General features: G+C 40.8%; 7 protein-coding genes across 8 annotated transcripts; 4 read left to right on the forward strand and 3 right to left on the reverse strand.

Annotated features, from left to right (window-relative positions):
- The first annotated feature begins 1311 nt into the window (after positions 1–1311).
- On the forward strand, positions 1312–3506 carry LOC4352795 (uncharacterized). Of its 2 annotated transcripts, none has more exons than XM_015764666.3 (3): positions 1312–2063; positions 2449–2740; positions 3230–3506. In XM_015764666.3, coding segments are annotated over exons 1-3 (984 nt in total). In that variant the 5' UTR covers positions 1312–1373; the 3' UTR covers positions 3232–3506. The 2 variants fall into 2 exon arrangements, with proteins under 2 accessions (XP_015620152.1, XP_015620153.1); XM_015764667.3 differs by having other exon boundaries at positions 2452–2740.
- Positions 3507–3746: 240 nt separating this feature from the next.
- On the reverse strand, positions 3747–9203 carry LOC4352796 (kinesin-like protein KIN-14R). Its single transcript, NM_001423627.1, has 15 exons — positions 8882–9203; positions 8662–8775; positions 8218–8549; positions 7794–7989; positions 7469–7545; positions 7262–7361; positions 7050–7157; positions 6771–6947; positions 6398–6683; positions 6170–6331; positions 5856–6071; positions 5725–5762; positions 5480–5643; positions 5263–5388; positions 3747–5075 (listed from the first exon to the last, which is right to left on the reverse strand). Exons 1-15 carry the CDS (start codon positions 8943–8945, stop codon positions 4260–4262), a joined length of 2976 nt encoding a protein of 991 aa, NP_001410556.1. The 5' UTR covers positions 8946–9203; the 3' UTR covers positions 3747–4259.
- A 1500-nt stretch (positions 9204–10703) lies between these two features.
- Positions 10704–11997, reverse strand: LOC107279701 (uncharacterized). The gene has a single exon (XM_015763845.3). It carries the CDS (start codon positions 11677–11679, stop codon positions 11062–11064), a length of 618 nt encoding a protein of 205 aa, XP_015619331.1. The 5' UTR covers positions 11680–11997; the 3' UTR covers positions 10704–11061.
- A 231-nt stretch (positions 11998–12228) lies between these two features.
- LOC4352797 (large ribosomal subunit protein uL14mz) lies at positions 12229–14488 on the reverse strand. Its single transcript, XM_015765117.2, has 4 exons — positions 14346–14488; positions 13998–14063; positions 13427–13530; positions 12229–12911 (listed from the first exon to the last, which is right to left on the reverse strand). The coding sequence occupies exons 2-4, from the start codon at positions 14029–14031 to the stop codon at positions 12537–12539; spliced, it is 513 nt and encodes a 170-aa protein (XP_015620603.1). The 5' UTR covers positions 14032–14063; positions 14346–14488; the 3' UTR covers positions 12229–12536.
- Positions 14489–27888: 13400 nt separating this feature from the next.
- Positions 27889–31618, forward strand: LOC4352799 (transcription factor PCF8-like). The gene is made up of 3 exons (NM_001423628.1): positions 27889–28075; positions 28932–29874; positions 31301–31618. Exon 2 carries the CDS (start codon positions 28977–28979, stop codon positions 29868–29870), a length of 894 nt encoding a protein of 297 aa, NP_001410557.1. The 5' UTR covers positions 27889–28075; positions 28932–28976; the 3' UTR covers positions 29871–29874; positions 31301–31618.
- A 14306-nt stretch (positions 31619–45924) lies between these two features.
- On the forward strand, positions 45925–52186 carry LOC4352800 (cation/H(+) antiporter 19). Its single transcript, XM_015764566.3, has 2 exons — positions 45925–46276; positions 49745–52186. The coding sequence occupies exons 1-2, from the start codon at positions 46085–46087 to the stop codon at positions 51959–51961; spliced, it is 2409 nt and encodes an 802-aa protein (XP_015620052.1). The 5' UTR covers positions 45925–46084; the 3' UTR covers positions 51962–52186.
- Positions 52187–53079: 893 nt separating this feature from the next.
- LOC4352801 (protease Do-like 5, chloroplastic) lies at positions 53080–57704 on the forward strand. The gene is made up of 8 exons (XM_015764567.3): positions 53080–53357; positions 53441–53599; positions 54042–54104; positions 54215–54304; positions 54386–54508; positions 54746–54833; positions 56445–56519; positions 57511–57704. The coding sequence occupies exons 1-8, from the start codon at positions 53121–53123 to the stop codon at positions 57615–57617; spliced, it is 942 nt and encodes a 313-aa protein (XP_015620053.1). The 5' UTR covers positions 53080–53120; the 3' UTR covers positions 57618–57704.
- Positions 57705–67035: the final 9331 nt, after the last annotated feature.

Genomic DNA, 67035 nt, shown 5'->3' on the forward strand with positions numbered 1-67035 from the left:
TTTTGGACATTAATAATTAGAGCTATAAAAGTTTGATCTCAATCTTGTCCAAAACATCAAAAATTATGAATTGGAGTGAGTAGTTGTTCTCTAAACAAAATGGAGCAAATTATCACTATAATTAATTAGATAATCACTGCAACAATTTATTTGGAACTCAACTTTAGCCTAAAATCTCTTTCATAATCGCACATCAACTCACCACACTCTATACTTATAATAGCTGGTAGCTCTTTGGTATAAGAGAGCCCCTGATGAAAAATTTATGTAAAGCTATATTGAAGGAAAAGAGGTTTTCGGGTTAGAAATAAAATGAAAACATTAGTTGTCGATTGAAACAGATACTGGAAGAAGCAAAGATGATCTCTTTTTTTTTGTCTTTGTAGTTTTGTTAGGTAGATATATTGTGCAAATGGTTTGTTTGTGTATTACACCTGATTTTGATTATCACCAGCTAAATAAAATCTTGATGTTTATACGAGTCCTTCATTGATGTATACAAGATTTAGGCCCTCTATTTTGCTAGATTTTCTTAGAAGCAATCCAATTCCTACAGCAAACAAGAAAGATTTAGACAACACAAATGAATCCTCCATTGCAAATTCAGAGTTGTTTTGCTTACAAGTTCATTGTGCACAACTAACATATGTTGCCTCTAACCTTCTGCGATGAGGCCCATGCCAAGCAAATCAATTATCCCAAATCGTATTTCATCGATGCAGATTAAGACGTTGCACATCCTTATTGACGTAGAGGTTGAATTCTTAATTATTTTTTGTTTTATAAAGAAAGACAGATTGCATGTTTGCACTGTGTTTGTTCCCTGAGGTTTGCAACTTCTCTCTTCCACACGTAAAATGGAGTTGCTTAAAATACTAGCCTGAAAATTTTTAAGCAATTTTTATATAGAAAAGTTTTGGCCGAGTTTAGTTCCAAACTTTTTCTTCAAACTTCCAACTTTTCCATCACATCAAAACTTTTCTACACACACAAATTTCCAACTTTTCCGTCACATCGTTCCAATTTCAACCAAACTTCAAATTTTGACATGAACTAAATACACCGTTTGTAAACTATCCATCAGTTTGAGAAATGTGTGCGTGAAAAGAGCGGGGAAGGTGAAGAAAGCAACACAGCCCCTAGTGGGCCCACATGTCGGTCTCGGAAACCAGCTTCCATGTTAGTACTACTACTAGCCATCTGATGATCGTCAAGATTCGTGCTGCACTGAAAGACCGAGCCTGAGCCTGGCCCCACATGACAGCGTCCCTGACCAAACAAAACCCCCCAAACCCTTCGTCTCCTCTCCTCTCTCCTCTCTCTTCCCAAACCCTCCTCCTCTCACCGCCGGCGGCGGCGGCGCGCTCTCCCGGATGGCTCTCATCGCCGGCTCCTACGAGCGCTTCATCTGGGGCTTCTCCCTCAAAACCCTAACCTCCTCCTCCGCCTCCGCGTCGTCGTCGGAAACCCTAGCCCTCGCGCCGCTCTTCTCCTACCCGGCCCACGCGGGGCCCATCCGCTGCGCCGCCGCGGCGGCGCGCGCGGGGCTCGCGGCGTCGGGCGGCTCCGACGACACCGTCCGCCTCTACGACCTCCCCGCCGCCGCCGACCTCGGCCCGCTCCTCGACCCCGCCGCGCCGGTCTCCGCCCTCGCCATCCACTCCCTCGGCCCCGTCCCGCGCAACCTCCTCGCCGCCTCCGACGACGGCCTCCTCCACCTCTACGACGCCGGCGAGGGGTTCCCGCTCCTCGCCTCGCTCCGCGTCTTCCCGCGCCACCGCGAGCCCGCCGACGCCCTCGCCGTGCACCCCACGGGGCGTGTCGCGCTCGCCGTCGGCCGCTCGGGGGGCCTCGCCATGCTCAACCTCCTCCGCGGCCGCCGCAGCTTCTCCTGCCGCCTCGAGCACCCGGCCACGGCGATCGCCTACGCCGAGGATGGCGCCGGTGGGGACCGCTTCGTGATGGCCGCCGAGGAGAAGGTGACCGTGCACGACTCCGAGGATGCTAGGATCATCCATGAGATCGACTGCGGCAAAAGGGTGCTCGCCTTTGCGCCTGCAAAGGTATTGCCATTCACCACCAAGATAATCTCTCCCACACACTCATTGTTGTAAGGATGGCTAGTTGCTTATGAGTTGTGGTTGCTAAATGGTTAGGCATAAATGCTAGTAGTTTACAGTGTAGGTGCTGAGTATTTGATGAAATTTGTCATATTGTTCAATGTGTCGGCTTTTGATTGATTATATTGTTACCGATATTGTGGTGAATTAGCTATCATTTGGAGCTCCAGTCCATGCTATTCTTTTAGCTATCTGGAGCTGATCATTTCGCTTTATGCATGAGGATTGAGGTTAATCTTTGGATGCTATAGATATTATAGAAACATTGAGTGACTATATGGTGTTGCCTTTTGTATACCGCTCACTTGTTTATGATTTAATTTGTTAGAAGGGAATACTTTACACTGGAGGAGAGGAACGCGGTATTACTGCTTGGGATCTTTCCAGTGGCAAGGTTACATCACGCATTGAGGATGCTCATTCAACTCGTGTGAAAGGGATTGTTGTCTTCGACGACAAGAACGATGGATCTGAACTGTGCAACCTAATTGCTTCGGCCTCATCAGATGGTATAATAAGGATCTGGGATGCTCGGATGATTGCAAAAGAGAAGACTACTCCATTAGCAGAGGCTAACACAAAAGCAAGGCTGACTTGTCTTGCGGGATCATCATTGAATTGTAAGTCCACGGAATATTCATCCTGTTGTTGTGTCGTCTATCAATGTCCAATGGAGGCTAACGTTGCTTATTGCTATTGACTGAAAAGAACTAACCATGATGGTTATACCTGCTTTTTCCACAGTCGATGGTTTGATTAAAATTGACATTTTATTTATTTAAATCAATCTATTCGGAGTGCATCCATACGTCAAATGTCTTCTTTTTCTATGAGATGGATGGGCAACCGTCTTCTGAAGTTCTGAGATATATTTTTTTTTACTTTAGTTACTAGATTTTTGTTTATTGTTTACTTTTTTAGAAACAATTGTTTGCTGGTACATGCACTCTTTCATTAATCCTGCTTAAGATAATACATTCCTTTTCCACTAACCCAACCTTGTGTTCTATGTTGCCTGAACGAAATTCTTCCATAACCTTGATGTATTTAATTTACCAACAAAATTTTAGCTATGATCTGACATTTGATCTCTCTCTCGAAAATTTCAGGAGCTAAGGAAAGCAGAAATGAAGCGGACGTGGAGCTAAATTGTTGAATTGAGGCCGTGGTACCAATTTTGTACTCTTTAGTTTTTAGTCTAGTCTCTATAACATATTTGTGTTGGAGAAACAAACCGAGGAGCTCGATGTATGGGACATGTATGATAGCCATAAGTTATGCATCACCATAGTCTGGCTTGAGGGCCTAAACTGCTTAATGTTTATGCAAGCGCATGGTTCTATTGTATCACCAGTTTTCTATACCAAAATGTGCAGATTGCAACAATTTTTTCTTTAACCTACTAGTCTGTCCCAAAAAAAGCCAAACTCTGGCTATGAACCTGGACACACATGTGTTCAGGTTCGTAGCTAGGATTGGACTTATTTTGGGACGGAGGGGGTAAGCATGAATTTTCACTTTTTTTTTCTCCCGTCATGTTCTAATTCCTTTTTGTCATGAATGAAAGAAAATGAGATCATTACAGAACTTGATCAAACTCGAACTTAATTCCTCTCTGTCGCGAAGGAAAGAAAATGAGATCATTACAGAATTTGATCAAACTTGAACTGGAAAACACTTGAGATCATTACAGAATTTGATCAAACTTGAACTGGAAAACACTTGTAAACCTGATCCGAGCAAGAAACAGTTTCGTAAAATAGAATCTGACAGCCAGATCAAACACTCCAGCAATCTAAGATCTGGCAGCCAGATCAACCAATCCAATCATCAATCTATGAACACAATGAAACATCAGCAAAGAGTTCTCTCACAATACTCGAGAACTCAAGCACACCCACGACACCACACAATCTAATGAGGTATCAACACCTGAAACCCTCCTAAAACTACTCCCAATTCTATAAGTCTCTCCTTCACTCACCCGTCTGAGCTGAGTGACGATGCATAATACTCCCTTCATCCCATAATATAAGGGATTCTAGAGGGACGCGACGTATCTATGACTATCATTCATAGTCCTAGATATATCACTTCTTTTCAAAATCCATTATACTATGGGATAGAGGGAGTATCACTCTAGTTGAGCTGCCTGAGGCTGGTCCCGTTGTTCCACCCTCTCTCCTTCTCCCTGTTGTGCTGCACCCCTCCTCCTCCCCGGCCGCCGCTCACCGGCACACGCCGCGCTCTCATCACCCCGCCGCCGCCGCCGCCATGGGTGGTTGTACCAGCCACGCCGGCGCCGGCCCTCCTCCCTGACTGATGAGCTGCCATTAGTGGCGGCCTGATGATCACCTTCTTCTGCAGGCTGCGACGCAGGATGCTGTTGATGATCCTCTTGTTCCGTCCGCCGCCGCCGCCGCCACCCCTGATGTCGTTGGGGGCGATCACCAGCGGCGAGGAGCACTGCTCGGTGATCATGTCCAGCGGCGACGCCGCCGCCGCGGGTGTTGCGGGCTTGGGCAATGGTAGAGGCAGCATCAGTGAGTTCCGCCGCGGCAGCGGGATCAGCGAGCCCCGGCGAGGAGGAGCAGCCGGCTGCTGGTGAGCTCCGCCGCAGAGTGAGACTCTTCTGGCTTTTGTAGGCTGCGCGCCGCCGGCAGGGTTGTTCTCCTTCTCCGACGACATGGACATCAGGTGGTTGATGCTGTAGGTGTCCGTGTTGCTGTCGGAGAACATCTGCCTCGCGATTCCGAGGTCTTTGAGCAACGTCACTGGCTTCTCTGCTGTGGAGTTGAGGTTCCTCTCTGCCATGGGGCTTCTCGTCGGGCACGGTGAGTTTTCTGGCTTCTTGCTTTGCTGCTGCTGATGCAGGTGATCTTGGGCGATCTTGTTGTCGACGTGCTGCCTCGCTATCTTCCTTTCAACCAGCAGCTGTGCTTCCAGCTCTTTGATCTGGATATATAATGAGAGAGCAAGTAAATAACTGTAAGCATGTGAATTCTTCATTCATGAAAGTATGAGGACAACATCTTTATTAGAAAGTAATGGTGAATTGGTGATTAACTGATTAAGGTGTTTATATTGCAAAGGCGCTGGAGGAACCAATTAAGCAGCCGAAGATAAAAGATGCTTGAAGTACCTTCTCTTGGAGATTCATAGTGAGTAGGTCTTTGGCCTTGTTCTTTGCTTCAAGCGATTGGATTGTTTCTTCCATGCTCTTAATCTGAGCATCTTTATTCTTACTGTCCTGTTTGGCTCTCCCAGCCTAGCAAAACGAGCAGTATGAATTCAGATTAAAAAAAGATGGAATCTAAGATCTTACTAAAAGTATATATATTGACATAGTACTACTGTACCATCAGCTTATATCTTGACAGTTCACCAACATCAACTTGTTTTCTTGCTTGTCCAAGCTCTATTCCCCGCACTCTGCTCGCAAAGTTTAGCGAGCAAAGAGTTTCACCCACATCGTTCTCATTTGGGCTGATCTGAACAAACATCAAAGTCTTGGAGTCTCCACCTGTTTTGTTTGCAAACATTATTACCAAAAAAATAAAGAATAGATGTAAATCCTACCACTCAAGGAAAAAGTTCTACATACTTAGCGAGTCCTGCAGCAAGTGCGTTAGCTTTGAGTTCCTGTCAATTTGGGACAATAAATATGTCAGTGGGCACTGGGCTCATAAGACAGTACTAATGAAAAATTAGACTTAAAGGACAGTAATTCACAACCTGAACGGTATATGCTGGCTCTTAGTTGCAAGAGCAGATATGACATCTCCAAGTGCAGAAAGGGACTTGTTAATATTTTGAGCTTCTTTCAGCCGTTCTCCTTGAGCATCTGTCTTTGCCACTCGCTCACTCCCGGCAAGGTCAATTAACCACAATTTACTTTTTGTTTGTTCCCCATTCATCAAGTTTTCTCCTTTGACCATTACACAATGCATACTGATACAGAATTAACGAGGTTAGGATTTAATAATTACAACTTTAGCATAAATGGATGAAAAATGTGTCAAAGAAAAGTATGAATTTAAGGGACTGACCAGTGTGATCGGCTGCTATGCTCATTAGCATTCGTTGAACCGACAACCCTAGCTTTGCTTCCAGTTTGCAGGACCTCCCAGGCCTCATTCATATTAGTAACACGTGCTTCAACAAGTCCTGGCACATGATGAACTCCTTCTGCAACTTGCCTTACTTCTAGCCTGTGAAGGAAGTGCCATGATATATTGGTTCTCGCATGTTGCTGTTAGAATTCACAAGAAACATACCTTTTGGCTGTTGCACCAGGCTGAGTCCCTGTCAGCAGCAAATCATGAATTTGTTCATTGTACACTTCCAAAACGCTGACAGTAATCTCATACTGAAAAAGGCCTTGTCTTTCTTTGGTAATTCGAAAGAGTTCCTCTAGAGTTCTGTAGTTAACCCCTCGAGCATCTTCAATTCCTTCCATTGTAAATGTTTTACCAGTGCCCGTCTGTCCATAAGCAAATATGCAAACATTGTACCCATCCAGCACTGAAGTTGCAAAAGGCACAGTTTTCTCAAACACCTTTTCTGTAGAGAAATCGGAGAACATTACATCGTTAAAAACTTGAGCAAGGATACAGGTTGATAAACTGTACTAGTTATGAAGGGATTTACCTTGATCTTCTTCAGGGCTGAAAACAGAATCAAATTTGAAAACCTTTTTTGAAGATACATGCCCTCTGACAATTAGTTCGCCGTCTTTTGCAGATTCAAAATCAACTGCCATCGAAGCCCCTTCTTCAATTTCTTCACCATTTAATGGCCGACACCGGCAAAAAACTCTTATGTTACCTGATCAATACGCAAGACATAGTAATTAGTAAGTCTATTATTATCACCATCTGTTGCAGTAGCAATAAATCAAACCAACAAATAGCAACAAATCAAACCAACCTTTGACCTCTATAAGCTTGTTGTAAAGATCTTTTCTTTCTTTTGTCTCCTCAGTGAACTTCTCTTTGAGATCCTTAAACTCACATTCCAAACTTGCATATTGGTTCACTGTTCCATTTAAGATATTAGTGTTGCCAACTCTAGGAAGTGGAGAAATATATACACGCAACAAACTAAAGGGTGTACAACTAGTTGAAATGCCACACTTATACCATGTTGTTGGATTGTCGTAGTCATTTGTGTAGCATCTGCCACAAATTTTTTGCATTCAAGCGATTCTTGTAGTAAAATCTGGTGCTCTGCCTTCAATGCCTGTGGTTTTTTTTGAAAATAAAATAAAATATGCTGCTTTGACTTCCCAGACAATTGTGCTATTTGTACATGAGTAGTAAACAAACTTTGAATATGAAACCAGTTACCTTAAATTTCTCACTCAAATCGTTCAGCAACTGACACCAACGACTCTTCTCTTTCACTTGCCCCTCCACTGCAAATGCTGCATGATGAAAAAGAAAGCTTGCATTCAGCCACTCAGCAAGCATGCTGACATTTTTTTGATGAGATACTTAAACAACCACTGTAACTACTGGTTACATAAATAGCGAATTCCTACAAGTACTTTGAGCTGACATATTTACATCCAACTTATTCATTTCTCCAATCACAGCCGAACTTAATCTTCCATTACGCCTACTACCATTGGAAAGCTGGAGTAGATTAGCCACACAAATTTTGAGTTCTTACCCAAAGAGCCAACATGCATTGACTTTCGCATCAGCTCCATCCTCAGCTCGTGCAGGGACGCCTGAGCCTCGTGGCATTCCCTGCTCTTGAGCTCGTTCTCCCTCATCAAGTCCTCCAAAACTCTCCTGCACTCTTCCTTCTCCCTCAAAAGCAGAGAGTACTCCTGCTTGAGCTGTCCACAGCAGCTGCATTTTCCCTGCAACAAATACATCACCTTCCATTAAGCACCAAGAACAGCAGTAACTAGTACCTCCTTGTTTCTTAGTACTCCCTCCGTCCCAAAATATAAAATCTGGTAACATCAATTTTACATGATTGATCATTTTTTCTATTAATAGTCAAAATTAAAAATGTTTGACTTAGCACTATTCTAAAAATTCTTATATTTTGGGACAAAGGGAGAACAAATTTTTCGAAGCATCACCTCATTTTCCTCAATGTGAAGTGTTTCATGCACGCTTTGTGAACCCATGGTGGCGGTCTCCTGCTCTCCACCACCTGTGCTTATGATGCTAGAAATGCCTTCGGGAGGATGAACCTGCGGCTCGGCCACGCCATCGTTGGAGGTGGCTTCCAGGGCGGCACCGCCGATGGCCGGAGAAGGAGAAGGCGGGCCCTGCGGCGGCGAGGGGCCCGAGAAGAGCTCGAGCGGCGCGATCCTGTGCCTGGCGGCCGCGGCGCCCCTCCTGATGTAATCGGGCGTGTCGTGCTGCATCCCGTCGCACGGGAGGATCCCCGACGAGGCGGAATTCTCCTCTGGTCGTCACCGCGCAGTCCAACGAGAAAAAAATTCAGACAAATTCAAAAAAAATCCAGCGCGATGTATCGAGAATTCGAGATCTAGAAATGGCGCGGCGCGCGCGCGAACCTTCGCTGTTGCCGTCGTCGTCGTCGTCGACGTAGGGGATGAAGTCGCAGGTCTCGGACATCTTCACCGTCTTCCTGACCGACGCCGACGACACCATCACCGGCGAGTCGCCGCCTGCAAGCAAATCGAATCGAGACCATGTCAGAAACCAAACCAAACCCAACCCAAAACACACCCACACCCGCACGCACGCACGAAGCACCAAGCGAAGCCGTGTCACCTATCCGGCCATGAGCGGCGGGGCCATCCCCTCCCCTCCCGCTCCCTTCCTCCTCCATCTCCATCAACCACCGCGCCCCGAAATGAAATCAAATCCACGCCCAATCTCCTCCGCCGCGCCAAACCCCCACTTCGAATCCGAGCCGCGCCAAGCCCCAGAAGGCTATCGCCTATCGATCGATCCCGCGTCGAGAGGGATGGAGAGATGCGTGGAGGCGGCGAGGATGGCGAGGAATCGGAGGAGGGCGATGGGGAAAATGGAGGGGGGAGCCGACCGTTGCAACTGCGGGGGGATTTTATTTTTCTCTTTTCGAATTCGAAATGCGTGCGTGCGTTTTGTGTTGTTGTTGATGATGATTAAATTAGGGTTAGATTAGTTTTTTTTTTTGGGGGTGGGGGGGGGGGGTTGGATGGACGGTCCAGATGCGTCGCCCTGAGGATAATTAAAGAGGAAAATAAAGCGGAAATTTGTCTCCTATCGTTTAGTCTCGTCTCGTATCACTGTAGTAGGGGATGGATGTCATGATTTCATTGATCGCCAATGGTCTTTTCTGTTTGAAATCAAATCACTATGGCGGTTCCTTCGATCGTCTATGTAGAGCTAGGTTGGTATACTAGTCTTAGCTGAACCTTCTTAAAGATGGGTAGGGTAGGGCCAAGGGGCTTTGTAAACTGTACTACTCCCCTGACATCAAGGTTGCACTTGCAATATCTCAATGGTGGAAAAAAATGGTTTTAAAAAAGGTTAACAATATCAATGTCTTACTTCCTTCGTCTCATTCTAGGACTGCAAAAATGGAGTATATTCATAGTTCTAGAATATTCCCTCCGTACTCGTAAAAGAAGTCGTTTAGAACAATGTTTAGGTCAAATCTTGGGAATATAAATTATGAATAACTCTCAAGTTGTTGAGTTTGAAAATGTAAAAATTATATAAATAGATTTGTCTTGAAAAATACTTTCATAAAAATATACATATATCATTTTTCAATAAATATTTTTATAGAAACAAGAAGTCAAAGTTGTATATTGGAGATCGTGTCCCTGTCCAAAACGACTTCCTTTACGAGTACAGAGGGAGTATGTCTAATCCCATCCTAAATTGCTACATACTGAGACAGCGGGAGTACATCATCTGCAACAAATCTTGTCAAAGCTATGTTCAATTGTTCATTACTCATTGATATGAGACTAAATATATTTCTAAAATCCTCGTAAAAGAGTATTTCTAAAGGGAAAAAAAGCCTTGCCAATAATTCTCACAAAGATATTTCACAAACTATACTCGTAAGACAAGTTATGGACTTAGGGCTTATTTGGTTCAATACACTATCAAAATGTTGGTAGCGTCAAAATCTAGATAATTTTTGATACCACGAAAAAGCTTTGAGTAATATCAAAAACCTTTGTTGTATCAAAGCTTTGAGTAATATCAATACAAAATATTTTAGTAGTATATGGTTTGAGTCCAATTTAGGGCTAAGCTTCGAATATAATATAGAAAGCATCAAATTGGACATTGGCAATGTTAATAATTTAGCTTTCAAACCACATACACTATTATTTAAACTACTAAATTATTGGTAAGGACATTTCGACACCAATCCAAAATGGTCCTTGTTGTTTCTCGTATACATTTATGTATATGGGATCATTTTGATTTGAAGGCAAATTATGCACTACCAAATTATTGACACTTCACAACAATACACATATATATTGCCAAAGTCTGGAACTTAACTAATTTTGACATTACCTAGTATATTTTGGCATTATAGCAAACTAAACCAACTCATTTATCTCACCATCCTTATATTGAGATGTGCAAAAAAAAAAAATCATTGCTTACTTTACTACAAAAGTAGCAGCTTTACGTAGAGATTACAGAATTATAGATCAATAGCAAAATTACATCCATTGATCTTAATTACTTGCCAGCTTTCTCTAACAAAGAAAAAAACCCCAAAAAAATCAAGGTTTAGTAAATCGGTAATCAGCCTTTTTCTTGGAAGAAATTTAATATATATAATTTTTTGTGTCTGCCTCTCCTAATAATGTAGTGTAGTTACGTGCTATTCTGCTGCAGTAATAGTAGCAGCAAAAGACGAGATCACGAGAAGAATCCGTGGGCGCGCGCACGGCGAGCGGCGGCGCGCCGCGGTGCGCCGCGGCGAGGCTAGTCTAGGCCCAGATGCCGGCGAGGAAGGCGGCGATGCGCCGCGCCGAGCGCGCGAGGAACGAGGCGCAGAGCTCGGCGGGGTCGTCGACGCAGCCCTGCCACGAGCACGCCCGCAGGAGCACGCGGCCGCGGCCGCGCCCCCGCGCTCCCCCGTCGCCGCCGCCGCCGCCGCCGCCGCGGGCGGCGCGCAGCCGGACGACGTGGCGCCACAGGCGGGCGAGGCACCCCTGCTCCCGCGGCGGCACGACGACGGCGGACTGCAGGTACGCCGACGCGGCGTGCTTCAGCAGGTGGTTCCTGATCCCGATGTTGGACGCGTCGAACTCGTGGATATCGTGGCTCGAGTACTCGCGCCAGCTCCCTCCTCCTCCACCTCCACCTCCGCCGCCTCCGCCTCCGCCTCCTCCGCCGCCACCGCCGCCGCCGCCGCCGCCGCTGCCGCTGCCGCCGCCCTCCACCAGCACGTCGCGGAGGCTGATGTACTCGGCGCTGGCGCTGCCGCTCCCGCTACCGCTCCAGCCGCCGATGCTGCTGCTCCGGCTCGCCGGCCTCGACCGCCGCCCCGCCGCCGCCACCGCCCCCCGCAGCGGCGGCGATGAGAACGGCGCGTATGGCTCCATCGTCGCCAAGATCCATGCAATGGCGACGCCTCACTTCTTGGCCTGCGATGCTGCAACAACAACAAGAACAAGAACAAGATTGTCTCATACTCTCATGCAATGGCCATCTCCATGGACTGCATTGCTTCTTGTTTTTTTTTTCTTCTTCTTTTTTCTGGTCAGGATGCAGTTTGAGTCTGAGAGATGAGGAGAGAAACAAGGTGAGCATTAGTTACCAGTGTGCCTTGTTTATCTCCATAGGTTCAGCTTAATTATAGGAGAGGTAATGACTCTGACCATGACAAATTTGGCAACAACAAATTACAAACTCAACACATTCCTTCAAACTCTGCATGCTTCTTCCAAGTCCAAGATCAAGGACAAACAGATATCTGATCATCTGCAGTTGATGACTTGATGTACAGAGTAAAATACTCATATTTGATTGGGAGATTAAGGTGAAATCAGAAGCAAAGAGAAATATGTGGGTAGATGAAGCTTTATAACTTCTGCATGTCCCAGCAGGACAATGGTAGGAAACTAGGAATAGGATGGCATGATCACACAATGTAACACATGAACCGAAACACTTTGAGATCAGAAAGCACAAGAGTTCAGTTGCAGTTTCAGGTTTAACAAGAGAACATAAGCAATGTATGCGTTTCCATCTGAATGGAATGCAATACTACAGAGGTTAAATAGTAGTACAGAATCTGATTTGTCTAGGACTGACTGCAGGGCATCAGCTCATTTAATCTTTTGAGGGTACATTATTGCAAACAGAACTGATCAAAACAACGGTGGAATACTCTTGAGACAGCACCATGCTCATTTCATTCTGCAGAACTAACAGGTAGGTTGCCAGGTATGTAAGCATCTCAAACTATGTGTTCCGCTAACGCTAGGATCTTGAGATGCTTCTTTTTCCTGAGTTCGTGGGGAACAGGACCAAATACACGAGTGCCAATCAGCTCGCCTTTGTTGTTCACAAGGACAATCGCGTTGTCATCAAACTGGATCTCGCTGCCATCGTTGCGTCCTCGCTTCATAGCAGCACGGACAACCACTCCATAGACCACATCTCCTTTCTTCACCTTACCACGAGGCTGTGCTTCCTTGACAGATCCAATTATAGTGTCCCCGAGCCTCGCTCCTTTCTTCCCCCTCAAGGACTGGATGCACATAACGCGCTTGGCACCAGAGTTGTCTACCACCTTTAGGTTTGTTCTCATCTGGATGAATGTTCTGATTTGCTGAAACCAGAATGAGAACACGAGTTAAAGTTTTATTCCACATGGAAAACATCCATGATGAGATAACTAACTTCAAAGAACTACATATGCCGGCACCCAGCAACAATCCTATTATCGTCGCACGAATAGCAGGGCACATAAAATTTATTTTAAAATACCAAGACATGGAGTCCCTGCTGTTTTGAGATAAGAACAATAAAAATTCCTCCTAAAGAATGGCTAAAAGAGTACGACAAAAAAGAAACGTATAAGATACTAAGATGGAGTCCAATCTGCCAAACAATCTAGTTTGACAACTGAGCAAATCCCTGATGTCGATCGTAAAAAAAATAATAAAAGGTATTCAATCATATCAACAAAACCACATCATAGTGGAATAAATATATGCTTGTCTACTGTGCCATGGGTTCTCTAGTGAAAAGAACAAGACGTTTGTCCATTAATTAATTTTAGACTTTTCAAGTTGCTATAAGAAGTGATGTCAAGATGTTTCTGCTAGATAGAAGAAGTCATACCTGAAAGATAGGATCACAATGAGATGGTCTTGACACCGTTTCAACAGATGAGTTAACGGCTCCAAATAGATTGTTCCCAAGGCCTCCCATCAAGGTACGTCCAACTAAAAAGATGAAGAACAACCATGAGCAATATGCAAATTAGATCAGCATCATACCACAGCACCATAAGCTAAAAATATTAAGCCATCAGGCAGAGGCAAAAAAATCTAACTAGAGGTAAGAGCACTTGTAAGGTATAAGATACTGTTTTATTATGGTTAAAGGCCATCAGTCGCACAGAATCAACAATTTTAATTGTGCACGTGTTTGAATGCTATGAATTAATCATCATTTCGCACTAGATCAAATCCCAAAAGTAATCAACAATTGGTTAATTTAGGCTAAAAGCCAATCTAAACTGGTTTAGGTCCAACCAACAGCTATCGTTAGAAGCCATAACTTTGTCCATGGTTTGTTTATGGAGTAGAACATATATCCTAACTTTGCACAAGCCAAATGTGTCTAGTAGGCATTTGCAAACCTATCCGTACAATCATATAAACGTTGAGGCATTCTCAAATCTCAATACCTGACGAACATTTTGACCTCAGGAATGCTGCCATTTCTTGTTGCCCTGCGCTTTACCCACACTTTCCTGCAAGGAGAATATGGTTCATAAGCCCTCAAAGTCACAGCAATAAACCTCTGCAAGCAGGGGCGGATCCAACTTGGGACATGGGGGTTCAATTGAACCCCCAAATATTTCGGGGAACAAACAAACTGTTACTTGTATTAAGGTTAAGGCTATGAAATTAAAAGAAGAGCTTCTTCCAGATCTAGAAGAGAAGCTAGGGCTAACGAACGAACGCAAGCAAATTCCAGTCCCGATGGGAGAGAGAGAGAGAGAGAGAGAGAGATGAATCAGAAAGAGGCTGACCAGGTGAGGATCCCCTCCCCTCCCCTGCTCTGCTCGCCAGATGGAGATGGAGATGGAGATGGAGATGGAGAGGGAGATCGCCGCCCCTCCCCTGTTATGTTCAGCCGCGACTCGTCTTGGCGGCGCAAGGAGCGGAGCGGAGCGGAGGAGACAGAGATGGGAGATTTTCCTTCTTTTACGCCGCCACGGGGAAGTATTTGGTAAATTTCCCACTGGGTGACAGTGCATCCAGCGCCTGTTCACTTTGATGTCATTTTTCAACCAATGCCAAAATTTTAGCATAGTTACCATAATGGTAATTTGTCAAAATTTTAGTAGGATTTCTTATATCTATAACTAATATAAATATTCGTATTTTTCCGGTCGTCACTTCATCTGTACACCAATTTTTCGTCCATCACCTCCCCCTAGAATCCCAATCGGAATTCAATCACCCCCCATCCAAAAAAATTCCCAATCGGAATTCAATCACAAAAATAAAATCGGAGGAAGCATATTCACACAAATATATCAAAAAAAATAGATCGAAGGGGAGGTCGCTGTCGAACAGCCGCCGCCGCCGCCGAACCGCCGCTGCCGTCACAGGTCGCCACCAGCTCCCCTCCCGCTAGATCCGGTGGAGGGGAGGGGCGCCGCCGCCGCCTCCCCTCCCGCTGGATCCGGCGGAGAGGAGGGGCGCCGCTGCCGCTGGGACGCCGGCGAGCCGCCGGCGCCTCCCCTCCCGCTGGATCCGGCGGAGGAAAGGGCGCCGGCGCCCCTGTCCGCCGCCTCCCCTCCCGCCGGAAGGGAGGCGTCGCCGCTCGCCACGGTCGAGCCCTCCCGGGGCCCCATGGCGAGGGAGAGGAGGCTGGCCGCTGCTCCATGCCGCCGCCTGTGCCGCTCGAGGTGGGGAGGGGGGGCGCCGCGCCGCCGTCGTCGCTTGGGGTGGGGGGCGCGGGGGGCCGGGGGAGTGAATGGTTAGGGTTAGGGTTTAGGTATATTTATTTAGGTTAGGATTAATATGGAGCATCCATTCGATCGGATGGCTCTAGCAGCTCCCGCGTCGGGCCGCCGGCCTATTGGGCCACCGAATGGAGGATGCAAAATGGACTTCAATGGAGAAAGAAAACATGCCAGACACATAGAATAGACAAAAGGGAGGGGATATAAACTTTGCTATATTCGGCCCAAACATAGGAGGATTTTGATTTTATTTTTTCCAATTAAATAATTGTTAAATGATGTTTGTATTATTAAAAATTAGCAATTTAAGCTCTGATAATTCCAATAAAATTCCAAAAAGCGTAACTAATAATGGAGAATTTAATAAAATTAAATTTAACCATGTCATTTTATTTTGCACACTTGCTTTACTTGTAAATTGATTTAATTATACACCTACCTACTTAAAAATACCAAATATTTTAATTAATTACATAATGTAATTTTTTCTCAATTTTTTTTCTGTACACTTCCCGTTGCAACGCACGGGCACCTTTGCTAGTAATTTACCAAAATTTGGTAGCAAACAAAATGTAGCTATTTTTTTAGCAACTTTATCAAAATTTGGTAAGGTTAAAAATGGCAGCAAAGTGAACAGGCCCCTAGTCCAGACTAATATAAAAAGCAACGAGTTGTAATTGCAATTAGCACCGGCCCATTAACCCTCCAATTAGCACTTCTCAAAAGAAATTGTCGCCAAATCCGCCTCTTCCCCATCGCAAAATCCCCGCCCACGTCGTCAAATCCTGCTCCGCCCCTTCCCTCTCGCTCCAAACAGCCACCGGGCGGCACCGACGCCCCTCCCCGCCGGTGCCACCAGCAGCGCCTCTTGCTCAGTCCCGGCCAGCGAGTCGCGCAGGAGGGAAGCGCCACCGGCGGCGAGATGAGTGGCGGGGGAGGCGGCGACGGCCGCGAGCACGGTGTTCTACGCGGAAAAGTACCACCCGATCCAGGCGGGCAGCACCGACGTCGCCCCCACGACAACGCCCCGTCCTCCTGCTCGCCGCCGTCATCCACTACGCTTCCTGTCTCCTCAGCGTCCCCATCTCCTCATCGCCACGCTGTAACATTCTCAAATTCTAAACTAAAATTTAACTGCATCATGCTGGCTTTTAATTAATCTTGTGTGTTTTAAATATTTATTTGATTTCTAATTGGTTCAAGTGTTACTTCCTTAGAACCCTACTAATTTACCCTAAATATTCCCTTTATTCCAAACCTTAGTGAATTTGAGCAAATTCTCTCAAATTTCAAACTATAGATTATTTCCTTAGTTTACCCTAACTTTAGTGAGGATTTGCTTTACTTCAAACCCTAGTGAAACCCTTCTAAAATTCATAGTTTAAATTCAATCTTCTCTAGGAAAATAATCAAAATTTCTGAAATTCACTGTTCTTTGCACATAAGGTGCTCGATGAAATGCCCAGCCCAACTAGAGCAGCCCAACCACCACCCAATCTTGTGCAAAGTCTAGAATTGATCTTAGGGGACCACACCCCACTCAAAACCGTGGCTTTCTTTGCTTCTTCCTCCCCTTCACGTGCGCCGCTCGGACATCCGACTTAGCCGCGCGCCGTGCCGCCGCGCGTCGGTCTCGAGATCGATCGCGCGTGCCCGATCGCCTTGGCGCGCCGCTAGCCGTTTGACGCCCTCAGACCACCGCAGCCGCACCAATCACGGCGACAACAAAGCCGGGATGAAGACCGCCGCAAGGAATCGCCACTCGACGCCGTGCGCTCCCGTCCAAGCCGCCGCCGAGTGCGATTGCGCTTCTACCCGGGGTGAATCACGCCAATTCTTGCCGCATGGTTGGATTAAAGTTAGACGGTGGTTTCCCCCCTCACAATTCAAACCATTCACCCCCGAGTCGGCCGTTTCCACCCTCGCCGCCGCCGCACGTCGCGCCCGGATTGGCGCCAACACGTCGCCAGCCGTTTCTACTCGCGATCAAGCCAATCCTTCGCCAGTAAGTATTCAAACGTGGTCTTCCGCCACTCAAATTGATCTTGGCCGCCCTCTCACAGCCCTTTCCACCCCAGCCATATCTAAAGTTCGAGCTCATCCATGGCGATGACGGTGCCCGAGCTCATCCACTTCTTCTAGCCCTATAAATAGGACCCCAATCCCTTCCTTGCCCATCATCGATCATCAATAACCATAGCCCCACAACCCCGAAGCTCTGCTTCACCAATCCATTCCATCAACCACCATCGCCCGTTGGTCGAACACCTTGTGCGCGATCGACTCCACACCCTTCCATTCATCCTCCGCCCTAAATATCCCTTAGAACACCTATATCCTATCATGTTCTAGCATAAGTCCTAACCGAAGCCCTGCGCCGAGTTTTACCTCGCCACACCAAGCCGAGCACCGCCGCTCCCGCATTGCTCTGTTCTTCACCGCCGCGAAGTTTTTCCGGCCGCAATCCGTCATTTCAACCGATCTCGGTGAGTTCTTCCGTTTCAACCATCTACATACTCCCTAGATTCCATTTTAGCAATCCCTTTGCACTATCATGCCACCCTCTGGGCTGCCGACGTGAGCTCGGCCGCCGCCTATGGAGGCGCTCGTTGGCAACTACCCTCCGCGCCTTGCCAAAGGTTGGCAAGCTGCCGGAATCCATCTAGGTACCTCGTAGATGCTCTAGGAGCCCTCCCCTAGCCTTGTCTAACTCATATCATCCCAATCGCCTTCACGGCCTAACCATGTCACCACCGCCCTAGCCGCTAGGCCATCCACACAACAAATTAACCCGTACGCCGCCGCTCACCGTCGCCGGAGAACTCTAGCTCCCTCCCCTCCTCGGCCGCAACCCCTTTCCCCCTCCATCACCACTGCAATCACCAACCCTAGCGCCGCCGGCCGCCTTTGGGGAACGGCTGGAGGTAGAAGAAGAGAAGAGAGAGAGAGAGAGACTGACAGGTGGGACCCGCACACAGTAACATTTCACATTTAATTGATTTTCAAACTTTAGAAGCCCATATCTTTTAAAATATAGATCCAATTCCAGTGAAACTTGGACCAATATTCTTCTAAAATCATTCTCTATCTTTTGTGCCCCCTTTTGTTATTTTTTCTATTTTATTTTATTTTCCCTATTTTTCTTATTTTGGATTTCATTTGAATTCCTTTTTGAATTTGAATTTTATATGTATAACCCTAGGTCTTGAGGGTTCTTCTGACTCAATAGATAATATCAATCAATCTCAGGACATCGAGCAAGGCAAGTTACCATATACCTTTGATCATTTAAGCCTATATTCTACAAATTATTTATTTATAGCCTTCTATTCAATATTCTATTTTATATGCATAAATCAACCATAGAAACCCAGATAATTTAGTATTGCTTACTTTGCTTACAATCTGGTTAAAATACCTTATACTTAGATTGGGACAGTACGTAAGATTTGGTTGATTTCCGGGTGGCTAGTACTGTCTCGATCGATATAGTTATTACCAGGTACTTATGTCGAACGAACGGGTACGACCGCAGTTTCTAGAATGGGGACAGACCTAGTTATTATGTTAATTAGCAATATGGCACCTCTGTATAGTGGTTCTTATTTTTAAGTCCTCGCACAGGAGGCAACTATAGCCGCGAAGGGCAACTTTAACCATTACCATGTACAGGTAAATTGTTTGTGATACTCGAGTATAAACTATATGGTATATTTCTAAACCCTGATCGAGATGACGTGGTGTCATACGATCAGTTCCCCTTAAATACCTCGGGAACGCCGTAACTCCTCTTGCTGCTGTTAACAATACGTTCAGAGCATATGAGGATATAAGTTCATGGAACAGGTGCCACAATTGTTAATGACTTAATACTAGGCCATGACTAAAGCCGATGATTATCAGCAAGTCGTGGACTGCGGGTAAAGCGTACATCTGCTGCAGTAGAATATCCTTGAAACTATTCGAATAGCCGTACTCATGGAGTTGAGTACCGGGACTCATATGGTACCCTGGTTAGAAATCTAAAGTCTATATGTTTATAAATTCTTGCTATAACTCTCTCAGATTGTTTATTACTGCTTTTTGCAAAGAACCCTACTATATGTCAATGCATAACATATTTCTATGATAATTTGCTGAGTATTGTGAATACTCATCCTTGCTCTTATAACCTCTTTTTCAGATCTGGGTCAAGAGGAGGACCCTTATGACTATTACTACGATGATCCCGATAACTTAGAGAATCCCTAAAGGTTATACCTCCCTAGTCAGAATGTATAGAAACTTCCGCTGTGTATTAATTATTAATTAATTAGTTAGGTGAGTACCTATTATTGTAAAACCCTTAGTATTGTAAAACTTTAACGTATGCAATGAATAACCAGTTATATTGTATGTATCAATATTTACTGATTCAGGGATTGATACATTATCTTAGTCGGATCCAAGTTGTTAATTCCGGGTTCCGACACACGCCCTCTGCATCACCACCGCCCCGCTGCATGCCGTCGCGCTCCCACCCGCTTCTCAGATCACTTCTCTCTCATCCAGTCCACTTCTCTCTCAATCACTCCATAGATTAGGGTTGGAGCCTTGGGGGATTGAGGCATTGGGGGCGTCTTGGCAAGTGGCAACAACGACCCAGCCATGTTGCAGGCTTCTGCAACGAACAGCGGCAATAGACCTGCGGCGACAACGAGTAGTAAGCGGAGGTGGGCCGTGGGCGTGGAGCCGCGCATCGGATGCCGAGTGTGAGCCGGCAGAGGCAGACGGTGGCGGCACATCAGCGAGCACCTAAGCAAGGGCACTGGGCGACAAGATCGCTGGTGCAGTGGTGCCGATTGCCAAGCAACTAGCAGATCAGGCCTTCCGCCATTGGGGCATCAGGGCATCAGGAGGCGAGCAGCAGTAGCTAGCAGAGGAAGAGCCAAGGTGAGTCAATACTAATTACTTCCTCCGTTTCACAATGTAAGACTTTGTAGCATTGCCCACATACATATAGACATCTATATATGTGGGCAATGCTAGAAAGTCTTACATTCTGAAACAGAGGTAGTAAGTAGTCAAGTAGATACTGAATCAATGAGTCATGGTCTTGCTATATTAGTACTTTCTCAAAGCATCTGAAAAAGAAATGGTTTACACATGCCTTTCACGTTTTTACCATGTTTAGTTTTCAATCTTGATGTTATGTCCATGTCTGTTTTTTTGCTCCTGGCTCCTGCTTACAGGTTACAATTAACAAAGCCTTCTTTCATTTACAGATTTCAGAGCAATTTCAAAAACTGAATTGAAACGGTGTGATTTTGTGTGAGTGAGCAAACAACTCTTCATGATGGTCAGGTATCTGAACTGTTAAACTAGCATATGTTAAGCTTGAAGAGGCAACTAGAGAAGACCTGCCATTGGTGGTCACAATGGATGAGCTTAGCCAGCTACAGCTGCAGCTCGAGTCAGCTCTGAGCAAAGCCTGTGAAAGACTAGGTGGCTCAGTGCAAATCTATATGAAATAATATACAAATTCAGCACAAATTTGGTTGAAATCTGTATGGGAGTGCTGTAAAAATCATCAGCGTTTTATACACTGATAAGTTGGTTGAAATTGTGATTCAGTATATTCATAATCCCCTTTCATATTGCAGAATGGCCACCATTTCTTTTGTTTGAGAATTTTCATATTGCTCTGGTCTATGTAATGGCCACCACCAGTCCAAGGAATGGCATTAGCGAGCTGCAGGCTGCAGCATGTCAACTGTATGTATTTCTTGTTTTGGTGAATTTAATTTGTTGCGTAGAAATGGAAGTTAGTGGTGGTGGTCCTAAGGATGAATTTAGTACTATAATCATAAGGTTAGGGTTTGTGGACCAAAGTTAGAAGGGAATAAAAAAACATCATTACAGGCTTGAAGCAGTTCTACAATTTGCTCACCTCCGAACTTAACATTAAACTTAAGAATGTTGCTCTGTCTTGACACAAATATACTTGTATCCATTTGAACCATCTGAGTTGCTTCCATTGATCTTTGCTTCGCCTTGCAACATGGCCACATTCAGTGACCGTCATGCTTCCATGGCCATTGCCAGTGTTACCTGCACAGCAGTGTCCAATTTTTTTTCCCCAAATTGGCCTAATGCGCTACACTGGCCATTTATCTGTTGCAACGTTCCAAACCTTTGTTTAATTTGTCTGTCCACCTTTGATACACCACCTCTATAACGGAGGACATTGTAAGGGGCTTCACACCAATTTCATCAACAAGATCCGTTGAACTTTTCTGCTTCTGATGTTAATTGTTTTTTTTTAAAAAAATCATCTCTGTTGCTAATATATATATATATATATATATATATATATATATATATATATATGCATGCTTTGATCCTATGATCATCTCTACTTTGAACATAGTGCCCTCTCTATCATGACTTGCTTGATTAGAGACATTATTTGTGACCAATCATGAACCCCTAGAGCACAAGTTTCATTAGTACAGATACTTCTATCTGTGACGGGCTCTAATATGCTTAGAAATAGCGGGCCGTCACAAGGAAGTCATCTCAATCGGGCTGAAAAGTGTCCGATTGAGATATGGTCGCACATACATGTTAGATGGGTATAAAACTTAAGCCCGTCACGGATGACCCCTATCAGTGACGGGCCACAACTTTAGGCCCGATTGAGATAACATTCCATATCTCAAACGGGCCTCAAGTTGTGGCCTGTCACATCAGTGACGGGCCACAACTTTAGGCCCGTTTGAGATAACATTCCATATCTCAAACGGGCCTCAAGTTGTGGCCTGTCACAAATGACCATCATCTGTGACGTGCACCAACTTGAGGCCCGTTTGAGATAACAACTTTTGCCCAATTGAATTGATTTTTGGTAGTGCCAATCCGGTACTCCATATGTTCTAAATTATAAGGATTTTTAAGATTTAAATTTTGTAGCATAATATTAGCATTCTTGCATCGATTCCCATGAGTTACCATCATTTTAATATTTTCACAACCAATCAGATGCTTGGAAAGAGAATCATAACAATTCAAAATTCAAAATTTGACAAATGAATTAACTGAAAAGAAATATTTTGCATAACATTAGTAATTGCTAGACAATCTAGAAATACTTATTTTTTTCTAACGATAGGAGTAGTATAGAATTTGAACTCATTTGGGCAAAAATTTTAGTAGCAAACCAAAGGGTTTAGGGTTTATGGTAAACATCTTTTTGATATTATTGAAGCTAGCACACAAATTAGTATCAATCTAAACAAGCACTTAATATCAAGGTGATAGTATCAATGAGTGTATGCATAATTCTGCGCATGCATATTTTACTCATTGTTAGTATATAAATATTAATCCAAAATTTGATTTTTGAAAGTAATATTGCCTTGCATTTTAGGATGGGGAGTATTTGGCTACCCAAGCCATAATATCCCGCCACTATATCCACCACTGCGTTAATTATATCCCTTTCTTTCTATTTCAAATAAGAAAGAGGGCAGTAAAACACCAATGATTTGACATGCTCCTAACTTTTTTTTGACGGGTTTCGTGACGTCCAGGCAGGCGTGCCCTCGGCCGGATGGCCTCAGGACAAGCTCGCAACTTACAATGGGCACTTGCTGCTCCTGAAGGTTGCTATCTCGTTCTACATGGCAGGAGGATTTCCTAACCAAATCACATGCGAAAAATGCTTTCACGAGCAGTTGTTTTAAAAAATAGCCCGTGAAAAATGTATTTTTCTTGCAGCGGAAACTTAAAGATATTTGCATTTGTAAATGTATTTTCACGTACGGTTCTTTTTTGGGCGCCCGTAAAAATACTTGATTTGTGCAGGCCATCGGCTAGAGGCAGGTCAGGAATCACCCGTGTAAACGGATTATACGCCGCCTAGAAAAATGATTTCTGCACCAATGTATTATGATTTCTATGTCTATGAAAGCTCCTTTGACTCCAGCCCCATAAGCTATTCTTTCACCAGCACCTGCATATCATATCAGTGCATGCATGGATTATACAGGGATGCAGGTGTGCTATCTTTTACGTAGGCTTTTGCAAGCACCGATAAATCAAAAGCTGATAGTATATAATAAAGCTAGCACCCATATGCATGTTACTAGCGATGGAGTATATTATGTTCTTGTCGATCGAGAGGACGCGCATGCTACAACTCTTCAACTCCACAAAAGCTAATTCAGCTTTAGGCTCATGAATGCAAGCACGAATGTAAGGACGAATCGTCCAATTAAAAGCTAATTCAGTTCAGTTTGTTTTCCCCCCTTTTTTTTTGATCGAGATGAGCATGCACCAATTGGGGATCAACCACATTCCCAAATCAGTATGCTTCGATTCGCAGGAAAGTACACCAGATCGATGAAACGATTCATCGATAAAACATTGTATATTTTTGCATCGATCGATCCCAGTTCAGTCCTTGTCCAGATCATGAGAATGAAAAGGCTGAAGAACACGCATAGCAAATTAATTAAGCTGGTCAAATGCAAGTACAGTTGATCGAGATTTTTAGTACAAGTGTTGTAATCACATTAATTTTACCCATTATATCGATGTGCATATATGTAACTAATAAACATCATTTTATCTATTCCCTCCATCTTAAACTATAGCAACACTGTAACTTCGTATATACTCTTTTTCCTGAAGGGAGTAGCTAGCATTCTACTCCATCTGTCCCATAATATAAGAGATTTTAGATGGATGTATGACACATCCTAGTACAAGTTTATTAAAATTCATTATACTATGATGCGTCACATTCACCGAAATTTTTTTTATATTATGGGATGGAGGGAGTAGCTTCCCTAATCTGAAAGCATTTTTTGTTTGGATGACCAATTGACCACTTGATAAATAATACAATTGCATTTGCAGCTGGCAACTCAACATGCATGCTAGCTCTGATGAAGATTGAGGTGGTGTTTAGATCTATGGAAGTAAAGTTTTAGCATGTCACATCAGATATATGGATACATATTTGAAGTATTAAATATAGTCTAATAACGAAACAAATTACAGATTCCGCATGTAAACTGCGAGACGAATTTATTAAGTCTAATTAATCTATCATTAGCAAATATTTACTCTAGCACCACATTGTTAAATCATGGAGTAATTAGGTTTAAAAGATTCGTCTCGCAATTTACACGCAATATATGTAATTAGTTATTTTTTATTTATATTTAATACTTATTCAAATATTCGATGTGACAGGGTGAAAAATTTTACCAGGCCCTAAACAATTAATCCGATGAAGCAGCTACTAGTAGCTAGCACATACTCCGTATACGTCTTAGTCGGGTCTTAATTTCCAAAGCAAATATAGACAAGTACACTGCACCCCGTACGGTGCGTACGGAGAAGAGAGGATTAAAGCTCTAGAAAAAGATCGGTCAATTCGCCTATATATACTGTACTTAATTAAGTGTGTTGCTTAAGTTTGAAATATATACTGTGGGAGCTAGCAGAGAATTCAGCAGGCGCACGTCAGTACATCACTGAAATGAGCTTCATATATAGTAGGAGTACTCACTTTGTCCAGGGATGTAAAAGATTTTAGGTTGATTAGCAGAGTTCTTAAGGTGAAATTACTTTGATGCTAGCTGACGGTTAAATTTTCGAGAAAAAAAAACCTGTCAACCAGGTCCCTACAAGTTTACTTGATTAGGAAAGATCATGTCTAGCTATGTACCCACCGGCGAACACAATGGTTGAATGGACTGAAAAATCAATACTTCCAAATTCCTTATATCTACGGATAAAATTTTAATAATCAAAAACCCCATATATTCGTGGACAGAGAGTATACCGAGTTACCGACTACTTTCTCCGTTTCACAATGTAAGTCATTCTAGCATTTCCCACATTCATAATATGAATGTGGGAAATGCTAGAATGACTTACATTGTGAAACGGAGGGAGGACTTTGGTTAGCCCTTACTAACATGTGTAGCACAGTATTAATCTACTTAAAAAAACAAAATTAGCGCGCTTCTACAGAACGCATGAATTTTACATATATTTCATTCATGATTTACTTACTTCGATTCCTCCAAAATCTGTTTGAAAATTTTGTCCATTGCAAGGAGGCCTTTTTGGTAGCATCTGTCAAGTATATACTCGCAGCTTGGCTATATGCAGACAAGGCCGGCCAGGCCGTGTGGCCGCCCGAGGCCCCCAAAATCTAGGGGCCCCCTATATACACATATAGTATATATACTACGTACCGTATAATTTTAGTTCATGAGCTATGGCTCTATATTAAGTTAGACAGCTAAATAGCCTAATATAGAAAATAAATTTTAGTCCATCGTCAGGCCTGTTTTAGCGAAGCCGAAGCGATCTTCATCTGACTCCCGTCGCTTCGCCTCGATCACATCACACCACTCACATCGTGCAGCCTCAATCACGTCACGTCGCTCGCTGCTCCTGCGCTCTCGGCAACTTCTTGACTTCTTGGCATCTCGCAAACGGAAACAGCAAGTTGGCAAATCGTGGCTCGCTAGTAGCCACGCTCGTGTCGATCGTCCGCCGATCGCCTTCTCTGCTCGCTACTGCTATTTATTTCTATTTGAAGTTTTAAAATTTTATATATAGATAATTTTATCACATCGAATATTAAATGTTGTGTGTTTATATGACTATATATATATATATATATATATATATATATATATATATATATATATATATATATATATATATATATATATATATATATATATATATATATATATATATATATATATATATATATATATATATATATATATATATATATATATATATAAGTTTTGCCTTGGCCCCAAAAACCCAGGACCGGCCCTGTATGCAGAGTTGCTGACCCAAATGCAAGTGGCTTGTAGCTTAGGCCCTGTTTAGTTTCCACCCAAAAATTTTTCACCTTGTCATATCGAACGTTTAAATACCTGCATAAATATTAAATATAAGCTAAAAAATAACTAATTGCACATATTGCGACTAATTTGCGAGACGAATCTTTTAAGCCTAATTGCTCCATGATTTGACAATGTGGTGCTACAGTAAACATTTGCTAATTACGGATTAATTAAGCTTAATAAATTTGTCTCGCGGTTTACTGACGGATTCTATAATTAGTTTTTTATTAGTGCCAAAACACCCAATACGACACCTTATATAATACTCGATGTGACACGTCAAAATTTTACATCATTTGATAAACATCCCCTTAGTAATACTAGTAGAACTGTAGCAGTCTACGACGACTAGTACGTAGAAAGTGGACTAGTAGTAGTATGTAGGTACATTTAACAAATGCAGTAGTGTACAGCACGCACAGCCTGTAAAGGAAAGGCTACTCCTCTTTACACCGTCTCTAAAGTGGAAAGCCGTACCCCTACTGTCAACTGTTTCCGGTTGACCGTCCACGTCACCTGCCAGATCTCATCATCTTCCTCTTCATTTCACTAGCTTAGCCTAGCTAGCTCCATTCATCACCATCGGGCTGCTGTTAATTAGCGCTTAATTGGCACCCCCACCACAATGGTATGAAAAACACTCATGAAAGAAATAATCTACTCCGTAGGGCTCCATCCTTTGGCTTATTCTAGAAATAAGCCAAACATTAACGAAAAATAATTTATGAATAAAACTTTTATATATGTGTTCTTAGCAATCAAAAAGCAAAGACTAAAAAATAAACTTCGATGAAAAAAACCTCAAAATCAACTTCAAATTTAAAGTTGAAAATTCAAATTTTGGCTGATAAATATAAGCATAAGTGAAAAGATAAGGTTGCACCATAAATCTTTTTACGTTTTGGACAATACCGAGATTAAAGACACTAAAAAGTCTTTTAAAAACAAACTAGCACTTTAATACAATTAAATATTTATTTATTTTATAAATATATTAGAATAATAGATAGTTAAATATATATTTTTAAAATCAAAACGTTATTCAAAACATTAAAAAAATATGAAACCAGGGGAGTAATGTACAAGTCAAGAAAGAATAGTTTTCTTTTTTTTGTTAATGCGAATCACAAGATTTCAACCACCTGATATCCTCAAAAAAATTCAATCAAATTTACTTATCGTAGGATCACGTCAAGATTCATGCTCCGACGATAACATCCGCATCTTCTTGCATAGTGGCTTATTTTTCCTTAACCTGAAAAACGTTTTAAACAATAACACAAAATCAATGATTAACTACTTATTTCCCTACCTCATGTCAGTATTTATTACAAAATTACATTGCAATCGAATCGACTCATGGTCACCCAAATCAACCACAATGGTTAACCACCCATTTCCGCCTAACTCATGTGGTCACACTTGTTAAAAACATAAGATCTCTTCGATATAATCCATTCATTTCATCTCCAAATAGTCCGGCTAAATGGTTGTAGAGCAGTACATGGTACAAAGCACGACCGTAATAAATCCGAAACGTGAACCTGACTTTTTTTTTGCAGTCAAGCCCCTGCATGGTACTGTGCGCGGGGCACATCCACGAAGTATGGAAAATCCGAGGTCTTTTCTGAAAAATGTGCTCCTCTATATATGTGCTGAGCTTGCAGAGAGTTGCTGAGCTCAGCTTGCTCAGAGGCGATAAGACCAGCTAGCAGCAGCAGCAGCTGCAGCTACAGCTTGCAGGGCGCCCAGCTCACAGCATCAGAGAGATTCAGAGTAGCTCAGAGTGAGCTTTTGCTCGTTGGTCCCTCGAATTCTGGAGCTAGTTCGCCCGGGTCCTCGGTTTCGATCGATCCCCTTCAGGTGAGCGGCTTTGATTCCTCTCTGGGGCGGCTGAATTTGAGCCGGGGATTGATTTGGGGTTTTTCTTGGAAGGATAGGAGGTGAAATATCTCGATTTGGATTGATCTTCAGGTGTGTGTGTGTTTTGGTCTGGTGTTGATGTGTTTTGGGAGCAAGATTTGATGCATTCTGTTCGGTTGAATTCGATTTTCGTCTGTTGGATGGATGCAGTTTTGAAAAATTTCCCCCCTTGGAGGAAAATTTGGGTGGTGTTTCTTCAGAGATTTGTTTCCTTTAAGTAATGCAGGAAAATGGTGATGAACTGATGAAAGATAGTGGTTTGAGAGTTTCAGTTAAAGCTATTTTCCCCCCATTTTTTCTTGGAATTATTTTGTCCAGAGATTTCTTGATTTGCTTGCCAGATTTGACTCTGGGAAGATGGGAGCTTCTGATACATGACCTCAAATTACAAATTCTTTAATCAACTCGACGTTTTGATTATTCTTCTTGTTGTTAGCCCTAATTGAAGTTCGTTTTGACAAAAAAAGTTGTCACAGCAAAGTTGGCACCATAAATAATTCTGCAAGAACAGCCGCAAAAGGTTCAGATTTATGTTTGCTTTTAGTAGATTCTTCCACAAAGCTCCTACTTTTTCATAAATTGCAATGTACAATCCATTTACAAATCAAGGGAGAGCAAATGGGCTACCAAATTTTACTATATTTGCAAATTGCAACCTCTGAGAAGATTTTGTGGACAATTTGAACTCCCACAAATCTTTTTTTTTTTTTGCAATCTTTGCCACCTCTAAAGCTATCATTTCGTAAAGAATTTTTTTTACAAATTTTATCCCCTTTTCCCCCCCAAATTTGAGCAGACGAAGCGGAGGCGGATTTCGCATGAGGTAGCGCAAGCGTCAGCCATGGAGGAGGTCGTCGTCGGCGGCAAGGAGCGCAAGCGCCCGCGCGGCGCGCTCGTCGGCGTCGGCGGCGGGGGCGCGTCGGCGGCGACGGCGGCGGCGTGGCGGACGAGCCGGGTGGCGCGGGCGGCGGCGGGGGGGAAGGACAGGCACAGCAAGGTGGTGACGTCGCGGGGGCTCCGCGACCGCCGGGTGAGGCTGTCGGTGCCGACGGCCATCGCGTTCTACGACATCCAGGACCGCCTCGGCGTCGACCAGCCGAGCAAGGCCATCGAGTGGCTCATCCGCGCCGCCGCGGCCGCCATCGACGCGCTCCCGTCGCTCGACTGCTCCTTCGCCCTCCCCGCCGCCGCCTCCTCGCCGCCGCCGCCGGCCGCCGACGACGCCGAGGTCAGCACATCCGAGACCAGCAAGAGCTCCGTGCTCTCCCTCGCCAACGCCCCCTGCGACAACGGCGGCGGCGCGTTCGCCGAGCTCCTCCACTGCTCGAACACCAACGGCAGCAAGCCATTGCAGCAACAGCAGCAGGCGACGCTTGCGTACTACGCGGCGGCGCAGAGCGCGCACATGGCGGCGCCCATGTCGTTCGAGGTGATGGCGATGCCGCCCCACCTCGCGTTCTCGCAGGAGCAGCAGCAGCACGCCACGGTGGCCGCCTTCGATCGGGGCACACTTCAGTCCAATGCGTCGCTGTGGCCGCCGCCGCCGCAGCCGCCGCCGTCGCAGCACCCGTTCCTGCTGCAGAGGTTCGCCGCCGCTCCGGCTGAGGTCGCCGGCCTCCCGTTCTTCCTTGCAGGCGGCGTCGGCGGCGCTGCTGCTGCTGCTCCGGCGGCGACGACCAATGGTGGGGAGCGGAGGCTGCAGCTCTGGGACTTCAAGGAGGAGAGGAAGACATGACTAAGTAAGTAACATTTTTGTTAAAATTTTCGCATGTTTTTAATCTTTCGATTTGCTAGATGAACCTGTTCCATTGACAACATTCAGATAATAAAATCTTGCGTATTTTATTTTAAATTTTTTAAAGAAGGCAATTTTTTACCTGGTTTTTACATCCAACCGGATATATGCAACTTATTAAAATTAGAAACTTAGTCTCTCAAAAAACCTGATATGAAATTTGCTCATATGGAGATTTGAACTTAAGATTTTAGGGTGCTACTCCTACTCAGGTAGCATTTGATGTATTGGTCGTCAAGGATAGGTGGTAGATTACAATAGCTTCGCTTGTTGGTAAACATCTATATGTGCAGATGAAACCATTAGATTGTTTTGTTCTTGATGGCCAAAATGTAGTGTTGTTCTTATTCAGCATCCATGTGTAGCACTAATTTGCTTAAGCACTTTGCAAGACCATTGTGGTGAACATGCTAGCTAGAGATACTGAGATATTTCAGTGCCAAGCTGCTATTGGTTAATTTGGAGTTGTCATCTAGAACAAGTAAATGCAGTTAGCTAGTTTTTCCCTGATGAGGAGCAGTAGCACCATAATTATAGCAGAAGTTATCATGAAGTTAACTCGTCGAATTGAGAATAGTGAACTGTTGTGCCAGTTAAAATTATTTAGCATTATTATGTACCAGGCTTGAAAAAAAAAGAGAGCTGTATTTCTCAAACTATGGACGAGCACATCACTGAATCCAGATAACTTTATGCAACAGAGTGTCCTGGACTACAAAATACTAAACTATGCCCCATAGAGACTGTAGTGTACATGAAACATGGTTTGGTCTCAATTCATTTCAGTCATGGGGTTTAGTCTTCACTGTTGCAATATGAGTCCAGATTCCAAAGTGTCAATGTCTTCTTTGGACCATGTGTGCTTCATCTTGACCATGATTTATATTTCAGTCCCATTTGCCATTGATTGTAAATTGAACACTAGTCTGTTCTCCTATTTCTATTGAATCTATCATGAAGAACTCTGTCTTCTGCAAGTGGTTCAAATGGACTGGTTATAACTCATAACCAGTTCCTTGCCAAGTTAATGTTTAAACTACCTAATTGCTTTCAGCAATTTGTAGGGACCATCTAAAAAAAACTGTATGAAAAATATTCAATGGAGACCTAGCTAATGACCTAGTGTGCTAGACATACATCAAAGTTCTAATTTGCACTATACTTTGATCACATTCCAAGGCTTTCTGCACTATTTAAGATTATCTACTGCTACCATTATACTATCAAGTAGTAGGGTAACATGAATCTCACTTAATCTGATTGGAGCACATTCTTTCATGCCTCAACTACTTTTTGAAAACCTTGTTTTACATTATGTATGCAATCTCATTTACTAATATTCTCTTATCGTCCTAATTTCATCAATTCAGAATTGCCTGGTGTTATGTCTGGTGTTGTGCCACAAGTCAAAGCCGATCAGCATGAAGAAAAATTCAGAACAAGAAAAAGTATTCAGGAACTGAAGATGATGTCAGCGCCAGGAAAAAAACTTAAACACCAGAAAAATGGATGTAATTCCAGATCTATGATTCTTCCGGCTCATGATTTCCATTTCTCTATTCTCTAACAATGTACGATTTAATTGTAACCTTGACTGTGTTGTGATTCAGAAACCATGTCATTCTGTTGCCTGTACTTCGATAATTTTGTCACATACTGCTTAATCAGAGATGCCTGACATTTTCCTAGAGACCCTACTAATACATCTCAGTGATCTAACCTTCTGCTTAATTATCGAATGACACTATATCCGGCTTTTTGCTGGGCCGGAAGCCCGGAACTGGATTAGGACTTGCGTGCGGGCCATTTTGGTGGGCCGGGGATAAATTGAGGCATATTAATATTTTAATGGGCTCTCTCGACCGGCCCAACCCCATCTTGGCTGATCTTTTTGGGCCAAGAACCACATACTTATCTATCCGGCCGAAACTCAAATTAAACTCACCGGTTTCCTCGCTCCCCGCCTCTCTGCTTCCTTCCTCCGCTTCTTGCACCGCAACTCGCGGCCAGAGTTGGGCGGCTGTGCCTGCGTGCGGCGCGAGTGAATCCAGTGGTGGCGGTGTGCTTGTCGTTGCAGTGGCGAGGTCCCAGAGATAACAGCAAGACGACAAGGATAGAAATTAACAGGGATGATAGAAAAGTGGACGGAAAACGCGAGGGAGTGGTATGGAATCAATTTCTCCAAATTCCAGTGGCATATAGCCGATATCGTGAATAGTAGTGCCATTTTTCTAATTTTGCATATTTGTAGAGGCATGGATCCAATTAACCCTTATATTTCAGGATTTGCTATGTCACTTGAACGACATGGGCTTATACATTATGCAGACCAGATACAGAAACGACTAGATTTATGCATTATTTTTGTTGTTGTTTGGGAATTGGGATTCATCGCTAATAATCCAAGACAACGATACATACGACAATCTGCAGAACCAATAAAGCAAGCAAGCAAGCACAGAGGCTTTGCAGCAGCAATACTTACGGCCAAGGCCGACTCGGAGTTTTAATCTCCGAACCCAAGAGAGGATTTTTTTTTCTTCTTCTAATTTTCCTACCGAAAGCAACGGGATCAGAGATTAATCACCTTTACGCACACTACTGATTGCGACTTGATCAGTTTGGATCGTGCCTAGAACTGGTTTTTCTTTCCCGTTTTGCGTGAGAGCTGGATTGCTCAGCTGAACATCCTACGGCATGGAGCAGAGAGAAAGTTTCTGCCAATTATCAAAGGGATAATCAGATAAATTACAGATGTATATGTTCGGTCCATGGATCAAAGCCTACACTATTTCAAAGCTTTGGTGGTGCAAATTCAACAACCTGCAAAGCATCTTCTGAATTCTGAACATTACTAATGCGTCCTCTTTCATAATTTTTTGCTTGAACATGTTCTGAATTCGAATTCCATCCTGTTTTGTAATCAAAGCCACATATAAGAACACTTCACCTTTGCGTTCAGAAATACTGTATATCGAATCTTCGGCCGAGGCCCTGCATTCCAGTCCTTTGAGAAGTACAGCATGCATCGAATTTTCGGCAATGCAGAAATTCAGACGATCTCCCAGCAAGGCTGTGCCAACTACTACAGCAACTGAATTTCTACTCGTGCAGATGTGCCAGAGTATTGCAAACTGTGATTGCAGGACAGTACAAGAGTAGATGAACTTTTCTGTTTTGGATTCAACATTAGAAATCCAATACAGCAATACATACAGTGATCTGCAGAACCAATAAAGCAAGCAAGCAATGAACTTTTGTTTTTTTAAGCAAGAGAGGGCAAGGGGGTTCGGAATTTCAATCTCCGAAGCCCAGGGCTGGAGGTTTTTTTTTTCGGCTTGATTTTTCTTCAGAACCCGCCTATCTGAAGATATTTCTGAACTTTTTTTTTACATGATTTCTCAACTCAGTGAATGGTTGATACCTTGAGAAGCAAATATGCGTATCTCAGGGGTTGTTCAGATTGATGTCATTTCAAACCATATCATTTTTTGGTAAAGTTGCTAAAGACGTGCATCCATTTAGTTTTTTTTACCAAACTTTAGTAAATACTTAAGAAAATCATGCCAAAACTTGGCAATATTGCTAAATTGTCAAATTCTAATAAGGTTTATTTTGGTTACAATCTGAACAGCCCCCTCAATTTTCAAGTTCCAGGATTTAGCATCTCATACAAACATCCAAAAAAAAACATTCTTTTCATTTGTCTGCCTTACACTAAAGAGGATAACTCTACTTGGAACAGCCATGGCAGACGAGACGACGCTAACAAAAGAGAGATTCCCTGCACACGTAGGTCCCAACATTTTCGATGTTAAAACGCCACAACATAATGAGAAATTTTCCTTCTGTGATCTGAAGTAAGCGTTGTTTATAGGAAAAGATGCTCGGAGAAAATTAACTACTACTCTTAGATTAACCTAAGAAACTTGAGCGCTCACAATTTCAGACCTATTTTTTTTTCCAGGAAGAAGTCAGAATGGGCTTCAATTATGGACTTCAAGGGAGGTCAAACATACATTTTTCCTTTGGGGCAATTACAAATTTGCCACTAGTTTAAATCATTATTGCAAGACTGTCACTAATAAATTGCAATAATATCACTAGAACTGTCATCAAGTGGCATCCTTGCAAAATTAGAAAAACCAGTGGCAAATTTATAAATACCCATAATGGGTGTAAACCTGGCCTTTGCTTCAACCAAGTTAAAACTACAATCACTTATTACATAATTGTCTACTTTTTTCACGAACGCTTTACATAATTGTCTACATGGGCTTCAATTGGGTTCAGTTCATTGTTGTCTTTGGGCTTTGATATCTTCCCCGTTGCCAAATGGGTCCAGAATCCATAGTGTTGTAGTCTTCTTTCTTTCAGTTCAGACTTACTGCTTAATTTGTCTAGGCCATAATTCAGATTTTAATTTCATTTATGCTTATTGTAAACTGTGGTTGAACACCTGTCTCTTCTCCTATATCTTATTCTGAATAATCTACCTTTTTTTTCAAGTGATTAAAAAAACTGGTTAAGTAGTTTTTGCTAAATAAATTTCAAAAGCAGCTAGTTGCTTTCAGATATTTGTTTAGTCCCTCTAAAAAAATTGTTACATACAATGTACCTGGGGACCTACTGACCCAGCATGCTAGATATACATCAGAATTCTAAGCTGTATACTTTAATCACAATATCCTGAACTTTCTGCACCTATTGAAGATCACCTACTTTAATCACAAAGTAAAGTACTAGCAGACAGGCATGCATCACTCTTATGATTTATCAGATAGTACATTCTTTCGACTGTTTTTTTATGCTCTGTTTGACATTATACATCAAGTATATCATGCACTAACATTCTTTGTTTTGAACTCCAATCTCAGGGCAATAAACTTTTCCACAATTTTGCAACACCAAAATTTTAACAAACTGACAACATTATCAAATTTTAGTAGGATAGGTTAAATGTGTTGTTAAAATTTTCTAGGTATTACCAATGTTTGGTAACAAACTAAATGCATCCACATGTTTGTCAATTCTGTGAAAAGGCATGTAGCCTAGTGGTGTAGTGAACTGAGTAGCACCCCAAGATTCTAAGTTCAAATCTTCATAGGAACGAATTTCCCTGTTTGATAGGCTAAGTTTCTAATCTAAAAAGGCTTGTCTAAAAGAATAAAAAATGTTTGTCAATTTTACCTAAAGAATAATATCCGGTTGAATGTAAAGGCCGGGTAAAAAATATCCTTCTCTAAAAAAATAAAAAAAATATTTGTCAATTTTACCTAAAGAATAATATGATTCAAAATGACACCAATTTGAACGGGCTCTCAATAAAAGTTGCCTGGTTGTGCCAAAAGTCATGGCTGATCAGCATGAAGAAAACCTGAACAACTGAACGACAGAAGTTTTCAGGAACTGAATATCGAAAATGGACGGTGTACGATTTGTCTGTGACCTAAAAGGCTCAGACTGCTGTGATCAGAAACCATGGATATGATCTGCTGTTGTACTCTGATAATTTGAATCAAATTAAACTGATTAGGTGCCTGACATTTCCTAGAGATCTTGCATATTATCACCTTCCGAATTGAGCTGTATTATCTTTGTGCTTGTGAAGAGAAACTCTGAAACTGTACTAATAAGTAAATATTTTTTTAAACAACAATAGGTAAATAATTGAGAAACAAAGATGATTAACTGAAACCCAAGAGTCAGGACTCAGGATTATCATCTCATACAAGTATCCAACAAAGGTTTTTTTTCCCTTTGTCTATTTTATATTACCAGAAGTCAACTCTGCACCTTGCAAGTATGCATTTGTCAGAGTTGTCACTGCGACACTTGTCCAAGGAACAAGATATTCAGCTGCAAGAGTTGTCAAGTAATCAATTATCTGTGTAGTATAGCATCATCCATCTCAAAGAAAGAACAAAAGAGTTTGACATCTTTTCTTTTTTTATGAACTTGCATGCGTCTTAAAAAAGGTAAAGACTAAGGATAGAGTAATTGAAAAAAAGGACAGGTCAGAAGTGAATTTATCTGTCATAATAGCTACAGTACTACACAACGGTGTCATTTTCTGAAAGAATGACATTTCTTGGCACTGTTCAAACTTTATCCAGCAACAGTCAAACTGGCGATGCATCCATGCACAACAGGAGTTCAGAAAGCAACCAAAGGAAGAACTAGTAAAATGAAAGCTAGCAGACCTTGATGCAAGAACTGCTGCAAAAAAGAAGAAGAAGAAGAAGAAGAAGAACAAGCAGGATTAACAGAGTTGAAATCCAAGTAAGATATGATTGTTATGTTCAGACCTTGATGCCTACGTCCGTTGAGACATGTCTCTGTTCATAGCTCATCAGCATCTCCAGAAGTCCATAGGAAAGTAGGACGTAGATAGATTAAGAATCAACTGAAAGCACAGGTCGTTATCAGTTGGTCACTAATTGTCTAATGGTGTTTCAGTTGTCATTGTTGATGAAACTGAATATTAAGGATCATGGAAGTTAATGAAGACTTAAGCTAAGCCTGTCCGGTTGGTAAGGCACCGCTAATTTCAGGGAAAAAAAACAAAGACGAAATTTACCCGTCTCCTACACTTGCTAACCAAAAGAGGAAAAAAAAATCAAAGCACAGAGAAGAAGAACAAACGGAACTAACAGTGGAGTAAATTACTATCACATAATCTGGCTAAGATCAGGCCAGAGAATACTTTGACCTCTCAGGGCAAAAAACTATGACGATTGATCTGGACTTCCTGGAGTCCTAAAACATCCAGGAATCTGACAGAAATTCGCATGATTTCCATACGTTCTGTATGAAGTATGACCACTCACAAACGAGAAAGGCATGTGCTAATCAGTAATATTTTGTAAAAATTCCTGTGGTTGCCAAATTGTGTAGAACATGGAAAAGTATCATACTAATTTTTTTAGTTAGTTGCTGATTTCCACAAGCAAGTAATCCAGGGTGGATAGATATACTCCATATGTTCCAAAATATAAGCATTTCTAAGATTCAAATTATGTACCACAATATAAGCATTGCTAACTGATTTTTATGATTCCTATCATTTCAATGATTCCAAAGTTAATCAAATGCTTGGAAAGGGAATTCAAGCAATTCAAAATTCAAAAATTAACAACTGAAATAACTAAAAAAGAATCTTTTGACCTAACCTTAGTATTTGCTAAATAACCAAAAAATCTTTATATTTTGAGACGAAGGGATTAATTAATATTGTCAATGGGATCAAGAGTTCATAGCTTCTCTGCAAGTACATACATGCATCATGCATGGTAGAGTCCATGTCCATTCGGCTCTAACAAGGTCTAATCAGATTAGGATGGCCTGAGAAAGTCAGAGATAGAAAGTTCAGAAATGCTGCTATTTAGGAGTACATTTATCAATGAACATATGAATAGGATAATGTGCATACCTCCGCACTTGTCATTACAACACTACTCCTACCTGCCATCCAACTGTCCAAGTACAACTGAAACTCTTTATTCAGAAAAAAGGTACAACTCAAAATGAAACGTAAGCAGATCAAGAATATAGTACTGATGTAGTACTGAAAAACAGGACAAATCGATCATTAGCAGAGATTCTTGGAAGGAAAACAGGACAAATAGATCACTAGCTAGAAAATAATGGGACTTCTAAGGGCTAGAAAATGGATTACAAGATATGGGATTTGGATAGAAAAATGAGTGAACGTTTAGGATAAAATAATGCGTAAATAATGGATGGCCAAACTTATCACAGGTGACCAAAATTTCCAGTCAAGCCCAAGCTGCCCCACACCAAGCTCCGCCCCTGGTTTTCACCATAAATTTTTCCACCCAACGAAGTGTAAGTACGTATTTAGCCATTCATTCTTTACACCTTATTTTATCATATGCCTCCAGTCGTTTGTGTAGTAAAATAGGACAGCAGCAAAAATGAAAAGAATTTCAAGCTACCCATAGCCGGTCTATATAATATGAGTGCATATACTATCGCTATGTTTATCCATTGAGACGTTGACATTGCACGCTCATCGATAAGTAGTCACTAGTGTTTCAATTTGATTTGGTTTACCTAGCTCCACAGAGGCAATAATTCAATTAACAAGCAACAGGCACAGAATTTAAAATTGAAACGAACTATACAATTTATTTATATTAAAAACTCATTATTGCATGACTGATCCGATCGACTTAGACACGCCGACTATAAAACTACTCGTCTCCAACCACTGATCAAGCAAATTATTTGGGATCAGCCAATGAAACCAAGTCAATTGCTTGTATGCAACCGATCGAGTCAGGACACGTAAGTTAAGCCTCATCTCGACATGTTGATGAAAATCATGGATATGGATAATTTCATCCACCAAGATTTAAATCCTGTTGACTATATGAAATTATAATTTGCAGATGCGTTTTTAATATAATTTTAGTGAGGTTATGGTCTGACCACTTGTGCGTGCATGTGAACGTGTATTAGAAAGCATATTCACGTATGGACGAGTCTAGTGTGTATATATTGTGGTATGCATGTGCATGTATTTTTTTCATGTAATCGAAAAGGTTACTATATCATAACTTTTGGTTAAAAATTAATCTAGACAACCTATTAAGATTCGATGCTAAAATTTACTATATTTTAATATGAAGGTACTCATAGTAAATACTCCATCTGTATCAGACTATAAGCCCTTTGGACTTCGATCAAAACCAAACTACTCCAATTTAACCAAATTTATAGATAAATACAGTAATATTTACAACATCAAATTAGTTTCATTAAAAATCTATAACTGAATATATTTTCATAATATATTTGTGTTGGGTTGAAAATGTTATAATTTTTTTACAAACTTAATAAAATTTAAAACAAATTAATTTTAACCAAAGTCAAAACGATTTATAATACGACGTAATTAAACCGTGAGAGAGACGGAGCTGGACCAGCATTTGAAAAGTCAAAGGACACAGGTAGGACGTCATCAGACCCTCGGAGAAAAGTCAGAGCAACACGTCAGGCGAAAAAAAAATAGAAAAAAGTCAGAGAGCCGTATATCATGGTGCGTGCCAGATGATGAGCTAGTTGCGTCACGTATGATGCAAACCCAAATTGTGTCCGTACATGTGTCCTGCCGGATCCCTCTGAATTTGATAAGCTAAGGGAGCTGATTAAATTATAAAAGCTCACTAATAAGCAAGGTTACGTGTAATACGCGAGCCTGCGTGTACGTGTTGACCTGGACGTTCTTCGTGTGATAAGATTTCTAGATAAGTGATGGGTTGATTGTAAGGGGGGATCCATCTCCATAGCAACATTAATTAAATGCTTATATATATATATATATATATATATATATATATATATATATATATATATATATATATATATATATATATATATATATATATATATATATATATATATATATATATATATATATATATATAAAGAACTCCATAGCAAATACTTTATTTCAAATAAGAGTTAATTTTCTCGATTTCTTGAGATGTCACTGAGCTAGTTAGCTTGTGTATATATATAAATGGATAAAATTTACTGCATGATATCTAAAGTTTATGTTTTTTTAGTGGACATCGTAAAAAGGTGTCACGGGCAGAGGACACCTTAGAAAACTGATAATTTGCTGAATGGCATTTTCGGTCCGATTGAAGACAAAAATTATTCAACAAGATAATAACGTCTCTAGGGCCATATGCCTCTAATACGGGTTAGAGTGCAAATTTTAAAATTATGCAACTATCAATTTTTACCAGGCCATTGCCTAAGTATATTGTTAGCATACATCATATTCAATATTCACTCCAGCGTTAGGTTATAATCTTGTAGATAGTCCCAAGGGTATTCTCGCCTTTCTAAAAATTTATCTCTTCAATTGGATCAGAAATGTCCTCCAGCAAATTACCATTTTTATGTGTCTTTCAACCATTACATATTTTTACGACGTTCATCAACAAAATTACATAAATTTAGAGTGGTCTGTAGGAAAATTTACCATAAAAAGTAACTGAAAATATGCCAAAAGCTAAGGAAGACTCGTATGATCGTCATTATTTTTGTTCTAAAAAAAGATCGATCCTGATCTGGCCGCCAAAATTTAGATGTTCAGATTAAGCTTATTAGATTCATGGGATGAGTAATTTACAAGGTCAAACTAACAGCACATCTTGTACAGTGCATCATTGGAGTATGTTAATGATGTAGCTTCGTAACCGGACGGAGCATTAATTACACACCGCTAGTTCCAGAATAAGATAATATAAATTGAAATTAAATAAAGGACATAATATTGTCATCAACTTTTCATATGCATTATTTGGCTGAATTAGTCAAGTCTCATGCACATATGCATATTATTTTCGAGGCTTTTGTCGATGTACATTGACACTTGACGACACATCCCTAAGTTAAACAGCATGATATAGCCTGTGTTTAGTTCAGCGCAAAGTTTGGATTTTGATTAAAATTGGAGATGATGTGACTGAAAAGTTGTGTGTGTATGACAGGTTGATGTGATGGAAAAGGACTGAAGTTTGGATCCAAATTTTGGATCTAAACACAGCCATATATGACCGGCCAGGCACTATACTTTAATTTGTACTATGCATTTGCAGAACTGCGTAGGACGAATAACATACTTCCAGGACAAAAAAGTACCGAAGTTCATTACGCTTACAAGTAATTAAATTAAATAGGAGGAGAAGTCTCTGATTGGTTGTGAAGAAAAAGCTACATTTTGAGATGAACGAAGTACTCAACTTCGGTTGCATATCGTACGGTCGGAAACGTACGCTCATACAAAAACCACGCTCGTTGATAAAGAATTTATGCGATCGTTTTTACCCCTACACGTGAGGACGTGATGGGGAGGCCGTCGAGGTGTACATTATCTTCACCAGCTTCATCGTATACACCATATTGCTCGAGGCAGTACGTACATGGTGTTGGTTTTGCTAGACTATTCCATTCACCTAAAAATTTCCAATTACCAAAAAAAAATGCAATTAATCAAGTCTACACCAAAATCATGGTGGTGCAAAATGGTGCACGCAACACAAACACATACAATGACACAATCTCGTAAAACGTCATTACTTCCAAGTTTTTATCTATATATATCCCGCTTGCTTTTCAATATTTACCTTACTCTTTGTAGGATAACCTTTTCTTCTCCAATTATTGGTAGATTGTCCCCGAGTTCCTTTTTTCTTCCATCTATATTACCACAGCAACATGATGGCAATTGGCACATATATATTCCTTAATTTAATAAAAACGATTGAGATACGACAAATATAAACTTTTGTCCTCAAAGCACACCAATAATTAAGAGACAGGGTTGGACCCACATGTTATCTAGCTACTGGAGCCAGCCAATCGACGCTAGTGGCCTTTGACAAAATCCTTTGTTTAATTACACACGAAAAGAGAAATTAAGATGTTAATAACTCCCTCCATCCCTAAATACTTGATGCCGTTGGTTTTTTTAAGCATGTTTGATCGTTCGTCTTATTTAAAAAATTTAAGTAATTGTTAATTCTTTTTCTATCATTTGATTCATTTTTAAATATACTACTACTACTTAAGTTTTTAATAATATTAACAAAAGTTTTTGAATACGGTCAAACATGTTTAAAAATATCAACAGCGTCAAATATTTAGGGACGGAGGAAGTAATAATTATTAATTCATTATTCTCTGCAAGTAGCAGCAATACAGTTTTGTTGATAGCTCAAGGTACGTAGTCGGCTCGAGTACGGAGTATCAAAAAGTCAGAGAGGTTATCTTTCAGAGAGTGTGTACGCCAGATTAATTTCTTCGCTAGTACAGAAAAGGTTTTTTTTGTCCCCAAGAGTAATGTACGCTAAAAAGTGCAGAAGAAAAGCAGAGTCTCAGAACACGTCGCCTCGCCGCTATAGCTAGCTTTTGCCGCTGGTCAGCCCCCTCAACACATGCACATACACAATGGAAAATGTACTATTCGCAACTGTCACGACGCGAATACTAATCTACTTCCACCGTATCAAAATTAGAGGATAAACTTTTGGATTAAAATGGCACGTTTTTTAAACTGCTAAACGGTACATTTCGTGCGAAAACTTTCTATGTGAAAGTTGCTCTAAAATATCAGATTTATCCATTTTTCGAGTTTATAATAATTTAAACTCAATTAATCACACGTTATTACCACATCATTTTGCGTGAAACACTTAATCTTCATCTTCATCTTCAGGAGATTCAAACACCACCTAGCAACACAAAACTGGATGAAACATGTTCCATTACTACGAATATTAGATAAGGACATACATATCCAAATTCGTATTACTATAATATGTATCATATCCAATTCTAGTTTGATATATTTTAGCACGGAGAGATTACTCATTTGTTCACCGATGTAAACATTTCAACCATTTAAAATTTATTTGTAAATATAAGAAATTTTAGAGTACTAGTAATTCCCATATTAATTACCTCATATTAATCATATTGATTTTTCTATCCTATCCTCAACTATCAGGGCATAAACCATACCTCATTTACCTCATTTAATGAGGAACACCGGAATCTTTTCTTCCTAACCTTAATATCTACTATAAATAACTAAATATTCTTATATTTGTGGATGGATGATATATCTATCTATCTATATTGTTTTAATAATATTTATATATCTATCTGTCTACCTATATATATATTTCCCTACTCTGGCTCAAACGGATAAGATTAATTTTTAGAATTTGTATAGTCTATGAGTTAAAGTTTAACTATAATTATATTATTATCATGTAGAAAATATTCTTTTACGCAACTGGCTGTAAGTACCTATATATACATCATAAGCTACTTGCATGCATGCATGTTAACTCATCGCTTGTAATAGCTAGTATCTCACTTAGCTTTTAACAGAAATGTGGTAAGATCAGAGATATGCCTTTAGGTTTCCATCTCTTAGAACATGTGTTAGAGAGCGTATTTGCGAGGGTGTGAGTGTGATATGTTGTGTGTTAGAGAGCGTATTTGTGAGGGTGTGAGTGTGGTGTTGTGTGTTAGAGAGCGTATTTGCGAGGGTGTGAGTGTGGTGTTGCGTGTGTAGTAATATTTTGGGACAGAGGGAGTAACTTAAAAAAAAAGGTGAAAATGTGTCACACTCTTCCCACGATTGCACTATCCACAATAGAGATTTTGTTAAAAAAAATGTCCCCATCAATTACTGCTGTACCTCGTAAGGTCAGACCTAGGAGAATACTTAACAAAAGATACTCGATGTTGATGTATGTGTATGCTTAGGTGGTGTTTAGATCCAGGGACTTAACTTTAGTCCCTGTCTTTAGACACTAATTTAGAGTATTAAATATAGACTACTTACAAAACTAATTACATAAATAAAAGCTAATTCATGAGACAAATTTTTTAAGCCTAATTAATCTATAATTAGAGAATGTTTACTGTAGCATCACATAGGCTAATCATGGATTAATTAGGCTCATTAGATTCGTCTCGCAAATTAGTCCAAGATTATGGATGGGTTTTATTAATAGTCAACGTTTAATATTTATAATTAATTTTCAAACATCCGATGTGATAGGGACTTAAAAGTTTTAGTCCCATCTATACAGGGCCTTATTACATATTGTGACCATGACTAATGAGTCTATGATTGCTACTTCGAGGTTTAGTTTTATCCATTACATTCGGTGAGGTAGATGTATATTTTTACCCTTTGTATATTTGGTGAGTATTAAGACTAGATGTATATTTTAGTGTTAACCGATTGAGTGGGGGTTAATTATAATTATGTCGAGATCGAGATATGTCTCCTGATTAACACTATAGATCGATCGAAATCGCAAAGACTTGCAAATACTTTTTTAGGATCGTGAAAAAGTTAACTCTTACTAAATAGTTGAAGACTGTTACATTTGTTACTAATCCAAAAACTTGGCAAAATTTACTTGAGGACACTAGAGTGGTGGCATTTGCTTCAGGACATTCAATTATAGTTTAGTTATGTGTTTGTTTGCAAAAATGTACTCCAACTATTTAATATATATCCTCTTCTGATATAGAGATAAAATTTAAAAGAAACAACTTTACCCTTGAGTCACCTTGCAAGATTTGAATTTGAATACATTTTAGATGAATTTAGACACATATTATACAAAATTTAAAACTTACCCAAATTGCGACATGTTGGTACAGAGTTTTATCTCTCCATTGAAAGAGTATATATATATACACTAAAATAATGGTGGAAGTATTTATTTTTTTTCAAGCAACCACAAAACTAGAGTGACTTAGATAAAACCATGAAACTAGAGTGTAAGAGAACAAATGCCATAAATTTAGAGTGTCATGTAACAAATTTTATCGAAATTTAATTTCCTGAGTTAGATTGCTGGCAGAGAAAGGGAAAAAAAAAACGCTGTTCTCTAGCCTCTAGGTATATATGCATGCATATATGATATAATAGTGCGGCAATGAATCCAACTTTTGTGCACGTGTTAGTTTCTAGATGGCTATGAACAAACTGAACTACTCCCTCCGTTTCAGGTATCATAACATGTTTTAACTTTCGTCAAAGTCAATCTGCTTCAAATTTGACTAAGTTTGTAGAAAAAATAATACTCCCTCCATCTATTTTTGATAGTCATATTTCATCTTGGCACACAGACCAACGATAACTGATTCTACTTATCATCCATCTAAACATGCTACTAGTCATTCCTCGTAAACAAGCGATCATTAATATTTACATTTCTCGATACTCATGTAGCCAATCTTGTGTGGAAGAATGAAGAGTCACGCATTAAATCCAAGAAATCCATTAAGATGATAAGTTGTTGGATTGAAATATGCCTATCAAAAATAAATTTTTCAGATTTAAAAATATGACTATCAAAAGTAGATGGAGGGAGTAGCATTTTCAACCCAAGACAAATTTATTATGAAAATATATTTAATTATTGATTTAATGAAACTAATTTAATATTATAAATATTACTATATTTTTCTATAAGCTTAATTAAATTTGAAGTAGTTTAACTTTTGACAAAAGTCAAAACGTTTTATAACTTGAAACGGAGGGAGTAGCTAGCTACTAGTACTATTATATACCGTGTCTAAAATCTCAGATTCTCTCTGCTTGCATTGTGTGTACGCATGTTTTTTAGATTTTCCATCGTGTAGACAAGGCATGGGCAATGTCAACGCTTGGTATGCATTATTGCCCTAAACTAATCTCAAACAATCTAACCTATAAGCAAGCAGTAGAGGCTGCATTTTTTAAAAAAATTTTCTTGTATGCATGTGGGATTATTAGAGTTTTGCTTCTACGTACTGCTCCCTTCGTCTCATAATAAATAAGGGATTTTGCTCTTTAAATTTATCCTAAAATATAATAGATTTTGAAATCCAGAGACAATATTTATATTCTCCCTTACCAACTTTATTTCTTTACATTTTAAAGTAACTTGTTTTCGTTAAAAAACACTATTTAACAGTTTAAAATGCATTGATAACAAAAAATCAAGATAAACTTATATTCTAATTAAAAAAGAACACCGTTTTACAATCGCTTATACTCGACACACACACATTTCAAGATTCCATCTTTAAAACATTTTGAATATGAATTGAATTTTACTTGCTAAAAATTATATCATTGAATTGCCATTTGAATTTACTTTCATATGTTCATAATTTTGTTAATATATAATAAAAAATTATAAGATAACCGTATCAATCTTAACCCTGTCTTATATTATGGGACATAATAATAATAAAAAAAAATCCCCTCTTGTGTCTTGTCTCGACCGACTTGTAGCAGTAGTAGTATTTGTAACCGCCTTCTTCATCGTCTCCTTCTCCTAATCCTCTTCTGAGAGACTCCTCCTCGGGTGCTGACGTGGCACCCCGGCCGACGCGGCCTCCCCTATATATAGCGCCCCACCCCCACGCGGCTGCCGAGTGTGGCTGTGCGTGTCTGATTCGTGTTCGCTTCTCCGACTCGACTCGATCGACTCCTCCCTCCTCGCCGTGGTGCGGCGGCGGCGGCGGCGAAGCGCATTGGTGGTCCACTCCGGCGGCGGGGGGAGTGAGAAGTCACCAGTAAGGAGGAGTAGAGGATGGCGGCGAGCGGAGGCAGCTGCCCGGCGGCGATGAAGGCGACGTCGCAGGGGGCGTTCCAGAAGGAGAACCCGCTGGACTTCGCGCTGCCGCTCATCATCCTCCAGATCTGCCTCGTCGTCGTCGTCACCCGCGTCCTCGCCTACCTCCTCCGCCCCCTCCGCCAGCCCCGCGTCATCGCCGAGATCATCGTAAGTCCTCCTTCCGCCATGGCTACCTGCTCTGCTAGTGTAGTACTGTGGACCAACCCGGTTCGGCCCGGGGCGCCTAGGGTTTCGCTCGGTCGGTTGCGGCGTGCCGTGTTCCCCTCCGCCTCTCTCTCTCTCTCTCTCTCTCTCTCTCTCTTGTTGCTTGCTTGCTTTGTCCTTATCCGTTTCTCTGTTCCCCTCTGAAAATCTCCATGTCCTTCGAGGTGAAGGCTCTGTTAATTCCCAGCTTCTGAATTTTGTTGTCCTTGGATGTGAAGGCGCTGAAAATCTCGCGCAAGTGGAACAATAACTGCGAAATTGGGGGAGGAAATTGTTGTTGCGGGGGTTGGAATTTTTGAAAATCGGAGCCGATGGGACAATCGAATCCTTTTCGTGGCCTTTTTCTTCCCCCGTTTCCGTTGCGATCGTGCGTGATAGAGACGCATACACATTCAGCTGACTAAATTTCGTGGGGTACCACTAGTTTGATAATATGTAGACTTGAATTTCGCACTTATTTGTTACTCGACAAATATTTTTAATAAAAATACTTTGTATACAAATCTTGTTTAGTACTGTTTGTTCGTGTTCTTAAAGTAGATGATCAATCACATCTAGGAGTTGGTGCTTGCCTGATTTGGGATTCATTTATTACTTATTGGGATATATGAATATGAACAGAGTGGGCATGGACTGATTAACACCAAATTTGACGGGGTACTGGTTTGATAATATATGTTGACTTGAATTTTGCAGTGATTATTACTTGAGAAATATTTTAAAAACCCCTCTAGTAGAGTTTGTACAAATATATTGTTTAGTGTTCGTGTTCTTAAGTAGATCAATCACATCTAGGAGTTGGTGCTTGCCTTGGGACCTTGGGATTCATTTAAGTACTCCACCTGTTCCTAAATATTTGACACATTTGACTTTTTTAAACATATTTGATCGTTCTCCTTATTCAAAAAAAATTGTGAAATATGTAAAACTATATGTATACATAAAATTATATTTAACAATGAATCAAACGATAGGAGAAGAATTAATAATTACTTAAATTTTTTGAATAAAACGAACGGCCAAACATGTTTAAAAAAGTTAACGGCGTCAAATATTTAGGGACGGATGGAATAGTTATTAGGGTGTGAATATGAGCAGTGGGTATGGATTAGGTTGGTGAGAGTTGTCCGGTGAAAAAATGATTGGTGTGAGAGTTCGAGATTTTCTTTTCCAGAAAAATATAAAAAAGAAGAGGTTTAACTGGATGCCTGCGTTTTTAATTTTCAAAAGAAACACTCACGTGGCCTATAAAAATGGATTGAAAATGGCAATTGGAGGAAGAAATTATTGTGATACTATTACATTGACAGTATGGCAGGAGGAGGAATGATACATGAACATGATTAAAGCCCATATTAACTGGATGTGGAAGCTAAAACATATGGTAGTAACTTAGTTTTCCTTTTTCATAACATACAATCAGTAACTGCCTTACCTTGATACTATATAGTTTCATCATTATAGGATCAGACGAAGGAAAGAGGCATGCATCTAAAGAACCAATGCAATATGTAATTAGTGCAATATATATTTCCCCAAATTAGCTATTGGTTGATTAATCAATACCACATTAGGTTCCTTAGATCCTATAATAAGGGAAGACTTTGGCTGAGCCGTGCTTCTCACGTGGTAGACAACCGCATCAGGCAGGCTGGATACTGACTCTCCTAGGGGATACCTGCCTCAGATACTTCAGGTTTATATGCTTTGTTTTCCAAGAGATCAGAGATATTCGCTCACCTAGAAGCAAGAAGATTCCTAGCATCTTCAAACAATAGTATATATTTATACTCCTAAACTTCAGGGCAACTACTCTCTTTGCTTGCACCACGTTTAGAGGGGACACTATTTGCCATAGAGATATCACATCTTAATTTCTCCCAGAAAGATGTGATTTCTGGTTGCAACTTGCATTCGTGATATCCACCACATCTGTGATCTGTGTCCTGGAGTTTGGACAATGTTGCCATGTGTTTACTGAAAAGTGTGAACTGCATCGGTGACTTTTGCCATACATGCATGTCACTTTCATCTTGTTAGAAAGAATTAACTCTGAGGAGCTGTAATAATCTGCATTTTATAGAGAACTAGGAGAAGAAAATAGTTTTAGGAACTGTACAGTCTGCTGACTTTCAACTGCACTGATTAACTAGCTAGCCAATCTGCAGTTTACTGCACGTTCATTTCGCATGCATAGCCCCTAGCTTCTTACAGTAAGCCACCACTGATTCTTAAATTTTCTAAAAAAAACCACTGATTCTTAAGAAGTGATGAAGAAAATGAATGTGGACCTGTTTCTTGCCAATAGGTTCAGTGCAAGGTTTGGTTGTATTTCTTGTGTTGTTTTATTAGTCGAAGTCAACACTATATTTAGGATATAATAGACCCGGGGAAAAATTAAGGTGAATAGTTGAATGCATTATTGAAAGAAAGATATGCTTCCTGATTAGCTAGCTGTCTTTGACTTGCAGAAATTGCTTAAGCAAGAAAAAGAGTACAGGTAAGTAGGTAACAGTGCCAACTGCTATTAAACAATGCTTTTCGTTCATCAAGCAAAGCAAGTAACTTGTAACCATTCGTGGATGCGTAATTATCTATTGGCATTCCTTGCCATGCCCTCTGACCAACTTATTCTTTGTTGCTTAGATCATTTCTTACAGCATCATTCAGTTTTTCCTACAGAAAATTACACAACTATTGGCCGGTAGCTCAACTTTAAATTGTTATGAACCACAAATTAAACAACAAGGTCATCCATGACCACTAAACTTACACGGTTTGTTTTGTTTTGTTTTCTTTCTTTCTTTTACCGGGGAGCAACTATAGAACCTTGATAAGCACGAATTCTACAGCACACTACATGTTCATGTTCTTCCAGTGTTACGTTCTTACATATAACCACTGCTGCTCTAATGAAAAACGCTAAACTTGTTCACAAATGGAGTGATATTACAAGCATTCAAGTGTTTTCTCCAATTGAGTAAATTTCACAAAACTACACATACTTTAATTAAACTATCACAAACTACAGATTTAACAATGTGTTTCACAAAACTACAGATTTATGAACGTGTTTAATAAAACTACAGATTTAGTGCTAAATTTATCACAAAACTACAATTTAAGGTATTATATCACAAAACTACAGATTTAACAACTATTTTATCATAAAACTATAAATTTAACAATAATTTTATCACAAAACTAAAGATTTTGTAACTTTAAATAAATATAGTGTTGTGGATCTAAACTAAAAATATGTAGTTCTTTGATAACTTTATCACTAAATTCTATAGTTTTGTCATAATTTGATCCAAGTATATGTAGATTTGTGAAATTTACTCATTTCAATTTGAACCGAAAGGTCACTGTATGATTTGTTGGCTAACAATGGCTTGGTGGTTGATGCAGGGTGGTATCCTTCTTGGGCCGTCAGCGCTGGGCCGGAGCAGCAAGTTCTTGCACAACGTGTTCCCGCCAAAGAGCATGACCGTCCTGGACACGCTGGCCAACCTCGGCCTCCTCTTCTTCCTCTTCCTCGTCGGCCTCGAGCTCGACATCTCCGCCATCCGCCGCACCGGCAAGAAGGCCCTCGCCATCGCCCTCGCCGGCATCTCCGCCCCCTTCGCGCTCGGCATCGGCACCTCCTTCGCGTTCCGCGCCACCATCGTCAAGGGCGCCCCGCAGGCGCCGTTCCTGGTGTTCATGGGCGTCGCGCTCTCCATCACCGCGTTCCCGGTGCTCGCCCGCATCCTCGCCGAGCTCAAGCTCCTGACCACCGACCTCGGCCGCATGGCCATGTCAGCCGCGGCGGTCAACGACGTCGCCGCGTGGATCCTGCTGGCGCTCGCCGTCGCGCTCTCCGGCTCCGGCTCGCCGATCATCTCGCTCTGGGTGCTCCTCACCGCCGCCGGCTTCGTCGCCGCCATCTTCCTGTTCCTCCGCCCCGCGCTGGCGTGGATGGCGCGGCGGTCACCGGAGGGGGAGCCCGTCAAGGAGCTGTACATTTGTGCCACCCTCGCCATCGTCCTCGCCGCCGGCTTCGTCACCGACACCATCGGCATCCATGCGCTGTTTGGTGCGTTCCTCGTCGGCATCGCCGTCCCCAAGGACGGGCCGTTCGCCGGCGTGCTCATCGAGAAGGTGGAGGACCTCATCTCCGGCCTCTTCCTGCCACTCTACTTCGTCTCCAGTGGCCTCAAGACCAATGTGGCCACCATACGTGGAGCCAAGTCATGGGGGTTGCTTGTGCTCGTCATCGTCAATGCCTGCCTTGGCAAGATCGGCGGCACGGTGATCACGTCGTTGCTCGTCAAGATCCCTGTCCGGGAGGCCGTCACGCTGGGGTTCCTGATGAACACCAAGGGGCTCGTCGAGCTCATCGTCCTCAACATCGGCAAGGATCGCAAGGTGCTCAACGACGAGGCGTTCGCCATCATGGTGCTCATGGCGCTGTTCACCACGTTCATCACGACGCCGATCGTCATGGCCATCTACAAGCCGGCGCGGCCGACGGCGCCGTACAAGCGCCGCACCGTGGACGGCGGCGAGGCCGACGGCGAGCTGCGCGTGCTGGCCTGCTTCCACACCAACCGCAACATCCCGACGCTGCTCAACCTCGTCGAGTCGTCGCGGGGCACCGGGCGCGGCCGCCTCGTGATGTACGCCATGCACCTCGTGGAGCTCTCGGAGCGGTCGTCGGCGATCACCCTGGTGCAGCGCGCCCGCCGCAACGGCATGCCGTTCTTCAACTCCGGCGACAAGGCCGAGCAGATGGTGGTGGCGTTCGAGGCGTTCCAGCAGCTGAGCTCGGTGCGGGTGCGCCCCATGACGGCCATCTCCGACCTGGACACCATCCACCGCGACGTCATCGACAGCGCCACCGCCAAGCGCGCCGCCATCGTCGTCATGCCGTACCACAAGATGCTCCAGCACGACGGCACGTTCCAGTCCCTCGGCTCCGCGTACCACGCCATCAACAAGCGCGTCCTCCGCGAGGCGCCCTGCTCCGTCGCCGTCCTCGTCGACCGCGGCCTCGGCGGCCACGCCCAGGTGTCCGCCAAGAACGTGGCCTTCTCCGTGGCGGCGCTCTTCTTCGGCGGGCCCGACGACCGCGAGGCCCTGGCGTACGCGACGCGGATGGCGGAGCACCCTGGTGTCGCCGTGACGCTGGAGCGGTTCAGGCCGAGTCGCGCGCAGCCCGACGAGGAGGACGCCGCCGACGAGGCGGCGGTGGAGGCGTTCAAGTCGAAGGTGGGCATGGTGAAGGACGGGTCGGTGCGGTTCGACGAGCGGCCGGCGCAGAGCAAGGCGGAGGTGATGGAGGCGATCAACTCGCTGTCCATGTTCAGCGTGTTCGTGGTGGGGAGGATGCCGCCGACGGCGCCGCTGGTGGAGAAGCCCGACGAGCTGGGCCCCGTGGGGAGCTACCTGGCGTCGCCGGAGTTCAGGACGTCGGCGTCGGTGCTGGTCGTCAAGAGGTACGACCCGGCGGCGAACCCGGCGAGCAAGAGGTACGACCCCAAGGCGAGGCCACCCGCCGCGACGGAGGAGGACGCCCTCGACGAGCTCACCGGCGCCGCCGTTGTCCCGGTGGCGCATTCACCGATGAACCACGACATTGTATGACTTTAATTTGCTCGTCGCCGGCCAGAATTATTATACTACCAGTATTATTATACTACCAGTAGTAGTTCATGTTTGATGATTCACAGAAAATGGTAGCGATATATGTTTGTTGTGTGTGTGGAGTGTTATACTGATGAAGTGTATATAATAACATCAGTCGTTTTTCTTGTACGCAGTGTGCAGCCTTCGTCGAATTAATCATGCTGCTAGCTGCTTTTTGCGTTATCCCTGTTCCTTTTTGACTTGTTTTTCAAAGTATTGCTGTCAAACTTTTATAAATTTGATTGCTAATACGACTGAAATTACCTGCGTTGTATTGCGGCTTTTGTCAAATGAAAAATATTCCATACTTCCCGAAATAACTGCAATTCTAAGGCTGTGTTTAGATCTAAAGTTTGGATCCAAACTTCAGTCCTTTTCCATCACATCAACCTGTCATACACACACTACTTTTCAGTCACATCATCTTCAATTTCAACAAAAATCCAAACTTTGCGTTGAACTAAACACAACCTAAAAGCTTTCTTAGGCCAATGATCAAACTAACTGCATTTCTAGGAGCATACCTGGGTCCATTTGGAAGAACAAATGAATCCACCATATTAATTCAATCGTATTCAGTAAATTTCTACTCCGAGATGAAACATTTTCATTGTTTACTTACATTGCTGGTGTTCATGTCAATCTTACGCCCTGGTTGGAGGAGCTCAAGATTATGAGAATCTGCTGGCTGTTAGCCAACTTTTGAAAAATCTAGAGAAGCTGTGTTTTCCAGCTCCTAGGTTCTAATTTATTTTTTGGGTTCTATAACTAAATGTTGTCAAAATCTTGGTGACAATCTCGACTATTGGGGGAACTGAAGATTCTGTGATAATCTACCGTTGCTAGAAGCTCCCCAAACAGACTCTTGGTTGAGCCAAGAGATTCTGAGAAGCTAGTAGGTATTTTTAGTTTATTTTCGTGGTTACATAACTACTGATTGTTAGAATCTGGTCGAAATGGCATAAACCTTTTTTTTTTCCACTCTCTCTCGAAATTGAAACGTACAAGGCGTGCTCCCAAAATTCGCTTTGCAAAGATGAAGGCGTATTTCAACAATACCGCCTTCGCTCCCAGCCACGCATCAGATAGCGCGCGTCCAACGAGCGCCACTCCAGCCATGGCGGTCCACCCGCTGCTCCGCCTTCTCCTCCTCCGGCCACCGCCACCGCCGCCGCCGCCGCCTCCCAACTCACCACCCTTCGCCACCACACGCCGCGCTTCCTCCGCCTCCGCCGCCGCCGCAGCGGCGCTCCTCCTCCTCGCGGCCTCCCCTCGGCCGCGCCCCGCCCGCGCCGACCCCGGCGGCGGAGGCGGCGAGGACATCGACGAGGCCCGCGTTGTGCGCCTCTTCCAGGTGGTAGTAGATTCCAGCACGCCGCGTCCTAAACCCTAACGCGCTGATCCGACCATCACCTTTTTTTCCTCCTATATATGCAGGAGGCGTCGCCGTCGGTGGTGTTCATCAAGGACCTCGTCGTCGGGCGGACGCCGGGACGGGGAGGCGGGCAAGCGGTGGAGGCGGAGGACGGCGAGGAGGGGGGCGCCACGGTGGAGGGGACCGGCTCTGGGTTCGTCTGGGACACCGCGGGCCACATTGTGAGCAAGCACCGACCATCTCCATTTCACCCCCAAAAAGATATCATCATCTTGTTTTAAAAAGAAAACAATTACTCCCTCCGTTTCTAAATATTTGACACCGTTGACTTTTTAGCACATGTTTAACCGTTCGTCTTATTCAAAAACTTTTATGGAACATGTAAAACTATATGTATACATATAAGTATATTTAACAAATGATAAAAAAGAATTAATAATTACTTAAATTTTTTTGAATAAGACAAACGGTTAAACATATTTAAAAAAGTCAACGGCGTTAAATATTTAGAAACGGAAGGAGTATCACCTTATGGATTATTTCTTGCTAACTTTGTTCAAAATATGGAATCCTGATGCATTCATATGCGCAAATATGTGATCATAATGCTAGAGTATTGTTCTTTAATGTTTCAAAAACTGATTGGTCACATTGGTCGTTCAGGTGACAAATTACCATGTGGTTGCAAAATTAGCTGGGGATGGATCTGCATTTCATCGCTGCAAGGTTTCCTGTTGCTGTTATACACTGAAGTGTTATTAACTAAAGATAGTGACCTTCCTTGTTCTTGCCTTTTAAGTTTTAACCATTGGCTAATTGTTTAGTGTTTCCTTTAGGTGTTATTGGAGGATTCTAGTGGGAATAGTTATTTGAAGGAAGGAAGGCTAGTAGGGTGTGATCCATCGTATGATCTTGCTGTTCTGAAGGTAATGCACCTTTTGTTGATGAAGTTTCAGTTATGTGAATCTGGTTCCAAATTCAATATTTGAAGTCTATTGGTGCTGCAGGTTGATGTTGATGGTGATAAGTTGAGGCCTGCTCTGATTGGAACATCAAAGGGCTTGCGAGTTGGGCAGAGCTGCTTTGCCATTGGTAACCCTTATGGATATGAGCACACCCTAACTACTGGGGTAATTATGCCTTAAAATTTTTCTAAGTTTTTGTTTAGTACAAAGCTCTGAAATTGCCAGAGTCCCATATTCCAAGGTGGATCCATTTGTGAAATTACCTGTTAGTGCAACATTCATATGTCAAAACTAGAGTATTTGGTAAATCTGATTATATATATATATATATATATATATATATTTGACCGGGAAACAGTAGGGGAGTAAATATGATTATATGATCACTGAAGTATCTTATAGGTGGTTAGTGGATTGGGGAGGGAGATACCATCTCCCAATGGGAGGCCGATTCGTGGGGCTATACAGACAGATGCTGCTATAAATTCTGGTAATCTCTTGCTTCATTCCATGTCATGTAGGGCTTAAATATCACCTTCAATTATATAGAGTAAATCATCTTTCCTTGTGACATACTCCAAGTACCAACTAGTTCTGAAATGGTGTAGTGTACTGATTATTTAATTTGAAATATGGCCGATGGCAACATTTCATATTTTGCTTTTGCTCTATCTCAGTTGAGATACATTTAATTTAATTTTAAATGTACTGATGTAGTCTTTCAGATTCACTTCTTTTTGGGCTTATCTTGTGCCTTAGTGGTTACTTCTTTTTTGGTACTTGACGTATGGACTGGGTTGTCTGTTCTCTATGTGAGTAGAAACCAGGGGCATGGTCCTCCAAATAGAAAGCTCATCTGAGATGTGCTTTCGTGTTATATTACTAGTGCTGTGCTTTCCTAGAAGAACGTTAGATCTATGGAACTTGTTCTGTTTGGATTAGATGCATGAACAGAGCATATTTCAGTGTGGTGGTGTGAATTATCTGACTGTAAGGTTGAAATAGGGACTAACACAAGCATCAGCTAAATATGTACGCCATATGGCGAGCATGGTGAAAAACTGTTTGTGTTGTAAGTGATGTTGGAAGATACGTTCACTGTTCTAAAAAAATATATGTATAAAAGGGCATAACTTGTTGCCTTGTTGGTGCGTTGTTTTGTGGCCAGACCTTAAAGGGTATGATTGGGTGAACTTGATATGGGCTGGCCTAAATGCCCAAGAGTCCAGGTGTCAAAGCCTATGAATTAGAGTTGGATGCAATCATGGTATAGCTTCTCAATGGGCCTTGAGAAAAGAGAATGGGAGGTGGACTGGTGGCCCAACCGCCCAACAAATATAATTCCTTTGAAAATAAGATCTATAGATAATTCTAAATATGATTTTAACTGCACAGAAATTTTCTGATCAATTTATTAGTGTATAAACTAACCTATAGGTTAGTTGACAGCCACGGATTTAGCTACCGAGGAGCTGAAAGTGGTGCTATATATTCGTAATGATCTGGATGTGATTTCATTGCTCAATGAAATATCCACTATCTACAAAATTCGTGATGATCATCTCATTCACAAAACTTTGGTGTTGTTGGTATGCCATGAACAATTTGATAAGAAAAAGCTGAGAAGAAATGAATGGAAAATAAGTGTAAAGTGTTTATAAATTCAATTCCATTCCAGGAATATAATTGTTCTTTTCTTTTCTTTTCTGAAGTGGAAAATAATTGTTCTGCACACACCATTCAATTCCAGGAATTTTAAAGATTTGCAGGGCAGCTTTTGATTCTTATTCCACAATTCTTCATTTCACATCTACTTCCTCCATTTCATATTATAAGACTTTCTAGCATTACCCATAGTCATATATATGTTAATGAATCTAGACATATATGTGTGCCTAGATTCATTAACATCTATATAAATGTGGGCAATGCTAGAAAGTCTTATAACTTGAAACGGAGGTAGTATTTGTTTTTTCATGTTCCTTAGCTTCGTCGCTTAATATCCAGAGTTCATTGGTCATATAAGCTGGGTATTTGTATTATGTCAAAAAGCACAATTTCCCCTTATTTCACATAATTTTCTAACATTGACAAATGACAGGTAACTCAGGTGGCCCACTAATTGACTCATATGGTCATGTAATTGGAGTAAATACAGCTACATTCACACGTAAAGGTAATGCTCCTATATTAAGATCAGCACTGCCTAAATATCAAAAGATGTACAGCTCACATGATTTTCATTTGCCTGCTTTAATCTGTCACGAAGAGTATAAAATGGACCGATACTTTCTGTTTTTATGCGTGCCACATTTTGCTGTGCATTCAGTACAAAGATTCTAGTCATTGAGAATCCTTTGTTGGGAGAAACCAAGAATAACAGAAGTAACTGTAGAGCTAACAGAGACCATGCAGCATCATGCCTTGTTGAATCCTTTTCATAAGTCCTCGTTCCTGTATGATGAAAGGAATAGTTAACAGACTGTCAGGATCAAAAATTAATTCTCCTTATCATAATATTGCCCAAGCAGCAGGCAAAGTCTTGTTACCATGTAGTCAATACCTATGGTCAAAGATCTTTTCTCCATTCTGCCTTGATTTGCTGGGAAGCTAGATTTTCTCTAGAAATACAAGTTGTGGCCTTGCTGAGATATTTCATTAGAATTGAATAGTTGGTTCGGTGTCGCATTGTTATTTGGTGATACTGATACCCTATGCAGGTCAGGTTATGCGATGTAAAACTATCTAATTCAAACCGCTGTTATCCCCAGCATTTTCTGTACCTGTCCAAACAATTATTAGCTTGGAACAGAAGTTGGGTAATACCCCTTTCTCCCAAAATAAAAAAGAAATAAAAGGAAAAAAAACACTTATCTGTTTCAGTTCTTTGTTCTTTTCACTCAATTTAAGGAAACCGGATGTACTACACACAAGAAAATGGCTGTTGTGGATTGCCAGCTCGTGTGATCTTCTGTACTAGATGGCCATGATATGATACTGCTCTTTATGTTGAACGTAGCAAACAATTAATGCAAATCTCACGAATTAAATGTAGACATTTCTGTAACCATTAATGGGTCATCTCAGTGGTGCAAAGATACTGTGCAGAAGGTGTACTGAAATGCTGCTGTGCCAATTAATGGACGGATTTCTGTCTTGTGTTTCAGGAACTGGGATCTCCTCCGGGGTAAACTTCGCCATTCCCATCGACACTGTTGTACAGTCAGTCCCTAACCTCATTGTGTATGGAACATCTGTGAGCAATAGGTTTTGATTCTTCTGTAGTACATTATCCGCTAGTAAATGCAAGGTCTCCCTCTGCCATGTTGATTGCTCTGAAATATATATACTTCTGCTGCTACTCGGATCAGTGCATTCAAAAGAACATCTGCTTAATGGTGATCGTACTAGAAACTTTAGAGAACAAATTAAAACGAAGCCGGAGCCGGAGTTCAGTATAAACCAGTAAGGAAGAAACTAACATATTTTTGGACATGCTCTGGTAATTCCTCTGTTGCTGAACTGATCCAATATCCATGAAGCATTTGCTGCTGAATGCTGGCTTCAAGGAAAGGAATTATCAGATGAGCCTGATTACACTATTACAACAGTCTTTGCTTGCAAAGATCAGTGCTTTTAATCAGTAACCAATTCTTTTTTCATTAAAGAGGATATAGAGTACTTCCTCCATCCACGAATATAAGGAATTATAGGTTATTTACTAGAAATTAAGGTTGAGGAATGGTCAGGAATAATATGCGAAGAAATTTGAATTGGAGGTGATTTATGGGACTAGTAATATCTCAAGATCCTTTATAATTGTGGATAAATACAGGGCTAAAATCTTGTATATTTATGGACCGAGGGAGTATGTATATATCAAAGTGTTGATATGAAGACATGAAGTAACCGAGGGTAAAGGAAATCTGAAATCATCAGTCCATCTATCAGAGTCTAATATAAAGCATCAGTCCCTGTCTTCAGGTCATCAGAACTTCAAATCATTACAAATGACGGGGTCAGATAACAAAGATGATCAAGATAACAAGAGTCAAGAGTTTAACATGGAAAATCATTGCCTGAAAAACCATGTATGCACAACTAACAATGACCACCGTAACTATGCGAAAGATTAACAATTGCTGATGATTTCCAATATTTCACCATTTCACTTTGTGTACATGGTACACCCAAAAAAAAAGAAGTAAAATACTAAACCAACACCAGCCTGTTGCTGTGAGCAGTAATCCATGAAGAATGTTTTGAGATGGAAATAAAGAATTGATACTCCATCCATTCCAAAATACAGGGCACAACTACTTTTTAAAAGTATTTCATAATATAAAGCATGCATGCATGGCAATTAATTAACATATCTTCTCTCCTAAATTACTATTTTTTAAATCATACACTCATAATATGTTTAATTTTATTGGGTGCATGTATTGTATTAGTTAGATTGATTCAAATAAAGAGGTGATAATAATTATTTCTTGGTCTTTGGATTAAGGGTGGTTGTGTCTTATATTTTGGAATGGAAGAGGTATATATTATGATCTTGCTGCAGTGTGTAATATGTCGTGCCCTTTTAGGCTTTAATTTTGGGATGTAGTAGCTAGTTAGAGCTGATGATGTGTTGATGCTAAGCCTGACCTACCCTAATAATAAATCAAGCCAAAAACATTCTGTTCCCCTCCTTGTCGGAGAGAAAGAGAGAGTGCTGTCCTGCTAGCTATAGCAAACTGGATGCTTCTAGAGCCTGGGTCGCCAGACGGCGGCGGGCCGGCCGGGCGGCCGCCGCCGGCGAGAGACGACGCCGACATGCCGTCGCTTTCTTCTAGCTGCTATCAGAGCTTTCAGAGAGGGTTCCACACATATTCTCTAGCTCCTCCAGCTTGTTTATATATACCAAACGTCCAGAAATGTTTGAGAGCCCAAACAAACGATTTAATTACTGTCTGAATTCTATTTCAGTTTTTTCTGGTTACATGGAGTTTTAATGGATCTACCGTCGACGGACGGTGGATCCGGGTTACTTATTACTACTTCCGTTAATTTTACTTGACATTTCGAACATCGATATGTATTATTATTACTTTTTAATTAAACTATATGGTTATAATAATTGTTTTTGCATGTATACTTTTTAAATCATAATATTTTTGCATCTATTAATGGTTTAAGATTTCGATATTTGACTGTCTAGAAAGTCATCTATTTGAGAATAGAGACAATATGTATAAGAAGCTCATTCAGACCATTTATACCCTTTTTTTATTTACTATCATTTTTCGCAATCATTTTCCTTTTTATAAATAATACTCCCTCCGTTTTACAATGTAAGTTATTCTAGCATTTCTTATGTTTATATTGATGTTAATGAATCTAGATTAACATCAATATATAAATATGGAAAATGCTAGAATGACTTACATTATGAAACGGAGGAAGTAAGCAATAAAACATTTTTCTGAAATTTCACCTTTCAAGCTCTCGTTTATAAGTATATACGTATATGCAATTACTATGTACGATCAAGATTCAGACACCGGATCAATTACGTACTTTGCTACTTAATTTGTGCACCATGTACCTCACAGAGGGTTGAAGTTAGTAGTACTAGCTAGAGTCCAGCTCAAAGCCTTTTAATTTGTATTCACCTGTGAAAACTAAGTACTACGATGATTGGTAAACAAATGATGACTGAATCGATGACTGCATCAATTAACGAATTGATTATTTTTGTTTTGTCATTTCCAGACCCCTCCTTTTTCATCATTACCTTTTTATTCCTGTTCTGTCGGAGAGTGCCACGTGTCAGAAAAACATGCACACGTTTTTGCATTTCTTTTTTTTGCTCGCTTATTAATTAATTAGTGACAAAATCAGTAGCACAATCATTGAATGATAGACATAATGCATATTCTCTATGATTTGTTCATAAGTGCATGTTTTGTTCTGGAGGTAGGTATGGTTATTTGAAGATGTCTATAAGTTTAATTATCAAAGTATGGTGCCACGGATTAATATATGAAAATAGCATTGTTTTTATTTGGTTAATGTGTGAGCAAACTATATATATATATATATATATATATATATATATATATATATATATATATATATATATATATATATATATATATATATATATATATATATATATATATATATATATATATATATATATATATATATATATATATATATATATATATATATATATATATATATATATATATATATATATATATATATTCGTGTTTATAAAGTTTCATAATTGTGATTATATTTTGCTCTAGAGCAGTAGAGCTTGCATACTTTGAGTTGCTGAGGTCTCACTTGAAGCGATTTAAATCTCAAGTTAATTATGCATTGAAATAACAGGAGCTATAAAACAATTATTCATGAATCAGTGATAAGACTTCGTGCCCATGCATTCCATAGCTTTCAGCATAATTAATCTGTACTTGCACATGTACGTCAACTATATAATATTTCCGGACTTTTCTGGAGATTTAGAACATCATGTCGTTTGTTGTTCTTGACGGTTTCATCTATCTATCTCGTGTCTTTATTAGGGAATAATTTTCTAAATAGTATCATGGCATATAGTGAGTTTTTTTTTATTATGAATACTGCCAATCAATTTAAGCAGATGAAAATAACAGGGCCAATAACAGCAACACTGAACAACTGGCCATTGACTTGTGATTGGAGGAAAACAAGCCAACGTGATGGTCATGATGATGATAATTAAACATATACTTAAATTTTAAATACTTTATTAATTAGTGGCTGAATTGTTTCTTCCAATCACTGGTTATTTCCTCCGTCAAGTTGAACCATGGAAGGCACCAACGTTTTGTTTTAAAAAAAATATTTTGTCTTTTTTGCATCTGAAAAGGATGGCGTTGTCTATGGTGTACTTAAATCGACAAAAAATGCACTATTAATTTTACTACCTCATTTGCAATCTAGCGAGGCTTCGTATGGATTAAGCATATGCAATTTTTATGCATTCAAGCCTCCAAGGATATATATTCTACTTCAATTTAGTGCAACTAAGGTAAATTAAAGTTCAGAATGGAGTATATGAGCCCATGGATTTAGCAACTTAGGGCTCCTAGGAATTTTATAGGAATTGAACACTCCATTCCAAGAATTTTCAAAAGAATTGACTGTGTGAGAATCCCATAAAATCTAGGAGTATTCCTTTGTTGGAAAGGCCCAGTTACAGGGAACTGTAGATGTTACACTTGTCGTAAAATAAGACAAGTCATTTATATATGATTAATTAAGTATTAATTATTATAAACTTGTAAAATGAGTTTATTTGTTTTTCTAAAGGAACTTCTATATAAAAAGTGTTTTTTTATAAAACAGACCGTTTTAACACTTTAGGATACGTGCTAATGAAGAAAAACAAGGAAATTGCATGCAAATAAACGAGGAAACCAACGGAACCTACATTGTCAGTCCGTGAGCTGTTAATTCTCGCACTAGTGAGGTAACTAGAAGTTTAGTAGTAAAAGCAACACTATATATTCACTTTTAAAAGTCAAAAACGATGTTTCTTTCACTTATTGCCAGAGTACTATACTATGCTGGTTAGATGCATGGTAGGAGAATGCCCTCATTGGTAGGCAATGCCTTTTGATCTTTTCTTTATTGTATGACACACTAGTCCATTTGATGAACTCTAGAAATCCCAGTGGAGGAAGACAATTGTGCACATATGTTGTTTGAACAATAAATGTGTGTGTGTCTATATATATATATATATATATATATATATATATATACATATATATATATATATATATATATATATATATATATATATATATATATATATATATATACATATATATATATATATATATATATATATATATATACACATATGTATGTATGTATGTATGTATGTATGTATGTATGTATGTATGACACTCATATGGGGCACCATGGTGCCCGGGCACCATGGTATGAAATACACAAATTCGTCTAAATTTTTAAAAATTTTCAAATTGTGAGTATATACCTAGTTATAAGTATTTGATTCATACCTATACCTAGCAACAAAACAACTCAAATTTAACTTTATTTCACAATTCAATATTATATACCTAACTAATTATATGTTTGGATGTTATATACCTAGAATCAAATTCTAATAAAAACATGTTCAAATTCAGTTCAAACTAGTTTGAACTAATTAGTAAAGTAGTTAATGTTAATATCTAAACATTTAAAAAAAATTCATACTTATTTGAATTGTGTATATAATCAATTTGAATCATGTAGCCCTATATGTATAGAGTTGCAAGTGCAAGGCATGTTTGTCTCCATCAAGGGAGGCATGGCCAGGGCTCCCTGATTGAGCTTCATCTGTTAGAAAAAGTGTAGCAAACGCCGGCTGAAGTATGGTACCAACTCCTATCACCTCAGCACCTAGCTACACACAAGTCAAGTCACAAGGTGGATGCATATGGCCCCAGCTGCGGCGCAACACGTGTCGCCGCCCCAACCGTCGAGGCTAATCGGCTATATTAAGTTGAACCCTTAACCTTTGTTCATGGACGGATTCAGCTCGCTATACTTTGTTAGGCAAGTGTTTTCGCGAGGTAATACTGATCAAGTTGTGGTGTGATTAATGAGGTCTTTTAGTTAGGAGATATCTAGCTGAAAATTTTCAAACTTTTGACTTAATTTCAAAACTTCATGCTTTGATTCGTTCTAACAACTTTTTTGAAAAGAGTAGTTTTGAAATTATATCTTTGAATCAATCAGTCACTTAATTGCTTTAACCTCATACATATGCCAAGAAGAAAACGACTGGTTGAGAGGTACTTTCAAGTACAAAATACTACCTTATTAGAACGTGTTAGCTGCATACATTGTTTATGGCCCTGATTAATTCCTTGTTACTCATGCCATTTTATCTAGAGGGCAGCTAGCCCACGGGATACCGTGGAAAAGTAAAGTCACGGGACAATTTTTAAGTGTGATTAATTAGCGTACAACATGTTGTACCACAGGTACCAGGTATCAGGTACCGGGTACCACCGTACCAGGTATCATAAGTATCAGGTACCAGGTGTCACAGATATCAGGTGCAAGGTATCACAGGTACCAGGTGCCAGGTATCAGGTATCAGGTGTCACAGGTACCAGGTACCAGGTGTCACATGTATCAGGTACTAGGTATCACAGGTATCGGATACCAGCTGTCACAGGTACCAGGTACCATGCAACTGGTACCATACTGGTATCAGCTGGTATCAGCATAGCGACGGAAAAGTGAACACCAGTCAAAAAGAGAAAGAAAAATAAAATCTATGTTACATAATATCATTGTGTCAATTAATTTACATGACATACTAAATCTCAATGTGTCTCACTCAAGAAAAGAAACAAAGCAAGAAAAGGAGAAAACGAAAAAATTAAAAATGACCGTGGTATATAGAAGATGTAAGTCAAGTCTATAGAGGTGCATGCCCAAATTGATTCACATGGCCCAAGTGCCCAACCAGTGTATTTAGAGTCCTTGTGCTGCAGGAAGGACACATACGCGTGGATGTGTTGTGGAGTATAGACCTGCCACTTAGTAGGAAATCGTGCCGCATGCGTGTACAACTGTTTTGATGGAAATAACGTAGACCTTTTAAGTCATCCCGTTCCTACGAGATGCCGTTATCTAGATTTTCTGTTTTATCTATGTAAGCAACCAAATTTCATGACAGCTAGCTATGCCATGGTTGATTGTCAAAGGGGGTCACTTTTATTTCAGTGAGGTGAGCTGTAATTGGTATGCAAGTCTAACATATAGGATCCACAAGTTTATCAACGTGTCATGTTCTAGATTGTTTCGATCCCAAGTTAGAAATCTAGCATATATAACAAGGAAGGGGTAATTAATTCCTTATTTTTTGCCAAAAAATTCACACAATCCATTATTTACCATTCGTTATCTCATTGACATATATCTCGATCAAAGATTGATTAAAGTTTAAGCTGAATATGAGTAATAATTTATATAGGAGTATCCAGAAAGGAGCCAAGGAACCAATGAACCTGGTTTTTGATGCTAAAAAGTACAATTTACTTTCTGAGGATAAACTAGCTAGATAGAGTATGTGCTTTCTTTGATAGAATAAAGAAAAAGTATGGTGTTTGGTGGTGAGTAAAAGTATGTTCCAGTTAAAGTTTATTGTCCTTTCATCTTGGATTCAATCATGTACATCACAATCCAGTGTGCAATCAGGTCAAGGTAGAGATATTTCGTGTGGAAGAAAGTCAAAGCAGATTTGCTTCACACAAGTATGTGTTGTCTTGTTGCTTGTATGCATTATAGCAAAAGTTTCAACAAAAGGGTTCATATATGGCCTTTGTGCCTTATCTCCTTAGCAGCTAAAGGATGTGTTTGCACAGGATGAGGCAAACATTATTTAAATTCTGAGCTTTACATATGACCAGCCAGCTTGTTGGCCATCCTGATTTGGTTTGCCTAGCTTCCTAGTTGATCTTGTTATGCAAGTTGCATTGGTAGAAGTAACTACTCAAAATCCAATTTGGCCACATGCTTGTAATCTTTTTTTTGGTAATATATATCTTGTAAAAATTGGGCTTAACACAAATAAATACCTTTTTGGTGAATAAGAATAAAAACACTATCCGTTACTTGTGGGTTGGGAACCCATCTCCCCACACGGAAAACGAAGCAGTACATTAGCGTGTGATTAATTAAGTATTAGCTATTTTTTTTTAAAAAAATGGATTAAGTTGATTTTTTAAAGCAACTTTCGTATAGAAACTTTTTGCAAGAAGCACACCGTTTAACAGTTTGAAAAGCGTGCACACGAAAAACGAGAGAGAGGATGGGAACTGGAAGTTCCGAACATAGCCTAAGCTAGTTTGGTAAGGCCTAGAATGGACAATAAGATCCATACTAATTTCACTAGCTACAATTTTACAAGAATCAACATGAATTTTCATGTTGGCATCCTCTGGTTTCAAGCCAGGCCAACAATTCATATGCAGGATGAGGTAGGTAGGTCACCACTCATCAGTCACCACCAAGCATGAACTTGTCTTACACTCTCTAATCAAATTAAGGGAAGTTGGGAACTTAAACTTAAAGAATGCAGCCTTAGAGATCCAAATGTTTCCTACCGTTTAATCGTTTCCCTACTAGTGTATATGGAGGCTGAGGGATATAGAAATACCCTTACCGGACCCTTTCAGGAATTTTTGGGTGTGTGTATGCTGTACTTATATATGCGTCTTTTATGTAATCGAGAAAAATGATATATACTCCAATAGTTTCCAGTGCTATACCTCTCCAATAAGTTGGTTTTGCAAACATTTACAATATATGTAAGCAATGGTGGTGTATGATTTTCTTTAAGCTCGATTAGAGAAGTGCATACATATGTGTAATTCTAGTAACATTCATGCCACACGAATACACACGTGTATCATGACAGCTAAGAGTTGAGTAACCCCCTGTCAATGCTTCTCTTTTAGTTTATTACAGTTGGGTGATCATAGATGTTGGGATAAGTACAAAGACTTTGCAGTGATCAATCATAAGCCAACAAATGATAAAATAGAGCTTGATTAACCTTGATGTAGGTCAGCTAGCTAGCCTAGCAGAGATAATTAAGTAGCAAATTATTGTGTATATATATTGGCCTGCTCTTTTATTTTGTTTGCAAGAACAAGGATTTTCCTTGTATTGACACATGCCTCTGAATCACAAAAAAAATATTATATTTTTAAAATCATAGTGCAAAAATTATATTTTGAAGAAAGGGAACTATACTTAATCATCCTTGTAATTAACAGTGCAAAAGTTAATTAATTAACCACGTTCTTGCCGACAAATATCTAGGAGCCTTGATCCCCATCAGTTAACTGTTGCTCATAGTGTTTAGTCTTTAGCTGGTATCAGCTAATTTTGGGGTTCTCCTAGAAAGGTAATGGCTCTGCCCCCTCCCAGCTATTTGGAGTTGTGTGTAGCCGTCACAGGAGTCTTTCGTCTCTTCTTTATTTTAGTCTTCCCCCCCCTCTTTATTGGCATAAGTCGGTCTGACTGATTGCGTCGTGTAACAAACATTCTATTCTTCTAATATATTGATGTGTAATTTTTTTGCGCGTTCGAGAAAAAAAAACTGTTGCTCACAGTGTCATTTGCAAATGGACGCACTGTAAATGAGTTAGGTTGCCAGTCCGGATGGAACTTAATTACTTAATTACTAGCTAGTAGTCTTCCCTTCAGCTTGATAATACCTATTATTTTACACAGTAACATGATCTACAAAATGACAATAATTTTCTGTCATAATAAATATAAAAAATAAATAAGTATTTAATTTTATAAAATATTTTTAGGCTAATCTATACATATTGTTGTTAGTATCTTTAAACTAAATGCTCTAAAAGTTAATAATCATTAAAGTCCTAATAGTTTGATTTTAATTTTATCTAAAATGATAGGAATTATGGAACCGGAGGAAGAATTAGGCTGGAAACTTTACTACACAGTACATGACAGGACAGTGGTACTGTTACCTAAGTGAAGCTCGTGCTATGAACCTTGCTCCTCCCCTGCATCTGGATCCTCATGTCTAAGCCAGCTTAATCAATTCACTGATGCAAATTAACAGAGGTAGATTAATGAGATAATAT

This window comes from Oryza sativa, chromosome 12 (genome assembly GCF_034140825.1).
Source record: "Oryza sativa Japonica Group chromosome 12, ASM3414082v1".
In the NCBI taxonomy this organism is placed as follows: Eukaryota; Viridiplantae; Streptophyta; class Magnoliopsida; order Poales; family Poaceae; genus Oryza; species Oryza sativa.

What these genes read in the sequence shown, in the direction of transcription:
- LOC4352795 (XM_015764666.3), top strand. Translation starts at nt 1,374, where the DNA reads ATGGCTCTCATCGCCGGCTCCTACGAGCGCTTCATCTGGGGCTTCTCC. An exon ending in TCGCCTTTGCGCCTGCAAAG is followed by an intron (nt 2,064 to 2,448) that starts GTATTGCCATTC and finishes TTAATTTGTTAG; the next exon opens with AAGGGAATACTTTACACTGG.
- LOC4352796 (NM_001423627.1), bottom strand. Translation starts at nt 8,945, where the DNA reads ATGGAGATGGAGGAGGAAGGGAGCGGGAGGGGAGGGGATGGCCCCGCC. An exon ending in TTCACATTGAGGAAAATGAG is followed by an intron (nt 7,990 to 8,217) that starts GTGATGCTTCGA and finishes TATTTGTTGCAG; the next exon opens with GGAAAATGCAGCTGCTGTGG. An exon ending in TGTCAAGATATAAGCTGATG is followed by an intron (nt 5,389 to 5,479) that starts GTACAGTAGTAC and finishes TCGTTTTGCTAG; the next exon opens with GCTGGGAGAGCCAAACAGGA.
- LOC107279701 (XM_015763845.3), bottom strand. Translation starts at nt 11,679, where the DNA reads ATGGAGCCATACGCGCCGTTCTCATCGCCGCCGCTGCGGGGGGCGGTG.
- LOC4352797 (XM_015765117.2), bottom strand. Translation starts at nt 14,031, where the DNA reads ATGGCAGCATTCCTGAGGTCAAAATGTTCGTCAG. An exon ending in GAGGTCAAAATGTTCGTCAG is followed by an intron (nt 13,531 to 13,997) that starts GTATTGAGATTT and finishes TCATCTTTTTAG; the next exon opens with TTGGACGTACCTTGATGGGA. An exon ending in ATTGTGATCCTATCTTTCAG is followed by an intron (nt 12,912 to 13,426) that starts GTATGACTTCTT and finishes TTCTGGTTTCAG; the next exon opens with CAAATCAGAACATTCATCCA.
- LOC4352799 (NM_001423628.1), top strand. Translation starts at nt 28,977, where the DNA reads ATGGAGGAGGTCGTCGTCGGCGGCAAGGAGCGCAAGCGCCCGCGCGGC.
- LOC4352800 (XM_015764566.3), top strand. Translation starts at nt 46,085, where the DNA reads ATGGCGGCGAGCGGAGGCAGCTGCCCGGCGGCGATGAAGGCGACGTCG. An exon ending in GCGTCATCGCCGAGATCATC is followed by an intron (nt 46,277 to 49,744) that starts GTAAGTCCTCCT and finishes TGGTTGATGCAG; the next exon opens with GGTGGTATCCTTCTTGGGCC.
- LOC4352801 (XM_015764567.3), top strand. Translation starts at nt 53,121, where the DNA reads ATGGCGGTCCACCCGCTGCTCCGCCTTCTCCTCCTCCGGCCACCGCCA. An exon ending in CTGCATTTCATCGCTGCAAG is followed by an intron (nt 54,105 to 54,214) that starts GTTTCCTGTTGC and finishes TGTTTCCTTTAG; the next exon opens with GTGTTATTGGAGGATTCTAG. An exon ending in AGCTACATTCACACGTAAAG is followed by an intron (nt 56,520 to 57,510) that starts GTAATGCTCCTA and finishes CTTGTGTTTCAG; the next exon opens with GAACTGGGATCTCCTCCGGG.